Raw genomic sequence first — 62,500 nt, 5'->3', positions numbered from 1 at the left:
TCTATATATTATATATATAATATATATACTCATAATTTATGTATGTATAACTGTGTTGTGTTATCAGGGTAGATTTTCTGAAGACAATTTCTGTTTAAGTCGACGGCATTAATAGCGGAGATTATTTCCTTGCAGCTCACCTACTCGATTCCTGGTGGGTCGGAAAGTTGGATAAAAACTACCTGGTAGCAAGGTGCACAAGCTTGCCCAGGTAAGTGCTCAAGGTTCCATCTTCTTTGATGACTTGTGGCTCAGCTGGTGGTGCATTTGTCTCTCTGCTGAGAGGCCTTAGCTCCATCATAGAGTGGAGGAGAAATTTATCAAGAATAATCATTTCATGGAAAAGATGATATAAATTGCAGCTGCAGTTCAAAAGGAGTGATCCTGTACAAGGTGATGACATAAGTGGTTATGGGTATAGAGGATACGTTGGAAATTTAGGGAAAATTTGAGCAAGCCAAAGCTGACATATATAATTTTCCGTGTTAGGGGCTGTATAAGGGTTCATTAATCAGCCTGGGTGTGACAGTACGGATATTCTTAATATTATTAAGTGTCTGGGTTCGTGTAAACTGCAAAAGGAAAAATGAATTACATTGCTTCATTTTTTAGCTTGTAAAGGTCACAAAGAATTGGAACTCTTGATCAGTAAAGGGGCAAATGTAATATATCTATTTTTGCTCGAAAAATAAGTTGTATATAGACGAAATAATTGTAATGAGAAACTTTATTGCCACATGTATTAAAAAAAAGAAAAATACTAATTTTAAGATGGTTTTATTGGTGATAGAGTTGAGGCAGATCTGGAAGATCTAGTTGTGGAATGCAGATTAAATAATGTTTATAGAGTTTTACAGAGGTAAAGGTTCAGGATGTGACGCCAAATAAATGGCAGAAGGATGAAAAGACACCAGCATTCAATATAATTATAAATGAGATCTACGACCTTGGTGATATGTGACTGAGAGAATGGCTAGGGTGAATTGATATGAGTCTAAATGGCGTAGAACTTATAATTGACTATTTGTATAAGAGGAAAGATGACATACGCACTTGAAAGAATTACAGGGACACACTATGTAAAATACCAGGAGAAGCATTTACTAAAGGGTTTTGCAGCGTCCTCCTTCGACCCCTAGCTGCATCCACATTTTAGCCTTTCACTCTCCCTCCTTTCATGCTTCCTTTCGTCAGGGTTTTCTTCCACAGAGTGACCAACAGAAAACCAGGAAACTTGGTACAGTTTATTTAAGTGTTGGAAGCAGAAGACAGTTGTTGTTAACAGAAACATTGTTAAAACAGAACAAGAGCACAGATGTTAGATGCAGTTTTCAAAATGGCTTTGTGTGGCAGCTGCACAACAACACTGATAGTCTAGCTAACTTCCAGTCGCCCTTTGGATGTCTTTAAGCAGGGCATTGTTCCAAGCTTCCATCAACAGAGTTTTTAAGGATTTTATGTCTGTGACCTCTCTCCTCTGTAAATGAAGTTGATGTAACAGTAAACCCCACATGGTAAAATCCATTACGTTGAGATCTGGACTTTTTGAGGGCCATTCGTTAGGTTCAGTAAAGTTAGGAGTATTGGCTCTGGGCCGGCAACAGTGTGTAAAATGCATAATGTAAATCTAAAATTTCCTGGTTTTTTGGTGGGGCATCATGTAGTTTCACCTTTAGATCCCTGTATTGTATGTAATTTTGAATGGCTGAATGTTCCCCAGTGCTTGGCTTGACAGCGTCAATTTTGTAAATCAAAACAAACCATATTTTGATCAAGAGAGTATAGCAGGTAAAGTATGGTCAGCAGAGGAAGAGTATTGTAGGTTTGCGTAAGGGAGGTACTGTAAAGTTGAAGTGTATGATGTAGAACCATTGTGAGAGAAGTTTGAGAGAGTGTTGCATACATAGACATTGACAATGATAAAGTGCCTCAGTGGCGTGATCGGTATGGTCTTGACCTGCCACCTCGGTGGCCGCGAGTTCGATTCTGGGGCATTCCATTGAGGGGGTTAGAGATGTGTGTTTCTGGTGATAGAAGTTCACTCTCGACATGGTTCGGAAGTCATGTAAAGCCGTTGGTCTCGTTGCTGAATAACCACTGGTTCCATGAAATGTAAAAACAACATACAAACAAACAATGATGAGGTATGGAGGTGGCTAATAATGAAAGGTGTACAAAGTAGTTTGTTCCGATACGTTTACTCTCTAAAGTACAAACCTTGCAAAATCACACAAAGCTAATAGAGGACTACAAGACGCAGGGGCGTCTGAGGATATCTTATCACCACGGTCTAGACAGTGCTCATCACATACCTTGGCTTGGAAGTAATTGGACTAAGCGTGGGTAGGCCTTAACGAGGAGGGTGGGTGGTTAACAGGAAGCTTGTGGTTTTCAGTAGAATGAGTCTACAGTCAGCAGAGTTGTGTGAAGCGCACGGGAATATCTCTGTATGTTAGGAGACATACAAAATGTTATTTTGATTTATTTTAGATTTCTGGTAAAGAAACTATTGAGATTGTTTTGTCTGTCTATCCACACTTTCTTTCTGCCCTCAGATCTTAAAACTTACTGAGGCTGTAGGGCTGCAAATTCTGTTAATCACCCAGCCTCCAATCGTTAAACAAACCAAATTACATCCTCTAGCCTCAGTAGTTTTGATTTTATTTAAGGTTAAAGTTACTCATTATCATGCTTCTGACAGTGCAACAACCAGGCCACCATGGCCAGCTGAGAGATTCATGGGCTGTGGCAGAGTCATACAGCATTATACTCTGAACAGCAAACTTGATTGGGTCAAAGAAACTTCAGCCCATTTTTTACTTTTTTTTAAAGGAATTGGAAAAAAAAGAAAAAGTGTGGGAACATGAAGATGGGAGAACTGACTGGCTTTGTTTGAAAATTAATTTGGGACAGAATATTTCCCCTGAATGCAGGAACACTAGAGACTGTTCTCATAAGCAATGAATGTATACAGACTATTAACTATAGTTAGTGAACCAAGACCTATTGTGTGCAGTTCCACAGGGCAGTGTTCTTGGTCCATTGTTATTTTTAGTGTACACAGGCAGTCCCCGGGTTACAACGGGGGTTCCATTCTTGAGACGCGTCGTAAGCCGAAAATCGTTGTAAGCCGGAACATCGTCAAAAATCCTAAGAAAACCTTACTTTTGATGCTTTGGGTGCATTGAAAACTATGTAAACTGCATTCTTATGGCATTTTTCATAAAAATACCCTTCAAATATTGATTATTTTGCATTTTTGGTGTCATATTTCATCTGCCAGATGAGCGTTGTAGGCGTCGTAACCCTGGAACAGGCGTCATAACCCTGGAAATAATGTATACAAGTGACAAGGTCGTTGGCCTGGAAAACAAGATTGTTCAGTATGCCGATGATAAAACACGTGGGTGTATGAAGTCTCCACTTTTGTGAAATGAACCTGGCCCCAGCCTCAATCGGGACATGGTGTAGTCAGTGGGGTATGAGGCTGAACTCCAGTAAAATGAAAACCCTATTGATTAGCAGATCTCTTACAGATTTCCCACCCCATTCTCCCATTCAGGTGGACGGAACTTTGCTGAACAGTCTGAAAATTTAACTATTCTAGGTGTAACTTTTGAATTGTATCTAACTTTTGAGAAAAATCTTAAAGTTTCAGCAAATGCCACACGAAAGTTAGGTATTTTTTGTAAGGTCCCCAATGCAACCTGTTTCAGGTCATTTGTATTCTCTCTGTCTCTCTCTTCTTTTTTGTTTTTTTGTTTTGTTTGTTTAGAATACTGTTCTCCGGTCTGGATGTCTGCTTCTGCCAGAGATTTATCTCTTTTAGATAGTGTGATTCGTGGTGGTAGGTTTCTGTTTCCTAATATGTAGTAGCAGCTATGATTTGGACCATGGACTGATGGTCTCTTGTTTTTGTTTGTTATTATTTAATTTTTTTGGGGGGAGGGGGCTGGAGTCTATCGCAGTGATCATATTGATTGGGTGGTTTTTATAGAGTGGGGTTCCGGGTTGCATCCTGCCTCCTTAGAAGTCCATCCCTTTTCTTACTATATGTGCTGCTTCTAGGAGCACACATTTCTGTATGAGTTCTGGGGCTACTTCAGCATCTAGTTTTTCCAGGTTCCTTTTCAGGGATCTTGGGATCATGTCTAGTGTTCCTATGATTATGGGTACAATTTCCACTGACATATTCCTTATCCTTCTTATTTCTATTTTCAGGTCTTGATACGTGTCAATTTTTTCTTTCTCGTCTTCTCTGGTGTCTCATGGTGTTACGATATCAGTGAGTAATACTTTCTTCTTGATTTTGTCAATCAACATCATGTCTGGTCTGTTGGCACATATCACCCTATCTGTACTGATACAATAGTCCCAGAGGATCTTTGCCTGATTGTTTTCTATCACTCCCTCAGGTTGGTGTTCGTACCACTCATTACTGCAAGCTAGCTGGTGTTTCTTGCGCAGGTTCCAGTGGAGGGCTGTTATTACTGAATCATGCCTCTTTTTGTACTGGTTCTGTGCAAGTGCCAGACATTTGCTTGCTATGTGGTTTATGGTCTTGTTTTCATTTTACCCTTACTGCATATAGGTGAGATGTTTTTACCAGCTATTGTTCTTTGAACATATATCTGGTTCTTAGGGCCTGATCTTGTGCCACTGTTAGCATTCCTTCTGTTTCCCTCTTGAGTTCTCCCCTCTGTTGCCATTGCCATGGTTCATCATTGGCCATTTCTTTAGTCTGTCGTATTTACTGTCTGTGCATTGGTTTGTTGTACCATTCCTCCATTCTGTCATTCTCCTGTCTCTGTATACTTTTATCAGTCCTTCATCCTATGCACTCCAGAGTCACTCTTCTCCACTAGTTTTCAGATATTGCCCCAATGCTCTGCTCTCAATGTTGACGCAGTCTCTATGCTTAGTACTCTTCTCCCGACTTCCTATCATGTCATGTATAGGCTGTCCATATTTACTCTTTGGTGTAGTGGTTTGTTTATTGCCATATGTTTCCTAGTTTTCTAGTCTATGCTGCGGACTTCAGCCTTCGTCCACTCCACTACTCCTGCACTGTATCTGATTACTAGTACTGCCCATGTGTTAATGGCTTTTATCATAATTCTGGCACTGAGTTTTGACCTGAGTATTGTCTTAAGTATCTACATATATTCTTTCTTGATCATGTCCTTCATCTCTTGGTATTTATATCCTCTCCTATTATTCCCAGGCATTTGTATCCTGTCTCATCTACATGCAGTGTGGTACGATAAAAACGGCCTTGGTGCGATGTACGATAGCATTTTCCATTATCGTAGTTTGTACGATAATTCTAAGGTGTTGATAAGTATATAATTACAAATATAAGTGGTCGGTGAACTCCTCCATGAAACAGGCTAATTTCTATAAAAAAAAAAAAATTATTTCAGAGTCCGTACATGGCTTGCTGCTGCTTGTCTCCAATTGTAATGTGGTTCAAAGGCTATTGGAGCAGTGGGAGGCACTGAAGCTATTTTTCTCGGAGAAGTGGCTCGCAGAGAAACTATTAGCAACAGAGTTGATTGTCAACTCCCTTCATGATCCTTTCATGAAGTTATATTTCATGTTCCTTGACTGGGTTCTTCCAAAGTTTACCGAGTTCAAAAAATTTTTCCAGTCAGATAAAGCAGTAATAACAGTTCTCCATGATAAAGCGTCCATGCTATTCGGAGACCACCTCCTCTCATTTATGGACGGGACCTATGTAATGAAAACTGATCTAAATACTGTAAATCCTGAAAGACATGACAGGCATCTTAGTGACAGCCACATGTACCTAGGAGTTAAAGTTATGCAAGGATTAAAAAACCCCTCCAGACAGGAAAAGAAAGCTCAACAGCGTGAGTTTTTTCAGAGGTGTAGAAGTTTCCTTGTATTGGCATGCACAGAAATAAAGAAGAGGTATAATTTCAATGATGGTGTCCTGTCAAAGTTAAACTGTCTCTGTCCAAAAAATGCTTTCTCATCAGAATTCAAGAGAAAGAATCCCCTCCTTATTCCCTCTTGCATCTGAGCTTCCTCTGATTGTACCCCCAGATGACCACTCACTACTTCAAAAGCTGGATGATCAATGGAGAATGTTTCCAATATTGCAACATGAACCTAAACATCTCGTTAATGAGTCACCTGATAAGTTCTGGGGAGAAGTGTCCCAAAAAGTCTAGTTTTTCAGACCTAGCCAATTTTGCTCTGACTGCTCTTTGCTTGCCGCACTCTAAAGGTGGCCCAACACTAATGCCGGCCTCACACTAGGCATTTTTTTCTCGAGCAGCGAGCCGTTGCTGCCGAGAATGAAAAACAGAGCTTTTAGCTCGAGATTCTAGCTGCCCAACAGAACGGGCAGCAGCCAGCACGAGCCACGAGCCACAGCGTAGTGTAAACAAACAAGATGGCTGGTGCTGATAGGACGTACTCTCAGACTTTTGGCTTCTCTTCTCCTGAGCCACTCTCGAACCCACAAACGTTTTTTGTTACTCTTGCATTCACGTAAGTTTCCGAGAAATACACCACTGCAGCACATCTTGCAACAGTTCGACAATTTCTGGGCGCCATGATGATATCAGCTGATCAGTTTTGTTTACTTTTTCCTACGGCTCCTTGAAACCACGAGTTCCTAGTGTGACGATACAACACTTTTGCTCGCGAGCATCGGCTGGATGCTGGCTAAAACCACGAGCAAGAAGTGTGATTCCAGCTTAAGCCTTTTTTTCTCCAGCCGCGAGCCGTTGCTGCCGAAAATGGAAAACGGGGAGCTTTTAGCTCGAGATCTTCCTGGCTGAACGGGAAGCACCAAGCCATGAACCACGAGTGACCACGTAGTGTAAACAAACAAGATGGCTGCTGCTGATCGGACGTACTCAAGACCTTTCGCTTCTCTCCTCCTGAGCCACTCTCAAACCCACAAAGGTTGTTTGTTACTTTTGCATTCACGTAAGATTCCGAGAAAAAACACATCATTGCAGCACATCTTGCAACCGTCCGACAATTTCTGGGCGCCATGATGATATCAGCTGATCAGTTTTGTTTACTTTTTCCACGGTCCAGATAGAACAGGTCAGCCAGACAGCGTCTCAATTTTAAGCCTCTTCTGCGCACCTACGTCATCTGAGGGAACGCGGTGGTGAGAACCATTAAGAACGTAGGTCTAACACGCCGTCAACAATCTTTTTAGAAGAGAATATTTTTGATATTGTGCCGTTTCAAGTGTCAAAAGAATGTAAATAAAACATCATTTGCATTTTGAAAATATTTTATTAAGTTGCAACTTTTATCTTTATTCTTAGTGCCTCCCTGCATGGTCACCCTTGGCGTTTCCTTTACTTTTTCAAATTATTAAGAAATCTCATTCGAAAATATACGGATATCTTTACATAAAAACCTATAACATCGTCAGGAACTTCAATATTAGACTTTTTCAATTCAAAGTAAGGCTTTTTAAAACAATGTTTGCCCTCTATGAGTGCTTTCCCGTGTACAGCATAAAAGATCTCCCGCATTATTACTAACTGTGGAAAAAAATTACTAGAAAGTAAATGCAACTCCCCCCTACTTACACAGTCTATCTAAATATCACTCCTTGGTACTTCTTTATTCTTATTTCCTAACTCAGGGTATTTCACACAAAATATTCTGACAATATATCCCCCAATGTATTTAAGAGCCTCCTCCTCAATAACTCCCTCGATATCTTTTTTTACTTCTGTGTTTGCTGTCAAAATGTTTTCTTCCTCATCAAAAACATCTTTTCCTAAATCAAAATCTAAATTTCTAAAAATCTGTGTTGTTAGACATATTTCTTATGCTGACTCCCTTTCTTTTGTTAGGTACATACTCACCTTCATTGGGAGATTCAAGGGATTTTTTCAACTGAAGTGATATTACACTTTCCTCTTATTACCTTCATTTCCTTCCCTAACAACAATTTTTTATGCCTGAATCTAAAATTCACCCAAAGAAATGTTCAAGACAATATTGATTTAATCTTTCTGTCAGCAGGTAGCCAATACTATGAGAGGCTTTTAACATTAAATAAAGCAATGGAGGATTTACACGAAAAAAAATATTCCTTTCTCCAGACGGAATATATATATATATTTTTGCATTAGGACTTTTAACTCATAATACTCATTAACCCCATGACCTTGAGCAATTTAATTTACCTGTTTGTTTTTCTACATCAATACCAAAACAGTGCTTAACCAAAGTCTCCATACATGCATGAAGAATTCGTGATGTCGAGCCAATCATTCGTTATTAAAAGAATAAAATCAGACATTTCACTCCAGTTTTGACACTTCAACAGTCTCCTTTCGCCTAAATATTTTACTGAATTGGCACATGATGTAGACACTGCTAATTTAACGCGCTGTCTCTCTTGACCCGTGACATTTAAATGCATTTCATTCATCTTATATGCAAGCCCAAAGTCTGTTTTGGTTTTACTAAGTATTTCTCGTATGCTAGAAGCTGAAATACACTCTTCATTATTAGGGAAAAAACCAGTCAATGAATTATTTCTTACTAATTTGATTAAATGGGGAACATCAGAGAACACGACGCTAATTCTGTCAGCACGACAACAGGCATGTACCCACTGGTCTTTGTATGGCTTTTCTTTTGGATAACGATGGTATTTTATATTTGGGTATTTCGATTTTTCACGTGTACTAGAACAGCCAAATACTGTGCAGTTACATGCCATTATCAATGGTAGAATGAATGATTGAATAAAAAGATATATGGACACACAGCAAGTCCTATTCTACCTTACGATTATGGGTAACATATTGTTTTGGTTAACCGCGTGTGAGAGACCAGGGCGCGTGACGTCACAGTATTGGTGATTCATACCCAAAGCTGCGCGCTGGCTGACCTGTTGTATCTGGACCGTGACTTTTTCCTACTGCTCCTCGAAACCACGAGGTCCTATTGTGACGATACAACACTTTTGCTCGCGAGCATCGGCTGGATGCTGGCCAAAACCGCGAGCTGAATGAAAACGAGTGTTCAGTAAAGTTAACCTCTTTAAAACTAAACAAAGAAATAGATTGAAAACAAGGACAGTTAATGGGGCTCTTCTCTCTGCTAGTTGCTTCAAAGGTTCAGGAGGGTCATGTGTTCATTTTACTCCTGCAGATGATATGTTTTATTGAAAAGATAATCATGCACAGTTATTCAAGCGTATTGAGGGCGAATTTATTGTATGGAAACACAAGGTTTATTGTATTTTGATCGCATGCATTATATGACTATACTATTATTATTTAACTTATTAATCTGTATATACTTTCAATTATTATTAATATTTTTTGCTGGGCTACCAGCCAATCCCACTACTACGCCTGCGCTGTATAATAATGACGTCAACGAGGCAGGCGGCGACGACCGAGGCTGCCAACGTAAGAAAACGTTTCAGAACGTATCCTTGCGTTTAGAGCAAATGGCGACTTCAATATGAAAGCGCTCGCGTATTGCATGCATGCCAGATCTTTAATGTTACCACAAGAAAATATTGCACTGACTGAGGTATTTGGGAAGTAGCATCTGCGAGTGTGATTGGTGTCATGAAGAACGTTTACATTTCCTTGTTCGTGCGTTTTCAAGCAAGAAAAGTTATGGCTACCGTATTCATATGTCAACCGTTTCCTTTGCCGTTCATACACATCTACCACGGCAGCGTTGCCAGACACTAAGCTTTCATGTGTTTAGTGTATTAAGCATTGTAAAGTTTTTGGAAGGTTGGGCAATTATAGTAATATTATAGTTTGGTAAAGTTATGCCTAAGGTATGCACGTTCCCCCCGCATCGATTCCAGCTGTCTTTTTAAATGTTGCCATCAACTCTTAAATTACTTTAGAATTTCATGGTTTTTGAGTAGCTCTTTATTAAAGTGATGAAATTTTAGGGTTCCTCAGCTTGCTCGAGTATGCACCAATACTATTATAGCCACCGTCTCGTCTCAGCCCGAATGTAAACAAACATTCTCGTTTTCTTCAAGAAGTTTCATCAGGATTCATCTATCTTTAACAAGTCTCTTTACGTCTTGTAATGTGAAATTGAATCGGCGCTTGCTCGATGATTTGACAGTTTCTCTCATCACAGATATTAGAAGTAGATTAAGCTGAAAAAAGTAGGACGTGGTGAAAATATAACCTAAATATGTGTATTGCGCTCACGCGCACGTCTTTTGCCTTTTCCTTCTGGGGGAGATTGCTTGAAATGGCTCGTACGTATTCCTTTATTGATATTCTGTCAATTTTCGAACAATCTGAAGATGTCGCTTAAAATTAAAATGAAGTGTATTAAGAAAAGGTGTAAATATTTAGAAAAACCCTTATCTGTGTTTGGATTTTGCGGTCACATAACCAGGCCCAAAACGTTTTGTGCCTAGCACAGCGTTACGAGTCCCGCCGCCCGACACCGACACCGACAGTGCTCAAGTGTTCTGTTGCCGACGAGATCGACGACGACGTCAAGTTTACCAATTCGTCCAGAGTAATAATCAAAGACAAAGCAAGGTAGGGGAAACTTTATCTTGTTTTAAAATTTAGCAACAAGAATTAGACCACTCAGCGCTGGTCTAATTTGAATGCACGGCATGTATGATAAGCGTTAGTTTCTGCAATGAGCGATGATAATTTGGAGTGGAGTCCCTTTACACACGGCAGCCGATGAGAGCGTGGGAGCGCAGCGTTGCCAAGTGTATAACTATACAACGAAAACCAAGGCGTGTTTTGCTAGGGAGCACAGCGATGCCAAGTCCCAAGTGTAGTAACCATTGTGACTGGCTGACTGCGTCATGCATCAGTGGCAGCTCAACCTCAGTATATAAGGGCGAGAGTTCTCATTTTAACTCATACCGTGTCCGCCTGTCACTGCCGGTTGCCAGTGAGATTTCGTTCTGATAGGAAAATTTTTTTTATTATCATGACTGCTTGCAACAGTTTGTCCTCGGATTTTTACGTTGCACTCTAGCCAATCGTTGCCATTTTCTTCTTTTAAAGAAAGGCGACCTTAATACTGACCTCCTTTTTGCTTGTGTTCATGATATTTATAGTTATGTTCGTGTTTGCATTGATCTCCAAGTTGCTGGCATTGAGCACGGATCCGATTCGATAGTATTTGTGGTTTATTTTCGGTTTTACTATAAATGTTTTGCAGTAATTTTATTTACGGATAATCCTCTGCGTCTTACGATACAAACACATTGCATTAATTGAATGGTGAAAATGAGTAAATAATTATATATCTTGTAACGAGAGTAAACATACACTATCTCTATCACTATTGTTTTTTCAATTGACAAAAGATGAAATTATAACTGGGAAGCATCCACCTTAGCAATGTTGGAAGATGATATTCTTATAGCCAGCCACTTTGCATGGTTTGATAGATTTGTCCCGGTGGTGACTTCAAAAGTTTTTCCATCGCTTTTATCAATTTCCTTAGAAAATCCTCGGGCCCCTCCCGTGCCAAGAAAAATACTAGTGGAAAGTAAACGCCCATTTTAAGCCTTAACATCTCAATGCGTTATTTTATTTCATTAAGTTAAAACAAAAAGAACGACAGTGTTCTGATCAGACGAAATATGCTAGAAAACCTAAAATTATAACAGGACTGTTTTAAATTGTAGTTGCTATCGTCTTGTCACCCCACGATAGTGCCGGCCGGGCTGAACCCCCCCCCCCCCCCCATAATTGACGTCACTGTGCTGCTGATCTCTACATTGCTTGTGTTTGTAAACAAATGGTCTGCATGGTTACCCCGGCTGCTTTTTTACTTGGTTATTTTACTATACTGCATATGTATACAGTAATGCGTCAATGGTCCTGGCTTACGTAGGCTACCATATAGGCCCAGGCTAATACTCTAGGCCTATTCTTGGCTGAAACTTGTATTTGACGTCCGAGACGGACGAATCTTCAGTTTTGTGGTTATCCGGTTGCGTTCAGCCTAGAGGCATTACTCTGGTGGGGGACTGAAACTGCAGCTTCAACTTTTATTAGTTGATATTGAAGTATGTACTCACCTTAAGAATATTAGATACGATGATTGATAACATATAAAAATTTGGGGGTGTAGATGACTAGGTACTACATAATACGGCATCTTGCTGCAACCAAGGTGTATAGAATGGTTTCTCCCTTATTCTATATACCTTGGCTGCAACAGCACAAAAACGAAAATCTTCAACAGTTTCGTATTTTATTTGCAAGTAATAGAGTATCCTACTGGGTTGGCAATAAAAGACATCGATGATAGGTGACTTTTGTAAAAATTACTGGAAAATGCTAGGTTTACATGAAGTAAAGTAGAAAATTTAATTACGAAGTGGACAGCAATCGCCTATTCTGTTAGGAAATACCGAATCCATTGTTATTAAGATCTTATTTTTATTATTGTTTTATTGTTTTATCCAAATTTTATTATTTCTATAATAGAATATTTATCTTTCCCCCATTTTTATATTTCTCATTTGTTATTATCTAAATCTTTAATATGATTTTATCATTATTTTTCATGGGGGCCCGTGCCCAGGTCTCCCGCCCCCTGCATCTGCTCACGTCACGACCTAAGCTCTGTAGCGTTAAGAGGCGCCGGCGGGGAGTGGGGGGTCCAATCCCCCAGTTGCTTGCCGCCACCCCCCATAGAGGAGATGCCCTCTGTGACTAAACTTTAACCCTTTGGTGGTCCAAAGCGGATAATCTCGCTTGTTGATAGAAATGATGTGTGTTGAATATATGTAAGGTTGTGTTGAAAGGTACATTAGAGTATTTGATACATTGACATATTAATATTAGAAGTTTACTGATACTGTTATTTTTCTTCATTCACAAGGATATATTACAGAATGGACTGAGTAGTTTTGTGTACTTTTCTTTCGCCTCCCCAAAAATTATTTTGGCCCCACCTAACCCCCCCCCCCCCCTCCATTGATGGAATGCCAACTACGCCACTGGCAAAGCTGCGCCGAAAAGCTCTTATTTTGGGTCGGAGATCTAACGTAATGTTTAAAAGTACATCTTGCCTTTTATTTAGTAAATTGCTATTTTATCTTTTATGGCAAATAATGCCTGTTATGAAGAATAACTTCACAAACCGAACAAAAACCTCTTTTCAGTTTTCTTCTGAAGGTGGAAAAAGAAACCCAAAAAGGTTACAGAGTATAACTTGTTTAATTGTAAGTATTTACATAAGTATTTTACTTAAAACCCGAGTACTTACTGGCCCTCTCTGTGGCCGTTTTTACTTAATGTAAATACTTAACAAGTAAACAAGTTGCACTCGGTAACCTTGTGGGTTTCTTTTTCCAATAACATTATTCTACGCAATTTGCTTAATCAATCGCAATCATGTAATATCAAGGACTGCGCAATTTTTTATTATTGACATTCATAGTAGTAAATACGTTACACTATGAAAAAGCTTTCTAATGCGAAAATCAAAAGAAACTACATTTAATACTGAATTCGACTGAAATACTTTGCACAGTGAGCCACTCTTCGTGAATTCATCATCAGACCGTTCTGATGTATTTTTTATGTTGTGGGTTAACCACATATCGTAGTCTTTTATAGAGCATACGTATACTGTGCAAAGACTATATTGTACATGAGATTACTATGTAAAATATGTGTATATATATGGCTGTATAAATTTACAATAAAAAAAATTAACTGACTGATAATCAATATATTGGTACCTATTAAAGGAAGTCGGTATGATGAAAGTGGGTAGTTGGACCTTAAAAAATAATTATGAAATCAGGGAGTAAGTCCGTATTTTACTTAGTTCTAAATAAGAACTGGGACGAGGAATATACTGCAGTAGTTTTGTAAATGCACAAACGACATTCATGAACACGTGCAATGAAAATTTGATTAAATATTAAGAAACTTTGCCATCTGCTTTCATATGGGACCATATTATTCCAAAGGTTTGAAAACCTCGTCCATATGTTTTGAATGTGATAAATTGCTAGCCAATTCAGTTGGCAACATTGATTTCGGTTCAGAAACGCGCGCAAGCAAGTAGCCATATGCTGACGTGGTGGCGCGTCGGGGTTGACCAGTCAGCTGTGTGTGGTTCGAACCCGCTGTCATGAATTGAAATTTGTTGGTGTTCTCGGAACTTTCGGAAACACGTCGTTCATGAATGATATCACATTCTATTTCTCGGTTATTATCTTTTGCTGGCAACCTTCCCTCTCTCGCCATGCGTTAGTTAGTCACCGACAAGTACCGTAACTTCACCGAACGATAGCGTAGTCATTCGGTTTCTGCAATCGCCAGTCAGGAGTCTGGCTGAGAATATTATATTTATTGATTATAGAGAAACATTTCGGTCCTGAATCTGTTAACCTACTGTTGAGTTACAAATACTGAAAACATAGGACTAGGCGTGCCGTCTCATCGATGAGGCAACACCACTTCTGAGCTGGCACGTAAGAGATTGCTTTCGTATGCATCTTGTTCGGTATGGACGAGGAATGACTGAAGTCATTGTGCAAAAACGAATTCGCCTCTAAATAGTCCACAAAACTATTATGACTGCAAAGCGGCCCCCCCCCCCCTACACGATCAATATTATTGACACACTATATTGACTCAATTTCATTGTGTAATATGTGTCTCCCACATGGCTCCATATTATTGCTCAATATCGTCAGTCGAACGAAAGTTTTCGGACATAGTGACTGACACTGAGTTGCTTAAGCGGAATTACCGGTAGGAATTGTCGACAGTCGATCATCCTCCTTGCTAGACATGTCGACGGTATGAGGACAGGAAGCAAATGGACAGATTGGGCATTGTTTTGCCACACTACTAAACTGAATGTTGCACAATAACATTGATCGTGTAGGGCAACTTTAAGCTCTTAAGAATGAGACAAATTTATGTGTCATGATAAGCGAACCACAACCAATAGGTAATTTGATAGATATCTCATTCGTATCTAGCACGATGTATTCTGGCAAGAAGTAATTGAAGGTGAAAGAGGAAATGTTTACGGTGTAATGGATAGACACTATAGTATGATACAGTAATATGATACAGTAAGACTGTGAAATCGGAGATATTTCAGGGAATTCGTGAAATCACCAATTTACTTAAGGGCATTTGATCCCCAAGGGGCTAGCTAGTACTAAGCACGGCCAAACAATGTAAATGTATCACGTTTCGCTGTGTTTAGTACTAGCTCTTGGTTGGATGAAATGTCCCGAAGTGAATTGGTAATTTTATGAATTCCTTGAAAATTTCAGAGATTTCGTGAAATCTCATGTTTCACAATCTTACTCCAATAGTCTTTAAAAAATTCAGTGTAAGTACTATTTCACACATATTCTCTCGCTTTTGGTTCTATAAACACCACCTTTCCTTGCGAACTCCTCTGGTAATATATGAAATAAGAATTAATCCTAAAATTAAGATACTTTTAATTTTAGCTGGTGAAGGATAAAAATGCAACCCATCTCGTTCCTTTTACTGTACCTCCGTTCATATTCTCTCTCTTCCCTCTTACTTTCCACCCTCTTTTAACAATTGGTTCATAGTGCAACCACCAGGTTTTCTTATTACACCTTTCATACCTTTTACTGTCAGTTACCGTTCCAGCGCTAAATTTAAATTCAGTTTAATTCCTCTTATGTGGCAGCATTTATACCCCCGTCACACAGAACTCGTTCTCACTACGTCCCGAAATTTTTTGCCAAACGAACTCGAACTATTTTCAAACGGAGTGGACATAGTAGCAACCTTTTACGATCTATTTACGAACTTCGTGGACGGGCTACGACGGGAACTTTGAGCCTGTTCAAAATGTTTTGCTTTCCGTTATGTCATGTAATTAGACCGATTGACAACTTACTTAAAACGGGATGGACGTACTACAAACCGAACAGCCTTACTTCGATCTTTTATGGGACGTGTTACGACGTAGTGCAGTCAGGCGTCTATTGGCAGTATACAGCCCTCATCACACCAAACTAGTTCTTAGAACGTCTTACCGCGCCCTAAAAAAATTGCAAAATGAGTTGCGGTCGGGGTAGAACGTGTAATTTTGGCCTATTTTTACACGTCCTACCCCGACCGAAACCCGCTCTACGATTTTTTTTAAGAGCGGGTAAGGGTCTAATGGGGTCGTTCACATCTTGCGTGTGAGTGAAATCGCCGCTGCGTTGCTGCATAACATGTGCGTGGAAGCTCCTCAGATGCGTAGTTGGTATGGTATTAGCGTCCCACCTCAGTGGTCGCGGGTTCGATTCTCGGCCATTCCATTGAGGAGTGAGAGATGTGTACGTCTGGTGATAGAAGTTCACTCTCGACGTGGTTCGGAAGTCACGTATAGACGTTGGTCCCATTGCTGAATAACCACTGGTTCCATGCAAAAAAAGCACCTTATAAACAAACAAACAAACAAACAAGCATGTGCGTGTCACATGCACTTATCGGCGTGCTGAACTACTCTCCAGTGGCCGGAAGATGCCTCCGGCCTATTCCCCAAGTCTGGAAGAGTATAAGGATGGGGAAAATTAGGACCAATCAAAGCACGTGGAGGTGATCCATGACGTCGCAAGCCACGCCTTTTAGCTACACTCAGTCTCATAGCCATTACTGCCAGTCACAATACCGAAGAAAAACTTCCCCATTTCACAGTTTACGGTTTGTATGACCTATACATTTTAGTCAGATATATCTAAATATAATGTAACACTAATTCAACAACATTATATTCTTCAAATGAGATACACCGTGAAATATGTTAAGCGTTATTGGCTTCTCCCTCATAGTAATAGTGCTCAGTGCCTCTTAGTTTCTGCTCACAAAGCCGATATTTTCTGCTTTAATAATATTTTCATCGCGAGCTGCTAAATTATATACTTGAAAATACGTGTTTAGTGCCATTTATGAAGAGTTGCGATAACTCATGGGATAAATCAAACAATATACAAGATGGTAAAATTGATGGTATGGTAAAATTGATGGTATATGACCTGTAATTAGCATTACAGACTACAGACAGGAGACCAAGAACTTCGTTGCACTTTGACTCCCATCAAGATGAATTTAATCTTGGACTTTCAAAGTGACAACTTTAAAAGCATGGAGAATGGATCATTTTGTTCAGGTGTTACTGCCAGTTGTTTTAGGCTATGAAAAGGTATTATGTACATTACTGAAATAATAACTGCCTTATGCTTAAATGTAATGTGGAGGATACAGTTTTGATGACAAATTTATGCACCCTGTAGGGGGATAGTGCCGTCAGTACACATCATTCGGTGCAATGTAGGCATTACTTAAGGTTCTTTGCAGCGTCCCTTCGGCTCCTAGCTGCAACTACTCTTATTCATTTTACTGTTACCTCCGTTCATATTCTCTTTCTTCCATCTTATTGCCCACCCTCTCCTAACAATTGCTTCATAGTGCAACTGCTTTGAGGTTTTCCTCCTGTAACACCTTTCAAACCTTTTGCTGTCAATTTCCGTTTCAGCGCTGAATGGACTTAATTGCCCCATTGCTTGGCAAAATGCCAAAAATCTATATGTAAAAAAAAAAAAAAAAATGTGCACTTAATTTAAGGCATACATTTTGCCATTCAGTGTGAGCTTGTATGAAAATAGTAAGTATACGCATATACTACCGTTATCCCTGGCTTTAATTAATACATGTTGAATATTTGCATAAAATTTTCTGTTGAAAGAGAAATGGAAAAAAAATTTCATCCATATTTATTTTAAAGCAGTTAGCAGTTGTATTAAATTTATGCATCAATTCTGCTGTAGTTCAGCTCAGTAAAAAGTCTGCTGTAACCTCGTAAATAGGTAGTATTTTGTACTCCTATAATTGCTAAAAGTATTACATACTAATGAAATACTCATTGTAAGTTTTTGCACACAATGAATGACAAGTACGAAGGGCTTGCTAAAAATATTGAATTAATTAAATAACCAGTGTTTTCTTTGAACACAATGAATTTTAAGGGCTTGCTAAAAATATTCAATACTGAATTATGTTATCACTTTTTATCTGTTTGTACACAATGTATGAAAAGCAAGAGTCAAAAACAAAAAAATATTCAGTAACAAACTTTTGATAAAAACTGGAAGGTTTTATCAAAACGGAATCCACCTCAAAAAGGCAATTTTTTACTACAGTTTATCAAGTACACCTTGAAAAACAGCCTTATTCAGATTAGCCACTGACAGGATGAGTTTGTCAAGTAACTATATTTGGTTACAGTAGGCTAACTTAGATCACCAAAATAACAATACGGTAGGTTTCCTTAGGTTTCCTTAAGGGCACATTAGCTCTTGAAATAATTTAATGAATGAAGCTGATACTGTGTCCCTGTAAATAGTAGGGACTATATCAGTCTGATTCCTGTTCATGGCTTTTTAATGATCAGTATATTGCTTTTATACAATGCACAGTAATGTGCATTACTACGAAATAGCATATGTCCATAGAAATCCGTAGTGTAAGCCTACTCCCTCTCTCTATTTTCCCCTACAGACAGGTCAGATACCATCATTTTTACCATCTTGTATATTGTTTGATTCATCCCATGAGTTATCATAACTCATTATAATGGCTGTAAACATATATTTTCAAGTATATAAGTTAGAAATTTGCGATGTGAAAATATTATTTACCAAGAGAGAGAAGCCAATAACGCATAATATATTAAACGGTGTATCTCATTTGAAGAATATATTGTTGTTAAATTAGTGTTGCATTATGTTTAGATATAGCTGACTAAAATGTATGTCTAAAAGCCGTAAACTGTGAAATGAGATATTTCTTCGGTATCGTGATGGATATGGGACTGAGGAGGGAGCTAAAAGGCGTGGCTTGTGACGTCATGGATCAGCTCCACGCGCTTTGATTGGTCCTAATTTTCCCCATCCCTATACTCTTCCAGACTTGGGAAAATCCAGGGATAAGGACTTGTTGAATTTCATACTACATATTATGTGTTTTTATTCGACTGATGAAACTTTTATGGTGTATACTGGCGCTTTATCATGTTTAAAGCTGTAAGTTTGAACAGAGATTGATATGAATTTATAATTTTACCAACTTAGAAAATTCCCCAGTACTCTCTCTCTCTCTCTCTCTCTCTCTCTCTCTCAATTTTCGTACCGGATCCAATAAGAATATACTTTGTAAATGACATAAAAGTTATAACTTGCAATATATATTGAATTACTTAATTAATGAAAAGTATATTAGTTTTATTTTATGCTGCATATATTTATCTCTATGTTTTCATGGTGCACAAATGTAAGAAAGTCAGCTCCCGGTTGTAGTTGAACTTGTTCACTGCAGCTCATCTTGAATCTTGAAATATTTTCCCTGGCTTTTTTTTTTTTTTTTTTTTTTTTTTTTATACATTGAATGTAAATTATTTTTAAAAATATGAAAATGAAAATCTCGAGATTTAAAACCAAATCGCGGGAAACACAACTGGTTTAAATATGGCAGGAGAGTACGTTTTGTTATAATGGAACGTGGCATCGACACATATCTCCCTTTATATTTAGTGGAGACGAAGCCAGTGGTATTGGATAATAGACTCGAAATTTGACTACATCTGCGTGTCATATTTTGTTCCTCGAATGATCTTGAGGCATACGGAAGTACATGAATAAGTTATTGCCATACTGTTTTATATCATCAAATAACGTAGCAAATGCGCCTAACGTCTCTCGCTGTGCATTCAAAGAGTGCACCCAATGGATTCGGCATTGTCTCTCAATAAAAGTATAATGTACCCTCTCTCTTATCTTGTGGTTGACGGTAAAACCCACCACGACTCTGCATAACAAGAACTATTTCGAATATTAACGGTGTAATTCGCATACAGTAAATTACTAAAACACTTTTCAGTTGCAAATGTACACCAAGATATCCTTTTATTGATCTAAAACTTACACATAGCGTAACTATTTAAAGACCGAGACGCATAGTTGTAATTATAGCTCAAGTGATAGCGTAAAAGATGAGAAATAAAACCAGGAGCGATCCCCGATTATATTTTGAGGACAAATATTTACGAGATGTTCTGAAACGGGGAGATGTACTCCTTTGTGAGTGATGCATGTCGTCAGTGTAGCATTACTTTATGTTAACCTCCTCCATTCATATTCTCTTTTTGTCCATCTTGCTGTCTACCCTCCAACAGACGTTTCAGGGTGCAACTGCTGCCACCTTTAAAACTTCGTAGGCCCAATTATAGATGTACTTTATTTTGCAAAATTTCAACTAAACCTCACATAACATCGTAAAAGACAAGAACTAAGATTAGCAACAATATCTGAGTACGTATAATTATGGTAGAATATAAATGAGATTTGGTGGGGGGGGGGGGGGGGGGGGAAGCGCCAAATCTCAGCGTTGACTTTTAGTATTATTTTACGTGTTGTCACACAGCCATTTATAGCCCATTCAAGATCTTTGAACGTTTCACCGCAAATGCTTTCAAATATCATGGCTTGAAATAATAATTTGCATATGACATCATGGGATGAGTACATCTATAAAAGGTATATAAAGTTTAGTGGGAATCGTTCACCCTTGTATGGAGTTTGTTTCCGATTAGAGTATGGCCACACTGCAAGAGGCTTGAGTGATGCGACTTGCTGCTAAATGTGAAACTAGACAGTAAACCGTAATGGGTGGCCAAACTGGATGAGGGGGACGCAAATTCCCGAGATGTGTAGGTACTAGTATTGCACCAGCCCCGGTTTTTGCCATGCCCCTAGGTTAGGTTAGGTTAGTTCTAAGAAGGATCTTGCCGGTCATTTAGATGTGGGAAACAATGCAATTATTTTCACGGAGATTCTATGGTTAGTTTTCAAGATATGACGCCTTGCTTTTTCAGGGAATGTACTAGTATGTACTTGGTTACAGTTCATGAATAAGTGAATGGGACAGTATGGTGCCTCGCAAAACCTCGCTGCTCGTCACACAAAATGCAGCATATTTAAAGAATTCTTCGAATACTGAACATCTTCCTTCATGAGAAATTGGTTTTTTGAAGTTTGCTACAGGTTTTCAAGTTTGTTGACTAGTAAATCCAACGATCCATGGCTCATACTCAAATATTCATAAAATTTATGTATATTCGACTGTTATATAGCTTATAAAATTTACTCCATTCCATTCTTCTCTTGTTAAAATCATGGGTCCAGATTTTTTTTAATGCTATTTCACGTAACTTCACATTAGTCTTTTTACATAAAAATATATTTATATATATTTAACAAAGTTCATGATCACATGTCGGCACTGATGTTAAGTTTCGACTAACAAGTGTGCGTCTTGGGCAGCTCCAGTGTGGCCATGCAGCACGTTAATGCTACCACTGCTGCTTGTTGCACCCCATTCACCACTTGCAGTGTGGCCATACCCTCAGTGAGTTTAGATCAGTGGTTCTTAACCCCTGGGTCGCGACCCAAAGTTGGGTCGCCAAACCATTTTATTGGGTCACTAAGGGTTTGCAGAAAATTATCATATTACTTATAAAGACAATTTGTATATCTATGTAGGCTTGGGTCGCCATGGTTGATTTGTGCAAAATTTTGGGTTGCTGCCACAAAAGGTTAAGAACCACTGGTGTAGATATTGGACGGATGCACCTCAGTCTGGAGTATTGCTCCCAGTTAATGAACATTTTCTCCTAGTTACTGAAATTTTATGTTGAATTTATTCATTCACTTTGGAACATAACTACTATTTAGTGAAACTTCTATTTGGATATACCACCTGTTTGAAGCATTGTTCCCAGATAGTGAAGCTTTATGTTGAAGTGTGTCACCCCTGGGTGGTTGAGGGATTGGTTTAATAGTAAATTAACAGTTTCATAATAACAGGGATTGTCAACAATTAAAAATGTAAGTAAACTCATACTTTTTTTTTTAACCAGTTACACACACACACACATACAACACACACACAAACACAAACTATCATTAACTAACACTTCTTAAGGGCTATGACAAATGATCTTCACAGTAGGAAAAAATATCAAGGCCTTTTGCGTTGTAGTGTTTATTGAGGCCCTTGTGTAGGTTACGTAAGAATAAGGAAAAGTTTGCCATGAGACAAAGAGCAGATGGGAAGGCATCAAGATTTCATTAATTTTCGTGGTGTGTTTTATGTCGGAGGTTATCTTCATCCTAGTTAAGGAAGTTTCAAGTAGAGATGTTGCTGCCAGTTGATAAAGCGGCGCAACTTGCCCCTAATTATGAAATTTGACAACAAATCTTAAGTGAGTGGCCACACTGGAGGAGCTGGGTGATTTGACACCTTGTCAAACTTCACCCCTTATTGCACATGATGCATCATGTTAAAAAAATGCTGAGTTCCTTGTGTCTTCCTTCAGGAGAAATGTGTTCTCTAAAGTTTGTTGCAGGTTAATTCAGCCTCTCTACAAGTTTGCTGAGCAATAAATTGAATAATCCTTGGCTCACCCACAAATCTTCATAAAGTTTGTCATCATAGATTTGAGACTGTTTATATAGTCATAAAATTACCTTTGTTCCATTCTACTCTTGTTAAAATCATAAATCCAGACATGTTTTTTACTGTATTTCTCCTGATTTCATGGAAGTATTTTGAATATGATTTTTTAAAAGCTTGTCACATGTCTGCACTGATGATGAGTTTCCACTAACATGTTGCTTGCATCTTTGGTGGTTCCAGTGTGGCCATGCAACGCATTGATGCTACAGCTGCCACTTGTTGCTAGATGCTACCTTGCCGCTTACAGCCTGGTTGTACCCTTAATAAGGCTCTGTTAGACTTGTGCACCTCAGTTTGGAGCATTGCGCCTAGTTAATAAGCTTTGTTGTATTTAGCCACCCATGTTTGGACCATTTTCTCTCGGTTACTGATATTTTATGTTGGACCTTTATTCTTTTCGGAACATAACTCGTAGGTAGTGAAACTTTAATTTGGACCTGTCACCCTTCTTTTAACCATAATTTGGACTTTATCAACCCTGTTGTAAGCATATTTATCAAGGAAAATATAATTTGTTGTTGTTAAGGACTCGGGCACTCTAAACCTAAAAATGTTGATCTGATTAAATTTTATTTCCTTTCTGAGCATTCTGGAGGGGAGGTAGTTTCCAGTGTCATCCTTACATTCAGAAAGGAAGTATTTTCTTAGGTTGTCAAGACTTGGATACTAGCAAGTGCTGTACAGTCAGTGGAACTGGACAGTCATCACAAGATGGCTACGATTGCTTTACCTCCAGAATTCCATGGGTCAAATGCGTCTGTTCAATCCTTAGATGACGTAGGGCAGTTCTACCATAGGTCTACAAAACATGCCAAGGAGATGAGAAACTGCCCTACGTCATCTAAGGATTGAACAGATGCATTTGACCCATGGAATACTGGAGGTAAAGCAATTGTTGGTCTAATCACCCCTTTTTTGGAGAATTGCTCTCCGGCTGATAAAGCTATGCTTGACTTCTGCGACTCTGTTAGGTACTGAAGCTTTGTGTTGGACCTACGCTTTTTGGGGTATTGCCCCAAGTTAATGAAGTTTCGTGTTGCACTTAATCACCCTAATATATTGCTCGTGCATTTTGGGTGCCTCTGCCTTTTTGAGCCTAAAGGTGCGTTCACACGGTCGAACAATGTCCGACGGACAAACATTGTTATCATATCATAGGCGAAGCAGGATGACGTTATAAGCGTTGAAACGATGGAAGTAGATCTGGCAATAAACTGTGGTACCAGATGAGGTTGTATACCACTGTTTTTACTCTGCTCACAAGGCAAAGACCGGCAGACAATTGTTAATTGGTAATAATGTTTGCCCGTCGGACATTGTTCGACCGTGTGAACGCACCTTAAGGCAGCTGTTTAATCAGTGCAGCTCCCTCTATTTTTGTAGTTATTTTTTTGCTCACTGGTTCACTAGCTGCCCTCTTACCAAGAGAACTAACACCCAATCGGCAGTTTCTTCCCACATTTATCCATGGAAACAAATATTCCTTGTATCGCACGGGTTGATAATTGCTTACCTCCATCTATTGTGAGGCTTTGGAACTTTCTTTCACCCACTTTCTTATTCTTCCCTTCCACTCTTCATCATAAAACCATCATTGCACTTGCTGTCTATTTGCCTTTATGCAGTTTCCCGTTGAATGTGATTCTCCATGATTTTGATCTTGCTTCCTTTAGTAATCTCTCTCTCTCTCTCTCTCTCGTTGCATCAGGTTGTTTTTTAGAGCCGGTGATAGAAAATACAATACATTTCGTTGTTAGATTCGGGTACTGGTAGGAAGGACTGGCATTGCTGATTACGTAACCATCCCCCCCCCCCCCCCCCCCCCCCCCCCCCCCTCTCTCTCTCTCACCACACACGCACAGCGATGCCATTAATAATTGGTATAATTGGTGAATCATGGTCTTGCACCACATATCCAATTTAAAGTGGAACACCTGTTAGGATTGTTGCGTGAGCATAGACGAGGTATTCCCCTCCCCTCCTTATGAAGGGGGCCGGTCAGTGTTGAAATTGAATATAAGATTTATGGCAAAGGCCAAGCACTGGGACTTATGGGGTCATTCAGCGTTGAAATGAAAATTGAGAGTAAAAAGTTTGAAAGGTGTAACAGGAGGAAAACCTCGCAGTTGCACTATGCGTAAAGTGTTAGGAGAGGGTGGAAAGTAAGACGAAGCAAGAGAATATGAAAGGAGGTACAAAAGTAAAAGTGATGTGAGCTTACTCAAGGACCTGGTAACTTCCCCAGTTCTCACACGTTTGAGATAATGCTAATCACCAAGGTCTTACAACTTGCTTGGCCACTACAAGCTTTGAGTGCTGGTCTCGTTAACTTACGAAGCCGCTCTCTTCTTGGGTGGGAATCGAACCCCCTCCCCACTTTTGGCACACTATGAGAAGGGGAAGTAGTAAAGTAGTAGATGGAGATCCTTATCAGCTCATTCGTACTTCATGCTGCTATGAAATTCGGTTGCAGTTCACTAGAGTAGGAATTGACCCATACCAATGGAATGGTGTGTTTTATTTGTTATTATTTGATACTCTCTCTCTCTCTCTCTATATATATATATATATATATATAAATAATTATAAACACTAACTCGTGATTCGTTTAACAGAGGTAAATGCGTGATAATATATATATATATATATATATATATATATATATATATATATATATGTATGTATGTATGTATGTATCTATGTATGTATTTGTGTGTGATGCCATATTTCAAGATAACCCCAATAGTATCCTGTACTGCGTCTTAGCACCAAAATTGTTTTTTTTTTATTTTTCCTGTACAGTGTCTCTGGTAGGCAATTCTTATGTAATAATATATTTATGCACTAGCGGCGTCTGATATTATTAGACAGAGATTTATAGTTTGATTTACTTTTTCTTAGTCTCACGCATATATATATATATATATATATATATATATATATATATATATTAGTGTGTGTGAGGGGGAGGGGGTGTCATTGAATGCAGTATACGTATATGTATGTGGACGGGGCTTTCACCAAGCCCATCTTATATGGTTGGCTACAATACGAGGACAACCAACCAATGCTAAGATCACAAAAAAGAGAATCTTCCTCTTTCCAACCAATCACGGCAGAGTAATTTCAAACGAAACTCTCACTGGCAACAAAAGATGATTTAGATTAAATAATAAAAAAGTACGGGAATTTAATGCAGCAAAGATTTTCCTGGTTATAAAGTTTTTGCCTGTAGTCAAAAACTTTATTGTAACTGGATAAATCTTTACCGCATTAAATTCTCGTTTTTTGTAATTTTTTTCTTAAGATAGTCTAAATCATCTTTCATCGCCAGTGAGTTTCGTTTGAAATTACTCTGTCGTGATTGGTTGGAAAGAGGAAGAATTTTTTTTCTTTTTCTGCTTGTGTGATCCTAGCATTTTGGTTGGTTGTCCTCGAATTGTAGCCAACCATTGAAGATGCTGGGCTTGGTGAAAGCCCCGCCCACATATACGTATACTGCATTCGTTGATCATGCACAGCCATTCATTGACACCCTCTTCCCCCCCCCCCCCCCCCCCCCACCCCCCCCCCCCCCCTCCCCCCCCCCCCCCCCCCCCCCCCTCTAACTATCGTGTCACGTTTCGCCTTTTGTTTTCCATCAGTGGCTCTGGCACCATTAGGTAGATGTTACCCCATCAGTTTCTGCTGCCTTATTTGTTGGGGTGGGGATGAGGCTTCTAGTTCTAGGCCTATGCCCTGTCCCATGGATGCTCAGAGGTGTTCTTGTGCCGATGGGGACGTGTCCTCTTCGAAATTCAGTAACGTTTCCTTCCTTCCACAGCCATGGTCGGGAATTCTCTGTATTTTAACCCTCTGTCCTATAAGAGGGCAAAAGCCCATTTCCTCCAGTATGATTTAAAAAGTCCAGTGGTTCCCAAACTTTTCCAGTGCGTGACCCCTTTCAGAAGTACTAGACCTACAATGACTCACACCTTTATAAGTGTTCTGAAAATGTACTAATTTGCAATGGCGCAGATACATTTCAAACATTAAATTAAAGATGAATCACAGCAGAGAGAGCAATAACAAAAAACAAAAATGCTTATTAATGTTTAATAACAAGGACTGATTTTAATATAAATAAACTAACAAAAGTCACTAAATATAAAAATTTCCTCAAAATTTTGGATCCTCTATGACCCCCAGAAAAAGGCTCATGACCCCTTTTGGGGTCATAACCAGCAGTTTGGGAACCCCTGATTTAAACGATACCAATCTCTCCCTCTCCCATCTTCTCTTCGGTACATGGCTAGAAATTGCATGTAATACCTGTACGGATTTACCTGTTGCTTTGTAGGATTTTCCCTTCGACAGTGACTTTCAAATTCGGTTGGTCTTGGGTTAGAATAGCGTTCCTTTTTATTCGTCCCCTCTTCTGTTTCTCAGTTTTTACATCGGAATTTGTGGTATGTCGCTCCTACAAGTGGCAAATCAAAATTTATTCAAGATTAGAAATGAGCAGTCCGTTCTCTGGAAGGTCTTGTAGCTGTGCTGTTACTCCCATCAGTGAAGATGTTATTGATGATAAAGGCAGTGAAAATATTAACGGCTGTTGCTATAAGAATGATAACGAACCCAGTGTTAGTAATACAACAACGATATAAAAGCTACCAGTATTACGTTATTTTTTTAGTTCTCTTTTAACTTTGGTCTTAATTCATACCTTGATTATGAAATATCTCCGAATCGTTTACCATATATCTAGAGCAGTCAGAAACCGCCACCTTTTAAATGCTGTTGTTGATTCTCGGGCATTTCATTCAGGTGTGAGAGATGTGTATTTCTGGTGATAGAAGTTTACTTTCGTCGTGGTTCGGAAGTCACGGAAAGCCGTTGGTCCCGTTGCTGAATAACCACTGGTTCCATGCAACGTAAAAACACCTTACAAACTAACAATAAATGCTGCTGTTATCATGTTAACCTGTCCTCATGTCAACACGATCCCATCTTAATTGCAACTTCCCCGAAAACTAGACTGTCCTGGAACGGCGTTGTGGCACTGTATCCTTGAAGTTATTCCTATATTTCGTCTTAAACTTTACCCTTAAAGTATGTTAACGTTTACCGAACGTCTGGTCAAGTATTAGTCAAGCATGGTCTTCGCTAATCGCGAACTTCGAACTTCAAAGTTTTGACCAGTAATTTTGAGACGTTGACATAACTTGAACGCGTACCATACCACATAACCACTTACAACCCGAACTAAAGCAACGAATGTCACGAGACTGACTCCTGAGGCGTGGCTAATCAGCGCAGTGAAATTACATAAATTCCCTGAAGTTTTCGTTATCGTTGTCGAGGTTCGTTCGGCGGTGTCGAATCTTGAGAAGTTTCTGAAAGATTGTCGACTGTCTGAAGTCGTGCAGTGGACCAGCAAGAGTTAGCGAAACTGCCGCTAGTTGGCAGCAGTGACAAGAACATGTTAGACACATTGTACTATTCATAGAATAGTTAATAATTATGCAAAATTCTAAGTCGCTGTATATAACAAATGAATAATTATTGACAAAACGTAATACCTTTGACGTTGTTGTTGTTACTGTTCGTAATGTGGATTTGCAGACCAATTTTATGGTACTACTAGAATGTCCCTAGTTTGCATGTTAGAATAGCAGAGGCACCATTTTGTAAGGCGGCTTTTGCTATTCAACTCCGTAAATTATAAAGTGTCCCCCCCCCCTCTCATAGGGTCTTCTTAATTAGTTTCGTATTATATATATATATATATATATATATATATATATATATATATATATATATACACACACACACACACACACACACACACACACACACACAATATAGGGATACCTACACCCCATTTCATCACATTTATTCCGCTTTCCTTAGACTGCGATAATGACTACACCTTCAACCTTATCATCTCTCTCTCTCTCTCTCTCGTGTTGTGCGTCAATATTCACTGATTAGGGCGGTCACTGCAGTATTTTTATGGGTTTAGCGTTCCGCTGAAATTGTGCTACATTGTAAGACAAACGACGAAACGGGTCCCAAAAGTGGTGACGAAATCGGCAGATCCCTATCATACAGATAGATGGATATATTCGCAATGATTACTATCGCGTTTTCGTATTTTTCTAATTACATTTGATTTGTATAGTTTCATTAACTGTTGTTATTAAACGCTAAGCTAACGTCCCTCATCCCCAAGCAGTCATTTGAAAATGATTTGATTCGGAGAAATGTAATTAGATTGTCAAACTAGCATTAATTCACGATAGAGTAAAAAAAAACCGTAATTTTTAGGGCGCACAACTTAAATAGAAGCTTTTTTGAGTATCGAAGTTGATATTACTCGAGCTGGTTTTTGTGATGCTAGGTTTCATTTTGTGACTTCATGGACATTCAATTATTTTAGTTTGTTAGTTCGATAAGGACACAATACTTTGGTTTCTTAAAGTATACCACTCACCGATGTTGACACGGTCATGATGCAGTGAATGATGTGCGGCAGTACGGTTAATATCGGTAGTTGCTTTTTTTATAAATTTGAGATCCCCTGGCTGAAAACAACTAGTACAACGCATCTTGCTTAATCGAAAGGAAGGCCTTATGAACAGAAATTTACGGCTTAGGGCCGAGATTAGATTTCGAGGGAAAATGTAAGAAAAACTCTAAGGATTAAATTTACAGGGGATGTATTTACAAGTTAATTACTAGACGCAATAGGACTGAAGTCACGTGGCCGGTTACCGACACATGCTGGAACCAGGAGCGCGAAAATGGAGGTATGCCCAGAGCGTAGGATAAGGAAGAGTCACCTCCCACAGCAGGAAGGCATTGGATGAAGGCGATAGGATACCTGAAACAAGGTATTTCAATGTAAACCCACGGGCGACACACAAAGGACTGATCAAATGCAGTGATGCCGCCAAGTCTTCCGACTTGCTTAATATAAATCTTACGTTCTCAGAATTCCCTCAGAGTGCAAGAAATGACTGAATTATTTCACAGAACATTATTGTATTGAATGGGAGGCTGCGAAACACGGACACCGACTTCCGTATCTCCCTTAGTCAATTCTCTTTGCAACTGCTAATACTGAGAGGTCATTCAAGCAATGAGCATTAGTAAATCACATTCAAGGGAACCACAGCGCTTAAGTTAGATTAGCTTTATAGAACAGGGAAGTACGGCTGTGGGGGGATGACAAGGGGTAGCTATGAACGATCGCACAAGCACAAAGATGGGAAAATTCAGGGAAAAAAATAGACAAGTGACTGCCAACTATACCAGTACTTTACCACCTTTTGCCACTGGGTTCCGCTTGGTAAAAGGTGCTGACGAAGGAAGGGAAATTCACTCCAAGGCTGTCAGGTGATGGTCCATACTGCAGTGCGTGAGGGACAAGGGCAGGGACAAGGGGACAACCCCACAGATACAGGGAGCTCCCAACTGGGTTAGGTTAGGGTGCGCTTTGAGAGTGACTTTCTCTCATGACCTCATTTATTACCTTCGTTTTGCCCTCTGGCGGCTTCTGGCGTAATTCTTGCTTTTGGTAGCTGGCGCCAGCGGTTTCTGCAAAGATGGGCGAGTGGCAGACAAACGAAGAGAGAAATGCGCTAGAGAGAGAGAGAGAGATGCTTTTGTGTTACGTTACCGAGTGGCAAAATTAGGGAAAATATATAATACTTTTATAATTAACTTTTGTTAAGCTCCATAATATCATATTTCTCCTCTTTTCCAGGTACAACGACAAGGAACTAGGAATCCAAAGAAAGAGAGTTTCAAGAATCATTTGCTCTGTTCAGAGTAGGTTATATAAACCCATTCTGTATCATTCGCCAAACAATACTCTCCATTAGCCACTTGAGACAGAGATACTGTACTATATCAGGATGGTTGCTGAAATTCCGGAAGCTGAGGTTAAAAGGTCGCTAGTTGCCATACCGACGACTGGAAGAGACAGGGCTGCCAAGCCTCTTGTTATGGATTTGGGAAATTTATCCATTGAAGCGTCGTCGGTCGCTATCGACCAGACTGTCCCGTCTCCCGAGAGATTTCCGCTTCTTGAGCAATTTGGGTTTCAAGGAAGCAAATCAGCGGGTCCACCAAAAGTGAACTTGAAACTACAGGGACCCCGAGTAGTCTGCTTGAAAGCTAAGGACGTCAAACGCTTGACGCCACCCATGTCAGTCCAGCTCCAAGCCCAGGCTGTGCAGTCTGCATTGAACCTTGGAGGAGCCTTGAACCATCTGGTCGAGGAGCGCAACCGACTGATCCGTGAGAACAGTGGGCTCAGTAGGAGACTGTTGCAGTTTGAGAGGCTACTCCAGAGGAGGAAGGCCTTAGGCTCATGCTCTTAATGAGGAGACTTCATACGAGGCATATTCAGAATCAAGATTCTGAATGTGAATTCAGCAGATAATGATTTTTTTTTTTTTTTGGAGGATTTCATGATTATTATTAGTTTTGCTTTAAACAAATGCCCTAAATATACAGCGATATTTAAGACTTATAATTGAAAATTTAGAATACATTAGGTTCAAAATAAATGTATTATGTATCACTACTATTCATAAAGGGAATATCTTGTATTCGGACAGTGATGACATTCTAACACCATGTTTACAACACCCCACCGTAATATATAATGTTATAGGCGTTAGTTAAATTTATACACACTAGGAGTTTATTGTTATCATTTGAGCACAGGTTCGGGTAATTCCACTTACCGCCCTCCCCTTCGTCAGTTCCTCTTTCCTTGTTGGTGGGGGAACCTCTGTTTGGGTTCTGACCGACTACAACTTGAGTATATAAATCTAACGAACTGTTATAACATTATAAATTATGGGCGGAATGTTGTAAACATTGTGTTAGAATGTCATCACTGTCCGACTAAAAGCCTTGAAGATGTTCCCGAAAAATGATGCCCTATCTGGTTTGAAATGGATAGTAAATGCAAAATAGATGTAGTGTCTTACAATTGTTTACGTAAATTGTAGAGATATTTAACTTTATTGTTTTTTCAGGTTGATGGAATTTCCAACTCTGCATTTAGAGCCAAAAAATAAAAAAAATAAAGCAAATATACTAGTGTTTCATCTTATTTTTAGGTGCATTCAAGGTTTTAGTAATCACTGCTGATAGTATAACTATCATTTAATTAAAACTTGCCTGTATGGCATTTGTAGGGGAGACCGGGGCTAGTTGGCTACAGGGGTAAGTTGGCACACTCAAAATAACTAAAGTTTACCAATGGATGACTCTAATACATATACTGTGTAATTGCCACGTGGTTCCTCGGTTACTAGCAAAATTCTGTAGAGATAGAACGTAGGAGCTCGAATTTATGAGACAAATTTTGATTTTGATGGTAGTAAGTAAATTTCTTTATCTTTCTGTTATTTGCTATAACATCTATACATTCATGAAAGATTATTTTTCAGTTATATCATAGTTTTCCTTATGGTTTAAAGATTCTATACCATTAAAATTAATCATTCAAGGCATCTTGGTGTGGAATGGTAAGTGTTTTTGCACCAAATGTGGGGATGGGGCAAGTTGGCTCAAAACAAGTGGGGCAAGTTGGCACGTGTACAGACTTGCCTCACGTTATTTGATAACAATAGTAAGCCTATTTATTTATATAATTTACGTTTTGTTTCTGAATTTTTGGAAGGATAATGAGATTAGTGTCCTATCATTTCCTCCAAATTGCTTTCACAATTTGCAGCCCCTGGATGTTAGTGTTAATAGACCTCTGTTACAACTTGATGATGATCTGAAGTAATACTAATGCCTTATATTTTGTATTTTGGAAATTCAGAGGGTATTTTTGGTGTTTGATTTAAATGCAATGTACAAATTTCTTTTAATTATCTATGGGCCAACTTACCCCGTAATGTGTGCCAACTTACCCCGTATACGGGGCAAGTTGGCATGAAAAAGTTATTTTTTTCTAAAGCTTATTGTTACCTTATGTTGAAAGCAAACAACAATATTTTGCTATATGATAAAGACGAATATTAATATTTTTCATTGGTGGTAGGAATTTTGCAAAAATTTTTGTTTTATATTCACAATAACCAAAATTGTAAAAAGTGTGCCAACTAGCCCCGGTCTTCCCTACTTATCACGCTTATTGCAATATGTCCTATACTTTAATCAAGTTTTCTTTTGAAACAGATACTCATACGCGGATGAATAAAATTTTCAAAAATCCATACCCGTTCCTTCAGAATTTCATGGAATTCACTTCATATGCATGGTATATACTGTTTTATGTTTTGGTTTTCAATTTCCATATTGGTTAGGTTGGTTACTTGATATTCCGAGTCAGTCTCTGTTTCAAGACCAGCAACCTACATTCACAGGGCGATGGGATCCTAAGCAGTCTGTTTCCACACCTGTAACGACCTACCTTCCTTTCTAAAGCTCCAACCCTCACGGAATGAGACCATAACAAGCATCTCGTTAGCTGTTCAAAACCTTCATGACTTCAAGCAACAGGGTGAACTTAGCCTGGCAACTTTCGCCATTTTCACCCTGCCTTCCAAGACAGGCTTGGCTTCCAGTGGCAAGGCTACGTTCTGTAACTAAAGTAACATGCTACATTTTGGCCGGAGACACCATACTTCACGAGAGTATAAAGCAACGTATCTGCTGGGCAATTGTGTACATGTCATCTCTGATACCAGTCTGATGGTTTAAGTGGTACAAGGAGTCACATCACATGGTGGAACAGCTGTATGAATTATGTTAGAAGACAGCATAGTAACTAGAATTCCTTCCTGCTCACATTTAGATCAAAGTGCACATATTAATTATGTTTACTTTTGGTATTGTATTTTGTTTCTTCTTGTAAGCCCTTTAGGAAAATGCAAACCCCCTCCCCCACCCTAGTTATGACCACCGCTATTAACATAATGATTAATGGTTTTCATGTTGAACTGATTTGGAAGTTCGGTATTACACTGCAATAATTACTGAAGTGTGTATTATTTCATTTTACCCCCATATGCTTCCCAATTTGAGATCTTGAAGCTCTAGACCAACATAAATAGCAGTAAGTTAAGATTGTGCAAAAATAAACCACATTTGGCAAATGCAGACTAAAGATGTATCGGATATCCGCATTTTCTATAAATCCGCATCCCCGTTAACAATTTCTTAACATCCGCATTGACATTTCAAGCAACCTCTGTATCCGCAGTTAGAGAATCAGGATGTAAGGCTATCACCCCTTGCTTAGTGTTCAATAGTTCATACTCATACATTGTAGCTAAAAGTAAATTTTTTTTTTTTCTGTGACATTTGGCTTTTTCATTTTATTATACAGAATGTATACTACACAATGAAGCATTTCATAGAGTATAGACTTTATGAGTATGAGTAGCTCTGTTTTAGTATACTTGTTTTAGTAATTTCGTGTCATTTACAGCCGTTGTAATCATAAAGGCTGGGTACTACATTTTTTTTTTTTTAGGAAACATTCACTGTAAACCATTCATGTACTGCTTTTACTGTTTGTACATTATGAAAGTATACACACACACACACACACATACATGAGTATTGCTCATGTTTCTACTTTCAGTTAGTACATCAAATACTATGTGGTAACTCACAATTTCACATTATTTGACTGAAAATCGTCTGCAACAATTAAATATATCTAAATTATTTCGATTTACAAAGTAACCGCATCCGCGAGGGTACGGTCATCAAACATCCGCATCCGCAAATTTGAAAGATTGATATCCGCAACCAAACGTAATAGAATTGATATCCGCATCCGCAAATTCCATTTTCAGACATCCAATACATTTCTACAAGGCTGAAGAAATGTACAAGATAGATAAAAACATAATGAAATCTGGAACATACGCAAGACGTTAGAAAACACAATAAAGCATTAGTGTGTTGAAATTTGGTTAGAAAGATAAAAGTTTGTGGTATTCAAATTTGATATGTATTGAAAATAAAAAATTCTCAAGACTAACGTTTTTTTTTATCATTCGCCAATATAAAGGTAAAGTGGTTCCTCGTAAGTAGCTTATGTAATGACCCCCCACTTATTATTATTATTATTATTATTATTATTATTATTTATTATTTAATCAATTCAATTATTATTATTATTATTAAAAAGAATGACAGATTTAACTGAATTTATCTTCTAAAGAATTTTCTCTATTTTTCTGATAATTCGTTTTCCGTTATCAGCGAGACTGCTTAATAATTGGCCTATATTTATGGTGTTATTCTGGTATTTTTGAATCTCGAAGATCTGGTATTTATCTAATATTATCAATACTAAATATATATTCCATATATTTTAGTATTGATAATACCAGATCTTGACATTCAAAAATACCAGTGTTATTCTCGTATTATTTAACGCAAAGATCTGGTATTTCGCTGGTATTATCAATACTAGAATATATGCAATATATATTTTAGTATTGATATTATCAGATCTTGACATTCATAAATACCAGAATAAAACACCATTCAGCAGTCTCACTGATTTTGAAAAATGAATTTTCTGAAAAAGAGAAAATTCTTTACAAGAACAATTTCAGTTTAGCTGCCATTCTTTTTAGTAAGACACGTATCGGAGGTCTGCTTCCTGCTTATATTATTATTATTATTATTATTATTAGTATTATTATTATTATTATTATTAATGAAAATGAACGCTGTTCATACGGAACAATCCCACTGGGGTAGACCGATAATTAATTAGAACTCTCGTCTCACCAGGTAGATGTCACAATTGAAACCACTTTTTATTCCTTCTAAATTATGCTTTTGTGTACTACTTTAAAATTCAATACCTTGTTTTTGTTTGACCTAACAGATTCTTGGCGACAGCTGAAATGTACCGATTCTTTTGACTATGTACTTGGGAGTTAGTATCACGTGTTTCATTACTGTTTAAGCCTAAATTTCCTTATTCAAAGTATTTTGAGGAGTTAACCGGATTCACTGGCTTCTGTATTTAAGTCTGTTTTGGATTATCCCTTCCGAAGCAAGAGGTGTAAATACGGTAAGAACTTCATTAATTATGGTATCAACAGTGGGTTGTGCACTTCCCTGGTAATCGTTAAAGTTGCAGGTTTATTTTTGCTGTTTGTTTTGATGTAGTAACTAATGTGTATTTGTTTGGTTTTTACTTTCGTGGGCTCGAGTATTCAAACATAGCTTTGGTTCTTTGTAATTGCGAATGAAGCCAAGTGCTTGAGTTACTTTGTTCAGATCGGGGATTTATGTGTTTTCTGCTAGTACAATGTGGTGGCGTACGACATGACTCAACAGCCTTTCTAAAAAGAAAAAATAGCTGATAACAAGAAAGATCACACCTTCTGCCGTCAGCCCTTCTTTGACTGAAAGTTGTATAGTGAATGATAGACTACATGGTTACTTACTTGGTTGAGGTTAAAATTGATGCGACTTATAATTGAAGATTCATTATGGGAAATAAACGAATTCTTGAGAATTTGGTATGAGAATGAACGTACCTTAATGAGTGTGATTGTGAAATGTATATGTATAAAAAATGATAAGCCGATGGGGTGGGCAGAAGGTAAACAGAAGGGTAGTATGCTATGCCCTTCGGAAGGCTCATTCGATGTATGGGCCGTCGACGTTGTAGGGAAAAGCGTCCTCCTGTTAGGCCTAGTAAGTGTCAGATTCTTTGAATGAAGAAACAGGGTGAATGAGCAGTGAACGAAATTGTGGCCTAAAAAAATAAGGCTAATGTCGCTCGTTTCCGCAGTTCTGTCAACGCTTCAATTCGTGGCCATGTTTCTTTAGTCTTTGGATTCTTTGGGGTGTGGTCATTTGGTATTTTGGATCGTTCCTGGTTGGTGACCCACAACAAAGTTCGTTGGTCGTTTTCTAGGAATGATATTTCTTTGGGGGTCATTCTCTTTATGTTATTTACAGCCTTTTGTTTATGTTTTTACGGTCAGGCTTGTACTAAACAGCCACAGACCGGGTTAAAACCCTCGGGGGGTCTCAATCTGGGAAAGATCCTGACATATTGCAAAATGTATCCTCCTTTTTTTTTCCTTCGCGGAAATTTGGATCTTTTCTTGGAGATGCAGGAAACCATAAGAATGTGGTAGCTCAACTTGTCATAAATAATTTTCAGAGTTCTCTGATCCAAGTTTGTATGAGATCGCAACTATTACTGCAAGATAAGGGGATAGCGGCGTCAGTGCACCTCTCACGGTACACTATAGGTATTCAGGTTCTTTGCGGCGGCGGCGTCCCCCCCTCGGCCTGTAGGTACAACCCCTTGCTTTCTTTTGCTTCACCTTACTTGCCCACCCTCTCCTAACAATTGCTTCGTGGTGTAACTGCTTTGAGGTTTTCCTCCTGCTACAACCTTAAAATTTTTTCACCATGCTTCCCCGGTAGTGCTGTAGGACCGCACAGGTCCTAGTGCTTCTTGGTCTTTGGTCGACATTGCATATTCCATTCCTGGAAGATCAGTCTGCTTCAGGTCCTGAATCGGACTCCTTCCTAAATACTGTAAGAACAAGGTTGATTTGATATTGCACTACTTTATCCAAACAGATATGTATAAATTCCACTTACTGAATCGGTCTCCGGAGGGGGGTAGTGCCGTCTGCGCACTCATGCGGTGCACTGTAGGCATTACTTAAGGTTCTTTGCAAGGCGCCTTCGGCCCCTAGCTGCAACCCCTTTCGTTCCTTTTACTGTATTCGTCCTTTCATTTTCTCCTTCATTTTGCTTCCCACTCTCTCCTAACAATTGCTTCATAGTGCAACTGCTTTGAGGTTTTCCTCCTGTTACACCAATCAACCCTTTTACTGTCAGTTTCCATATCGGCGCTGAATGGCTTCGCAGGTCCCAGTACCTGGCCTTTGGCCTGAATTTCATATTCAATTCCATTCAATTACAGAATCGGTTTTCCACTGAAATCCTTTTTGAAAATTCCATATTCAATTCCATTCAATTACAGAATCGGTTTTCCACTGAAATCCTTATTGAAAATCGGAATAGGAAAGGCCATTAAAAAGTAAAAAAAATTCAGTCTCTTTCCTAAAGCTCGTCGTGTAGTAGAGAAGGGCTCACTGTTCTTGACCCACTTAGAGCTGAAGTCTCAAATACACCGGAAGAAGTACCAGTTTTGATGAAACTGTCGCTCATCGCGGTTCTTTTTCGAGTGAAACGGAGTCCTTCGGTTTTGGTATAGCATACAGTATTCGGAAAGTTGTCAGTCTAACACCAACATAAAGCAAGTAGAAACCAACATAAAACATTTAAGAAATGTGCCGACGTTTCTTCGGCGCAATCAAGTTTTCTCTATAGCCGCTACAGCGTGTCGTTAAGGCCAATCAAAAACAGATCCATCTTTCGATGGTACTGGTATGATGCTGTACGAGCCGCAGCCCACGAATCTTTAACTGCGGCCAGGTGCTGGCCTGTCCATATCGTTGCCAGAAGCACGATCATGGCTAATTTTAACCTTGAATAAAATAAAAACTACTGAGGCTAGTGGGCTGCAATTCGGTATGTTTGATGACTGCGGGGAGGATGATCAACATACCAATTTGCAACCCTCTAGCCTCAGTAGTTTTTGCAGCCTTCTAGTCTCAGTAGTTTTTAAGATCTGAGGGCGGATACAACACAGTGTGAACCGATAGACAAAGCTGTCACAATAGTTTTCTTTTATAGACGCTAAAAATTGCTCTTGGATTCAGACTGAGTAATATTAAAAAAGATAAGAAAATTACAAAATAATTGCTGTCAAACCCTATTTTGGTCACATTGAAAAATACAGTTCTAACAAAATTACAATTCTAACACACAGCCTGACATTGTAACCCATCACGGGGTTTGTAGAGATTATACCAACTATCTTGCTACTGGTTAAGCCTAAAACCACCGTTTACTTATGTCTTAATTTATACAAGCCGGTGTCACAAATAGTGTGGTCATCGACGCAGTCGCAATTCATCGTCGTGTATGAATTCAATAGAAATGTAGGAATATCAGTGCAATAATAATATCATGTTAGGATATAACAGATTATGCATATGTATATTTGTATATGTATATATATAATATATATGTATTATATATATATATATATATATGTATATGTATATATGTATATATATGTATATATGAATAACTCGATCACGAAGTATATAAAACGTGATGCTATGTATAAATAAAGGTTTTTGCCACGAAGGAAAAAATGAAAAAGCGAGATAGCCGGGTACGTTTGGTCTTGTTCCGACCCTTTACTAAGGCAAACTGATTTTACAGAGGAAAACTTAGTCAAAAGAAGGCTTAATATCCAACTGACACTACAAGATTAGCAATAAGGTCGATTTCACTCTACAGAAACGAGGAAACGCGTGAGGGTAGCCACACCTTGGAAGATACACATGCGGTAAACAGGTTATTCTTCCAGAAAACAGTACATTTTGAAAAAACAGCAAGGAAGCATATACAACTTCTTATCATGAAATTTACACAAATTTTCCCAAAAAATTATTATTAATGAAAAGACGAAAGAAAATATAAATATATATATATATCGAGCAAGAGAAAGAGGGAGAGAGAATATCGAACCAGAGAGAGAGAGAGAGAAATAATAACTATATACATGTGGAACTAATTTATCAGTAGTTCATTTATTTTAAGGTCCTTCATAAACATCTTACAAATATATGGGTCCAAATGGTACATTCCCAGACTAAGATTTAGGTCGTTTTTATTAGTGATTTGTATAATTGCCGATTCCAGTAAATTTTTTGAAACATAATCATTAGATCTAGCAATTACCGAGGTATCACCCCAATTGATACAATGAGATTTTTCACTCAGATGGATAAACAGTGCTTTTGAAGTCTGGGCTGTTCTAACTGAATATATATGCTGCTTAATACGTACACATAAATTTTTACTTGACTGACCAACGTAAAACAATGGGCAATCTTTACAAGGAATTTTGTAAATGTTGTTATTTGTTACGGGACTATTCTTAATTAGCATATCTTTAATGGTATTGTTATAAGAGAACACTACATTAACATTAAACGATTTAAATATTGATTTTATGGTTTCAAATCCACGAAAATAAGGTAAGCTAAGTACATTTTTAGGCATTTCTTTTTCATTAATAGCAACACTATAAAACTTTTTGTGAGCTTTTTGATAGCATAGATCAATTAAATGAGGTGGGTAGCAGAGATCGTTTCCTATCTTTTTTATGTATTCTATTTCTTGGTCAAGATATTGTGGACTCGTGATACGCAAAGCGCGTAGGAACATAGAAGAAAAAATTGAAATTTTAATATTAAGATGGTGGCCAGAATAAAAATGTACATATGTTAAATTATTTGTGGGTTTTCTATAAATACTGAATTTACATTGGAAAGATTCTCTATGTATTAATACATCTAGGAAAGGGATGACATTATTATTTTCAATTTCAACAGTGAATTTTATGGATGGCACTAAATTATTCAATTTAGTGGTATCGATGTAAATGATTTACTGTCTAAATTGAATAATTTAGTGCCATCCATAAAATTCACTGTTGAAATTGAAAATAATAATGTCATTCCTTTCCAAATTGTGTGGCCGACTTCTGAACACTTTCTCCTTCAGATATCCCCACAGGAAGAAGTCGCAAATGCCCAAATCAGGTGAGCGTGGGGGCCACTCGACATCACCCCTCCGAGAGACGAGGTGTGCCGGGAACATCTGTCGCAATTTGAGCAGTGTGGGCTGTTGCTCCATCTTGTTGGAACCAGATGTCTCCCAGATTAGTTTCCTCACTTAATTCTTCCAATTTCGGTTCAAAAAAGCCTTCCAACATCGCAAGATAACGTTCAGAGTTGACGGTGACAGATCTTCCATCCTTCTCAAAGAAATAAGGCCAAATTACCCCAAATTTGGAAACTGCACACCAAACAGTAACTTTAGGGGAATGCCAGCTTCAAAAAGTGATCACACAAACGGCATTGCATACTGATTCGAATAAAACAACAAAAATTCTGTAAGTATTGTTTTACTTTTCCTAATAGCCTGTCAAATCTCGGGCATTTGATTTGCCCCACCCTGTATATATTCTATATATATATATATATAGATATATATATATTATATATATATGCGTGTGTGTGTCCCTTGAAAATTTATTGTAAATTATAGCCAAATGATTTCTGACAGCCAGTCCTACCTGCCTGTGGGTGGATCTGCAGTCTCAAACGGCTCTTGAGTATGTTCGTCAGTACTGTCTCTGTAGGATATACATTTGTGACTTCTAATACTATATATATCAGTCCTTCGTCAATGGCTTGGAAATCAAGTCGAAACCGGTCAGGACCTACACCCCGCCTCTTATTTTTCACCTGTGGATATGTGTGATAAATGAATCACGTGCTTATATATATATATATATATATATATATTATATATATATATATATATATATATATATATATATATATATATATATATGATATCGTGCGTGTGCATGGTACATGCTCGTATCTGCATTAGTGTAGTAAAGCCAATGACCTCATTACCTGTCGATTTCTTCCCACTGTGGACGTGCCTGAGATTACAAAGTGTGGCGAAATCGAGACGATACGTTACTGTAGTTGTAAGAACCACAACTTTCTCCTCAAGTCTCGGTTTCCTCGCGCCTTTAAATGTCGTGTGTGTTCAAAGTGGGAAGATATCAAAGGGTTAAGAGCCCAAGAGGTCATTGTGGTTATACAGTTATGCACGCGCACACACATCACCTACACACTCACTATATATATATATATATATTAAGCTACAAATGTCCTTTAATATCCAATTCACTCCATCTGGGAATTAATATATTTTCATATATGTTAACCGAAAGGGAATTTTTTTTAGTTGATAGTAACTTCGTCATCTCGTGGATTTGAACCAGCGGAAGCGCCTCATTGCCGTGATCGGTATGGTCTTGCCCTGCCACCTCGGTGGCCGCAAGTTCGATTCTCGGGAATTCCACTGAGGGGTTAGAGGTGTGTATTTCTGGTGATGGAAGTTCACTCTCGACGTGGTTCGGAAATCAAGTAAAACTGTTGGTCCCGCTGCTGATTAACCGCTGGTTCCATGCAACGTAAACACACCATACAAAAAAAAACAAAAAAACAAAAATTAAACCAGCGGACAGAGGAGAAATCAGGACCTCAGTGATATTACCGACCCTGACAACAAGTGAGGTATAAGTTGATATTGATTCCGACCTTACAAATCACTCTTGAACTCAGGTATTTGTAATTACAATCCATATCCAACCCCCTCTGCCATGTTAACCAAGTCGAATGTTGGTCGCACTTAGCCATATTATGAATTAATATCACATTACCGTGATTCATACATCCTCCCTGTGGTAGGGGTGTAAGAATACTACTACCGTAGGGCTTGTGCGTCGTAAAAGGTGACTAAAAGGATGGCTGCTGCCTTATAGTCTTACTTTTTTAGTAAAAGGTTAGGCCCACTGTCAATAACTGTGGAAACGGCTGCCTTACAGTCTTACTTTTTAGTAAAAGGCTAGGCCCACCGCCAATGCTAAATAATAAACCATGCCTGATGTTGTAAGGAAGGGCGCATCAGGCAACCAACCCCTTAATGTAGGAATAACAGTGGGAAAGACGAAGACTGATTCAAGTATATCCATTAAGCTACAAATGTCCTATAAGACTAGCTCACAGGGGAAAAATCAGGACTTGAGTGACATTTCCAACTCTGCCAACAAGTGAGGTATAAGTTGATACTGATTCCGATCTTGGGAACTTCATGTTCATGAATATTATCAGATTCCTGTAGGCGGTAGTGCCGTCAGTTCACCTCACGTGGTGCAATGTAGGCATTACTTAATGTTCTTTGCAGTGTCTTTTGGGCCCCTAGCTGCAACGTCTCTCATTTCTTTCACTGTACCTCTGTTCATATTCTCTTTCTTCCATCTGACTTTCCACCCTCTCTAACAATTGTTTCATGGTTAACTTTTCAATCCTTATTCCTCTAACAATTGTTTCATGGTTAACTTTTCAATCCTTATTCCTCTAACAATTGTTTCATGGTTAACTTTTCAAACCTTACTTCCAATTTCCATTTCAGCGCTGAATGACCTCATAGGTTCCAGCGCTTGGCCTTTGACCTAAATTCTATGTTCTATTATATTATTAGGAGACCATTGGTCATTGTAGGACTACAAAAAGAAAGATTTTATCATTCCGTTGAAACAATGATGAAGATAATGATTACCATTTCGTTTGAACAATGGTGTAGATAATGATAGTGATATTACTAATATGAATATCGTTTTTCAGCTAGAGACTGTATGCAGTATTGCAGATACAGAATGCAAGTACAACTTGTTAAGGAGGAAGAGCGAAACGCTACACTCTTTTTAAGTATGAAAGTAATAGTTTCTTTTGTGTGCCCCAAGTGGATGAGAAGGGATAGGTAGCGATTATAAGTTCTCGTCCTGACACAGTAAAGAGGCTTTACTATTTTTTTTTTTTTTTTGTAATAAAATTAAAGACGACAGCGTCACTGGAGGATTATGCAGCTTGAGAAGAAACGACACGAAGCGATATTGAGAACATACCTTGGAATATGACAGGATCCCTTATGAACTTTGATGAACCACTCCTTTAACCACGCCTAAGTAATATGGCTGCCAAAGGTCAGTATGTAAACGAACAGGGATACGTGTGTATATACAGAGGAATATGTATGTGTATGTGTTGTTTCTTCCGCTTTGGCGAAAGACTGGTTGTCTTTTCTTACGACTGTAGTTCGTAAGCATTACTGGTTCCTTCTTTTCTTCTCTCCTATGTTGTACCTTAGTAGAGTGGTTCTTCTTAGAATAAAGGAGATGATTCAAACGGATAAGTTGATAACAGTACAACAGCTTTATTTCTCAACTCCATTACAAGAGAGATAGTTCGGTCGTGAGACCGTTCCGTTTGATCACTAGAAATGAACTGAATTATTAGAGCATCACGTTGATAGCGAAACATTAGCTATCTCAGCGATTCACATAAAAAACATACGTAGTCCGCCGGCTCGGAAGTTACAAGTTTCCGGCGCAGGTTAACAGGTCAACTGCTTCCCATGGAAGGTGTTATGAAAGTTGACAAAGGTATAAATCGATGATGTTTTCAAACAAACTTAAACCAGGCTACTGCAGGCATTGCATAGCGTGATCTAGATTTGTGTTAGCACGTAGGACGCTCCTAATTCACCAATGACCCCTCAGGTCATGGATTCTATTTACAGATATGTAATTATCTGTTCCTAAACATGTATATATTACATTAGGCTCGGACAGCTACCATTCAAGCCTTGAATAACAAAAGTTACTTTAAACATGGTTTCTTAGGAGTGTGCTCGTAACATATATTTAGATATAATCATAACAAGTGATTAAATGCATAAAAAGGTTCTGTTACATACCCTTTTTGGACATATACATAAATAAAGAGAAATGCATGGAAAATATAGATCCATGTTTGATAATAATGATTATTGGGTACCAAAAAAAATCAAAAGGTTAACATGTATACATGAAGATTATGGTAATAGGTAACCTGATTAAGAATAGCGGTTACTGATAAAATACAAACATGATCATGGATAATTGTTAATGAGTGCTTGTCACTCCTTGTAATATATAAATATAATTGTACAATTGTATAATAGTTTAAGTGTGCACAGATTAATACATAGGGCTTCAATATTTTATTAGGTGCCCGAAAAATACTTTTAGGAGTATATTCATATATATATATTGGGCTACAATATTTTATTAGGTGCCCGAAAAATACTTTTAACTGTTCAAATGCAAAGGCTTGAGTCTTTCTTGTCCTACATATTGCCAGCGTACAGACCGCTTTTCACACACAACACAATTCCAGACAATTTTCCTAGGCACCAAGTGAAATGGCCAGTTTCAGATGGCCCTGAACGTATACGCTTTTAACGCAACAGGAATGTCGTCTGGACGCGGCAACACGTTTCCTTGAAGATCCTTCTGTGTACGCCTCAACCTACGCCAAGCAAAGATGTTAACGGCGATAACCAATATTGCCGTCACGCTAAACACGGCCAGCAGCACGTAGTAACGAAGATTTTCTCCTCCTGCATAAGTCGGTAACGCGTGGTCCATCTCAGCCAGTTGCGTCAAACGATGAGCCACCCGCGCGTTGTATGGGAGAGGTAGTGATGGGATAATTGTAGTCGCCCAGGTATAGTTCGCAAAATACGTCTTCTCACGTATTATCGTGTTGACCCCTCTGACGGTGTAGTTTGTAGATGTCCCTGTACAGCCATCATCCCGTCCGGGCATGCGACTTGAAAACCGTCTTTGTCGTATCGGATCCAGGAGCCATTATTAATTCTGCAATTGAACTTATTACTGTAAAAGGGATAAAGTTTCTTCAGACAACCTTCGCGTGTATGGGAGAGAGAGCCGTTTAGCACTATGCCTAACTCACATGAATCCATTGATATAGGATAGAATTCAAAAGAGTCAGCTGTACAAACTTTATTATTCATGGCTTCTGAACAGTGAGTGAGTTTATCTAAGTCTTTAATGACTGTAAATGATTTCCTATCAGGAGAAATCAATACCTGTCCCGTCAAATTGGATATTACTGGACTTGAGTTATTCGTCATGAAAGTTGGAAACGGTGCTATTTTGTATGATTGCCAAGCATCGGAAGAATCAAAAGGAATAGTGATCATAATCCTATAATTTTCAACGCTGACTGATATTAGGCTATAATAAAACTACTTTATGGGCGTCTAATAAAGGAATATAACCTAGTTTCTCCCATCCGTTCTCTAAAGTTAAAGTTAGATCTTTAATAGGCATGCGGATATGATCTATTTTCGAACTATAATAAGCTAACGTAGCCAGCAAGTGTTGAACTTCCATAATCTGATCGATATTACTAGAATGTTCGTTCACCAAACTCATTATTTGATTGATTGAGGATAACTGGCTACGAAGTTCGGACAAAGCTAATTCGGTTTTGTGTTGCAAAAACTCAATTCTTTTATTTTGATTATTTATCTTAAGGCGATTTGAAATTCCTAAGCCTAAACTCGCAACAGATCCCAAGATGTTTAGTCCAGCAAAAATAAGCGGGTTGCGACGTTCGAGAGTATTGTGCCGCACAGACCACATCAGCAAGTCCCGAGCAAGTTCCTCTGCCTCAGCGGTTTTATTTTGCACGTTGTAAGATAACATTTCCGCGACGCTTAGGGTTTGAGCTAGCGAAATCTCTGAGTTAGCATGAAAATGACGTTGGTGCATGTCCCTTAACGAAACAGCAAACCTCAACAGGTCATTCTTTAGGTTAAGGACGTCATCTTCAGGCAAAAAGATAGCTTGCATATCCACTTCTATGACTATATTACTCGATACAATAAAAATGTCCTGGGTTCTTTCGATAATCGAGCCATGATTAAATTCTATTTCTTTCGTCATAGCGCTCTTTCCATACAACAAAGATGTCTGAACAAACAATATCACTCCTAACAATAACAGATTCATTTTGGAAACCTGCAATGAGTAAAATATATGTAATAACACATGTTAAAGAATATGTTTACATACAAATATGATAGATATATATATATATAAATTTTTATACAATTTCATAAATACAACCATTTTTCCCTCACTCCATCTACCTTCTTTAGATTCTGATATGTGCCAATGGAACTATTCTCATATCAGTGGGTTGGGATACATTTTGAACCCTAAATCTATTGGCCGTTAATGTTTCTAAAATGTTAAACGGGCCTTCAAACTTAGGTGTCAGTTTGTAATTTAGACCTTTACGTACGTATACTTGTATGTATACCTTATCGCCCACGGCATATGTTCTAGTTGGCTTAGCTATTTTATCATGATTTCTTTTCATTATAATTTGTGCTTCTTCTAGATTCTTACGAAGTATATTATATCGACTTATGCTTGCATCCATAACATCCTTTAGAGGATTTGATAAATTGGTTGTAGGCGTTAATACATGGAAAGGTGTTCTAGCTGGGATACCGTACAGTGCCTCGTGCGGTGTCATTTTAATAGACACGATATGAGTGATTAAGTGTGCTTAGTACCGCAGGTATGGCAATGTCCCAGTTGGGGTCTGCCCCCCCTAAGGTGACCCTTAAAATGTTTAAAACCTTACGATTTGCCCTTTCCACTAGCCCATTAGACTCTGGGTGATAGATCATGGTATTGATTTTCTTTATGCAAAGGAATTCGCACAAGGAGTTAAGGAAATGATTATTGAATTCCCCGCCCAAGTCAGATATAATTGTGTGTGGAATTCCATGTTTACAAATGTAGCACTCGTAAAACTTTCTAGCGCACTCGACTGCGGTTTTTGTTCTAAGCGCTATCAGTTCTGTATATCGAGTCAAGGCATCTATGATTACTAGGAGGTCTGACTCGTAAAACCCTGTTAATAAATCTAAGTGTACTCTTTCAAAGGGTTGATTTGGCACGGGGTAAGCCCCTAGGCTGACAGGTGTCTTCGTGTGCCCTTTGTATTCTTGACAAGTGCGACAATTAGCTATGTGCTTTTTTATATCTGTAAGCATCGTATGCCAATAAAATAAAGATTTGGCTTTCTGTGACATTATGGAAAAACCTGGGTGTCCATGCAGTGGATTTTCATGCAACCATTTTAAGACAGTGGGTATGAGTGAGATAGGTACCACCACTTGGTTGTTATTCAACTGTGGTGTGTTGCAGGTTTTCCTCGTCACGGATATACACAGGATATTATCTTTGATTATATAATTCTGCTGCTTAAACTTTATATATTTCTTTTCCTTCGGATTTCCGTTTAACGCATTTATGATTTTTTCTATTTGCTGATCTTTTCTTTGTTCCGTCTGTAATAGTTCAGCACTCCAGCCCAGATCATCCTGTTCAGATATAGTTTTAACAATGGGCGTGGAGGTTGAGATATCTATTAATTCAGCTAATGGCTCTGTACAAGATGAAGAGGGGTTGCGTGATAATGCGTCAGCAATGATATTTGCTTTCCCAGGTAAATACCCGATCCTCGCGCCAGTCTTGGATGATCATATGCCACCGAGTTCGCTTAGGGCTGTGACTAAAGCCTTTAAAGAAGTCGGTTAGGGGCTTATGATCAGTGAGAACCTTGACGGGATAACCGTATATTATGAACTTAAAATGCACTAGTGAATTAACAATAGCGAGCCCTTCCTTGTCTATTACTGCATATTTACTTTCGGAAGGTCTCAGTTTACGTGAATAAAAAGCTATAGGGAAAAACTGTTTATCATATTGTTGAAGCAATACACCACCTATTCCTAGGTCTGAGGCGTCTGTTGCAATAAAGAATTCCTTACCGAAGTCAGGAAATTTCAAGATAGGAGAACTACACAGTTCATCTTTCAATTTATCGAACGCCTGTTGATGTTTTTCAGACCATATGAAATCTACGCCCTTCTTTATAAGATCGGTTAGGGGAGCGGCTATGATGGAGTAGTTCCTAATGAACCTCCTATAATACCCGCTACACCCTAGAAATTGCTGTGTTCCCTTGACGTTTGTAGGTATCGGGAAGTTACGGATAGCCGATACCTTATCATGGACTACTTTAAGACCTTGACTAGACACCGTGAAACCTAAATAGACTAGTTCTGTTTTAAAAAATTCACACTTACTTATCTTTACCCTTAGGTTATGCTGCCTTAGTCTTTGTAGCACTAACTAATTTACGTAGATGTTCTTCTAAGGTATTAGAAAAGATTACTAGGTCGTCCATATAGGCATGTAGGATATCTCCTAACAAGTCTCCAAACACAATGTTTATCATTCTAGTAAAAGTTATAGGAGCACAACCTAAACCAAAAGGCATACGCAAAAATTCATAATGTCCCCTGGCTGTGCTGAAGGCAGTGTATGGGATACTCTCTTCTTCCAACGGAATCTGATGGAAGCCTTTTAGTAAGTCCAAACAGGTAAAATATTTGTTCTGACCTAGTAGAGATAGAATATCGTCAGTACATGGCACTGGGAATCGGTCAGGGATTGTTTCCTCATTTAAGCGACGAAAATCGACGCATATCCGCCATGTTCGATCTTTTTCGGTACTACTATTAACGGAAAATTATAAGGGCTGTTTGATTTCCTAATGACTCCTTCTTTTAGCATTTTACCTACTTCCTCAGTTATCTCATTCTGAAATTTCATAGGAAGTCTGTACGAAGGTACATAGATTACTTTCTGTTTGTCCTTTAGCCTTATTTGATGCTCGATGACATCCGTTTTTCCTAAGGTTCCATCCGTAGTGGAAAAAACATCATGATATTCAGTTAAAAGATTCAAAAATTTCTGCTGAATTTCTTCTTCTTGAATGTCCTTATTGATTTTATTTTTTATAGATTGCAAAAGGGATTCATCCGCAACTGATTGAGCGTGATTGATCTCAGCTACGGTAAGAATGCAATGTTTATAAACTTCCACATCCAAGATATGTTGATTTTTGTGGATTACTAAAGTGGTATTCAAATTATTACAGACTTCGATGTTACATTGTTGTTGTGAGCCGACTGTATAAATGGCTTGTGTGACGGATAATCCGTGTGTTTTCAGAGTGTCGGAAAGGATTAACATTTCAGATCCCAGCAAGGTTTTCTTTACACGCACTAATATGTTCGAAGTTACGTTCGGCTCGAGAGTTTGCGTGCAAGCTGATATTACGGGTGAGCGAGAATTCTGTTGGGTCGCGTGGATTATTTCTTGGTTCATGAGACAAGTGATTGGTTCTTCGATATATGTCACTACACTGTCTGTCTCCTTATTATCTAAAACTGATTTTAGGGTATTAGAAGACTTATAGAATTTTCTTTGATATACACGCCGTGTTTTGCAGGGGCTAAGGTAATATTTTGAGTGCCCATAGACGGGTATCCGATAATTACTGCGGGATACATATTAATGTTTTGTACAACGATAAAGGTATCGGAAAACGTTCGCTTGCCGACCTTGTACTGAACATGAGTTACTCCTACCACATTTAATTCATTATTTCCTATACCCGAGAGTCTTATTCTGGACTTATCTATAGGGAAGTTTGAAAAGAGTAAATGATGAGTCCTCAAATCCATGATATTACGTGGACTACCAGAATCAAAGAACAAAGTGAATGATTATGGTCCAAATTTACTGCATGTAAGGTTGGTCGTAACTCGTCTTGACTTATAATTGCGTGAATTTGTTGCAAATCTACGGGAACCTGCACAGATTTTTTGGATTCGGCCGTGTGTTTCATAGGAAAATCGATTGCCTCACAATGATCTGATAAATGATTAAACTGATTATTTGATACAAAAGATGTTGATATGGATGACCCAACATCGTCCTCTCCCCCCTTGGAGCTAACTATGTGGTATTTGCTTTGTTTTGCACTCCTTGAAAATTCGCTTGACCTTGCAAGTTCTGGCTAGACGGCCCAGGAACAGAGGTACCTGAAGCACGATTTGTTTGTTTCTGCTGTTGTGCAGCATTACCGTTTGCTTGTTTATTTTTATAGTACTGAGGACCCTTCGTTTTGTTTTCATTGGCAACTGTTTGCGTGTTTTTAGGATTCTGCTGTTGATTCCGCGAGAAGCAATGATTATATGAATGAGTGGAACTATTATGTATTGAACAAAAACGCGTCTGACAGTCTGAAATCATGTGACCTGGTCGTTTACAGTTATAACAAACCATCCCTGCAGCTTGATTATTATTATGGACCACGTTTACTTGTTGTGGCTTATTCTCATTTTTTGCAAAAACTTGAGTAAGCGAGGGATCAAGGTCAGTACATTTAGACTTGTGTTTTTTTATTTGTTTATACACATCCAATTCTGTACTGTTGGGCTGCAGCTTTTTGTGAAAACACCGCACTAAAGCTTCAGGCAACATGGCTGTAATGGTCGTGAGGTATATGAGACGGATAAAATCTTTCACGGCACTTCTGGCACTTGTAACCCACCCGGAGTTACTTAAACTTACTTGATATTCATTTAGCCGGTCGGCAATTAGCGCCGCCCGCTCGACAACATTAAGCTGAGTCATAGAGGCTTGGTTAAGGATATTTCTTAATGCCAGTACTACGTCTAAAGCCTCTTCACCGCCATACACGGCACGTAACCTAATTTTGAACTCGTCCCATGTAGCCGCCTCTTGGAAAGAAACACCTCTTAGATATGCACTTGCGTCTCCTTTAGCAAAGTCTATGAAGCTTTTGGCTTCCTGTAATTGTACAGCTGGGTCTGTGATGCTTTTTGCATTTAAATGAGCGTCTACAGATGAGATCCATGCCTCAACATTTTGAGGCAAGAACCCATTGACCCGACCTTGAAAAGGGACGATTGCTGACCTCGCGCTTACGAGCGTCACAACATTCGGGTTGCCAGCCGCAGAAGTTGCCATGTTTACTTTTACTTTTTTCTTATCACTCCTATTCCTTGCGGTCCTATCAAAATATCTATAAGAATACTCTCGACCACTACGTAAATGCATATGCAATATACTGTATAAATGTGTTGCAAGTAACAGGAAAATCCCCAAAAAGATACTATTAATACAGGTAATTTGATAAAGATATTATACGGAGAACTCCTGGAAGAAAAGCGATTAGCAACAACGAGAGGAGAAAAAAAAAAAGTCTGCAGGCGAGAACTCGTAGTTGAAGATTGATTCCTGTAATGAATGAAGATTAAGACTATATAACTCACCCCCAGAATACTGGACGATCGACTCCTGATGAACAACACTTCACTGAGAAAAACCCTGAATAGATAAAATTCTACTTAGCTCTGGTTTATATGGGGAAGGATTGTTGACATCCGATGACGTCACAGTTTCTCTCTCTCTCGCGGCGGAAGTCGTGATGACGTCACAGCCTCCTCTCGTCCTCGCGTTGCATGAAGAGGTCCAAGTCGTGATGACGTCACAGCCTCCCTCTTCCTCGCGTTGCTTCCTCTTGGCCTACTCTCCACGTCCTTGCTTGTGATCGTGCGTTGTTTCCTTTATTTGTTTCTTCTTTCTGTTGATGTTCGATGCTGCTCCGCGTCCGGTTTTGATTCTTGGAGATATGTGATAACAGTCACTCAAACGTCGGTGTTGATGCTTGTATGCTTCTCGATGAAGGACATATCTTCGTCTTCATAGAATGTTTACAATTGCGTTGATTGAAGATCCCGTTTCCTCAGTTTATTATTGACTTACAGCTGGAAGTTGATGTTTCAAGTTCTTCGGTCGGCTGATATGGTTCTTGTTAATGTTAGTCTTCTTTGAAGCGGCCACCATTGTTGTTTCTTCCGCTTTGGCGAAAGACTGGTTGTCTTTTCTTACGACTGTAGTTCGTAATCATTACTGGTTCCTTCTTTTCTTCTCTCCTATGTTGTACCTTAGTAGAGTGGTTCTTCTTAGAATAAAGGAGATGATTCAAACGGATAAGTTGATAACAGTACAACAGCTTTATTTCTCAACTCCATTACAAGAGAGATAGTTCGGTCGTGAGACCGTTCCGTTTGATCACTAGAAATGAACTGAATTATTAGAGCATCACGTTGATAGCGAAACATTAGTTATCTCAGCGATTCACATAAAAAACATATGTAGTCCGCCGGCTCGGAAGTTACAAGTTTCCGGCGCAGGTTAACAGGTCAACCGCTTCCCATGGAAGGTGTTATGAAAGTTGACAAAGGTATAAATCGATGATGTTTTCAAACAAACTTAAACCAGGCTACTGCAGGCATTGCATAGCGTGATCTAGATTTGTGTTAGTCACGTAGGACGCTCCTAATTCACCAATGACCCCTCAGGTCATGGATTCTATTTACAGATACGTAATTATCTGTTCCTAAACATGTATTTATTACATATGTATGTATGTATATATATATTATAATATATATATATATATATATATATATATATATATATATAGATATATATATATAAGCCATTCTAGAGGGCTATAAGGATTTCCCCAAGAATCTCTGAACGACTCACATGACTCCCATCAGTATGTAACGGTCATTCTCCGGGCATTTATTCTGGAATCCCCCTGGACGGAGTTCCACCTGCATTCAACCAGCTACCGCCCCGGCCGCATATTTCCCAAGTCTGGAAGAGTATAGGGATGGGGAAAATTAGGACCAATCAAAGCGCGTGGAGCAGATCCATGACGTCACAAGCCACACTTTTTTTTTTTTTAGCTACTCTCAGTCTCATAGCCATTACTGCCAGTCACAAAGCCGAAGAAAAACTTCCTCATTTCACAGTTTACGGCTTGTATGACCTATATGTTTTAGCCAGATATATCTAAAAATAATGCAACACTAATTCAACAACACCATATTGTTCAAATGAGATACACCGTGAATTATTGTATGCGTTGTTGGCTTCTCCCTCTCGGTAAAGTGGTCAGTGCCTCTTAATTCCTGCTCGCAAAGTCGATATCTACTGCATAAATAATATTTTCATCGCGAGTTGCTAAATTATATACTTGAAAATATATGTTTAATGCCATTTATAAAGAGTTGCGATATCTCATGGGATAAATCAAACAATATACAAGATGGTAAAAATGATGGTGAACTTTGAAAGTGACGAATTTAAGAGCATGGAACGTTTTTCAGGCGTTACTGCCTGTTGTTTCACGCTATAAAAAGGTATTATGTACAGTTACTAAGATAATAACTGCCTTATGGTTAAATGAAATGTGGATGATACAGTTTTGATGACAAATTTATGCACTTAATTTAAGGCATACATTTGGCTATTGAGTGTGAGCTTGTATGAAAATAGTGGGTATACTAATATACGACCGTTACCCCTGGCCTTTAATTAATACATGTTGAATATTTGCATAAAATTTTCTGTTGAAAGAGAGTTTGGAAAAATGTAGCCTATCTTCCATATTTTTTAAAACCATATTGCAGTTCTATCGAGTCTTTGCATCAATTCTGCTCTAGTTCACCTCAGTAAAAAGTCTACTGTAACTCCATAAATAAGTATCCTGTAGGTACTCCTATAATTGCTAAAGAATATTAAATACTAATGAAATACTCATTTACGAAGGGTTTGCTAAAAATATTAAATAAATTAAATAATCAGTGTTTTCTTTGTACACAACGAATTTAAAGCAAAAATCATGTAAGGGCTTGCTAAAAATATTCAATACTGAATTATATTATCACATTTCATTTACTTGTACACAATGTATGAAAAGTAAAAATGAAAAGCAAAAATATAAAAAAAAACTTTTTATATATTCTTACACAATGAATGACAAGTACTAATCCGGTAATACATCTGGAATCCACCTCAAAAAGGCAATTTCTTACTACAGCTTATCAAGTAAAGTAAACCTTCAAAAACAACGTTATTCAGATTAGCCACTGACAAGATGAGTTTGTCAAGTAACTATAATTACAGTAGGCTAACTTTAATCACCGAAACATCAATACGGTATGTTTCCTTAGGTTTCCTTAAAGGTACATTAGCTCTTGAAATAATTTAATGAATGAAACCGATACTGTGGCCCTGTAAATAGTATACACTATATCAGTCTGATTCCTGTTCATGACCTAGTAATGACCAGTATATTGCTTTTATGCAATGCACAGCAATGTGCATTACTACGAAATAGCATATGTACATAGAAATCCGTAGTGGAAGCCTACTCCCTCTCTCTATTTTCTCCTACAGACAGGTCAGATACCATCATTTTTACCATCTTGTATATTGTCTGATTCATCCCATGAGTTGTGGCAACTCTTTATAAATGGCATTATACATGCATTTTCAAGTATATAATTTAGCAACTCGTGGTGAAAATGTTATTTATGCAGTAAATATCGACTTTGCGACAGGAATTAACAGGCACTGACCACTATTACCGAGAGGGAGAAGCTAAAAACTCATAATATATTTCACGGTTTATCTTATTTAAAGAATATATTGTTGTTAAGTTAGTGTTGCATTATGTTTAGATATATCTGACTAAAATGTATGTCATACAAGCCGTATATTGTGAAATGGAGAAGAAAGTATATCTTTGGCATTGTGACTGGCGGCAGTAATGGAAATGGGACTGAGGAGGGAGCTAATAGGCGTGGCTTGTGACGTCGTGGATCAGCTCCGCGCGCTTTGATTGGTCCTAATTTTCCCTGTCCCTATACTCTTCCAGACTTGGGAAATATGCGCCCTGGCCACTCCCATTCACCTGAGAGTGCTTGCGAGATTCCCGTTTTCTGCGCGTCGTGCTTACATTTGCTTGACTGTCATTGTTCGGAACTGTGGGAACGTTGCTGGCACTATTGCCTGCAGTGCCTGTGCCACCAATGTCACGAGGTTTCTTTTGTTGTTCTTCCTTGCGTCTTGCGGCACGAATGTTATTTTTATGATGTTCCTGGAGAGAGCATCCGCCACCCTTTTACTTTTCCCTGGGATATGTTCAATCTTTATGATGTCAAACTTTAAAATTCGCTCAATCCATCGAGCTTGGCGATTTGCAATCTCGCTCTTCTTGATGATCTGTGAAAATCGTTATCTTGTATCCCAGCAAAAAATAACGGGGTCTCTCCAGCAACCATAAGACCACCAAAGCCTCTCGATTGAAGGTACTATAATTTTTCTCTGCCCCTTTTAATGCCCGTGATGCAAAACAAACTGGTCTTTCATTACCTTCATCGTCAATCTGAGAGAGTACTGCTCCTATCGCAATATCACTTGCGACTGTAGTCACTAAAAAAGGGCGATCGAACCTTTGATAAGCCAAGAGTTCGTCGCTCATTGGGGCATCTTTTAATTTCTGAAAAGCTTCTTCCTCTTTCTCACCCCATTGGAAATCAGGTTCCTTCCTTAATGCGTCTAAAGGCCTCGTTATCTGTCCAAAGTTCCTAATGAACTTCCGATAGTAACCCGCGAGTCCGAGGAAGCTGGCTACATCCATCGCATGTTTTGATCGTGGAAATTCTTTAATTGCTACAACTTTATCGGCACAAGGCTTAAGGACTTCAGAACTTACTAGGTGCCCCAAAAACTCTACTTCGGCGTAGAAAAACTTAAATTTGTCTAAGTTTATTTTCATCCCGTGACTCACACCTTAATGCTTCCAAAACTTGTATCAGGTTACCTTTATGCTCCTCTGCAGTAGCACCAACTACAATGATATCATCCAAATCTACAAAAACCCCAAGGCCAATTATAGAGGCTAAAACGGACATCATTACTCGTGAAAAATGAGCCGGAGCATTCTTTAATCCAAAGGGAAGGAAATTATATTCATATGGCTGATTATTCGCTATAAAGGCCGTTTTCTCTTTACTCTCATTATCAAGGGGTATTTGATGATAGCCAGACTTAAGATCCAATGTGGTGAAAAATTTACTCTCCCTTGCTTTAAGCAAAAGCTCTTCGATCGAGGGTAATGGCTAGGCATTGTCCTTGGTAATGGCATTCAATCGCCTATAATCAACACAGCCTGAGAGAGTCATATTTTTTCTTAACTAAAACGATCGGAGAAGCCCAGGGAGACACTTTCCAGAATGATACCCTGCTCCAGCATCTGTTTTATATCTTCCCCAATTACTTGTTCATGACAGGCAGGTGTTCTATAAGGCTTACTTCGAATTGGGGGATGATCTGTTTCTATTTTAAAAGGTAACTTATCAATTCTCCCTGGAGGCTCTTCTCCTATCGCCATCGTGTCTTGATATTCCCTTACTATTTCTCCTACGCAGCTGCGGTAATTCAAAGGTGTTGCTTTAACAGCTGTTTGCACTTATTTTCTAAGCCGGTATTTATATATATATATATATATATATATTTATATATATATATATATATATATATATATATATATATATATATATATATATATATGTATATATATAATATATATATATATATATATATATAATTATATATATATATATATAGATATATCCACTATATATAATATATATATAAATATTTATATAGATATAATATATATATATATATATAAATATAATGTATATATATATATATATATATATATATAGATTAATGTATATATATATTATATATAAATATATATAATAATATCTAGATATATATATATATATAAAATATGTATATATATATATACATATATAGACTATATACATATATCATATTATATATATTATATATAAATTATATTATATACGATAGGAAATACTATATGTATGTAGTATGTATGTATATATATGTATATATATAATACGATAAGGAAATAACGTGGAAAGAGACAAGTATGTATAGCAATTGAGATCATTCATATTCTTTTATTATTAAAAAGGAAATCGTCACTTACGAATTGTCTCCTCACACACCCAGAACTTGTTTTATCAGTTAAGATAGGACGAACAACATTATTGAAGGATGGCACCGAGTATTTATGCAACAAGTCTGGCCGTCATCCAACTATCTGCAAATTTTATCGGCACTGAGAAGAGAAGAGAAGCGCTGAATGAAATTTATATTGAAAAGTTATTAGGTGGAATTGAGTGCAACTTAAAAGAAAATAAAATAGTGGCGGAAATCTGTAGAGCGCTTGAAGTCGCTTACTGATACATTCTTCGAGTATCAGACTGTCATTGATTATTTGCCTGCCGTTTCATATCGTTTAGTTTGTAAACTAGCAGATGTTTTGTATTAGAAAATACAATAAATCAACACCTTTATTTAATGTTGTTTTATTATCTGAGACATTGTCATCTAGAAAATAAATTCCGAGTCAATTTTATTTTCCCATTTATATAAATATCCTCTGATACTAATGTATTTTTTCATTGTCTTAGTGAAAAATTATTATGTAAGCTAGTTCGAACAATTGTCAATTCAAACAACTGTTGATTCCAACAATTACTTTTCGAACAACTGTTGTCGAACAGTTGTTTTTTGAACAATTACTTTCGAAGAATTGTCCGGACTGTTTGAACTGTATGAGTGCGATACTATACCTTGAGCACTAGGCTAGTAGGCTTTCTTTGTAGTGCCTGCAGCATTGTAGTGCCTGCTAGTGTTGTGTGTAGTGCTGTTTTATCTTTTGCATCGCCCCCACCTCGTAGTAAGAGGGGAAAGAAAGTGTTGACCTTTCAACAAACTAGAAATCATTGGGAGAATCAAGGCAAGATGGTTTAGGACTCTAGGTCACGTATTATGGAGGAGTATGGCATTTCAGTCAACCTTGCATGATATTAAAACTTCTCAGGATACACTGAAGAAGTACGGGACAGCCTTCGGGAAGAAGGCTCCAAGATTCCAGGCCTCAAGGTCATTGCAAAAGGCTGCCATGAGGACATTGAGAAGTCAACCTTCATGTGGTTTCGTAGCAAAGGGTGCTGGTGCTAACATAAGCAGTGCTGAGTTAAATAAAGGCTGCAGGCACTTAGTTTGCAGGCCTGCATAAGGTTGTGAACTATAAGGCTTCCAAAGGTTGGCTGTTTTGGTCCAAGACTCAACATAGGATTTCTAACAAGAAGATTCATGATGGCCTCTGAGGAGAAAATAGAGGAACTTTGCCAGAAAAGACCATTTTTTTCGGAAAAAAAATGGTCTTTTCTATTGCTCCCTACCAAATAAAACTTTGGGAGGTGAGACGGAAAAAATTTACTGTCGAAAGCTTTCCAAGGAACGTGTGTCTGCTTTGTTATGTGCAAATGCTATTGGTGGGCATCACTGCAAACCAGTGGCGGTTAGACATGCAAACTAACCGCATATCTTGCGTAGGCAGATGGATAGGATCCCAGTGATTTGGTGTCATTTAGTGAAGGCTTCGTTCACCTCCAAGATTGTAACCAATGAGTTCAATAATAATTTTTAAAGGTTATTCATCATTCGACACAGTACCTTGTCATTGGTAAACTTTGGGTGAAGGCTTTGCTTCTCATGGACAATGCACCTGCACATCTCAATACAAAGCGGTTGGTTGGTGACGAATGTCATATTAGTGTTAGATATTTACTTTTAGTTATGTGTACATCCCTCCACAGGGATGATTCCCTCTCTGGCGGCCTTTGTACGTTTTCTAAATGAGTTGCTTCTTCTATTTTATAATTGTCTTTTAGTATTTTCCCATCAGTATCGTAGCAGATAAGGAGAGGTTTTAGTGCTTTTTTTTAAATTTGCATTCTTCTTGTATGATCTTCACTTGTGGCAGTAATTTCTTGTATAGTCTTGGTAGGCGATTTTCACATATGACTGCCTGCACTCATTGAGCCAATGACCAATGTGTTATCGTTGCAATAAAATGGCTATACCAGAGGAAGTTCATGGAGGAGGTGACAGTAATAGTAGAGGACGACGAGGAGGAGAAGGAGCAGGGCTTGGATACAGGGGGCGGGACGGGGTTGAGTTGTACACTGGAGAATCTTCTTAAGTATTGGGTGATGTCTGCCATCTACAACTTCGCAGAGGCTTGGAGAAACGTCACCGTAGAGACCCTCAACCGCGCCTGGAACTATACGCTGAATAGACAAGAGGGCGTGATGGAACTTCTTCAGGGTTTTGAAGTCGATGACTCCTATCCCCACCTCGCTACTGGAGGCAATGACATTCCCAAGGACGACGTTGGGGTTTCCAGGCGAGGACAGAGTTGACCCTGACTACTAACTTCTCTCCGACAGCAAAATCGCTGCTGCTTTGCTGGTGGTGATGAGGAAGTGCCTGAGGATGATGACAATGTGTCTTTTTCACAATTAGTGCCTTGGTACCAGTCACTTCACCTTTCTATATCTCCCAGGAGTCTTAAGAGGTAGAGGAAGATGATGAAGATGATGATGCTCGTGGTCTTGATGACAGTTGATCTGGAGGCAAGGGACGGGAGGACTTTTAACCTTCTCACAATTGTAAGCACCAAGGACAGCAAAAACACAGGTAAGTGACAGAGAAAAAGTATCATTATATTCGTACGTTTTTTGTGTGTGTGTGTACAATGAGTCTCAGAGTTTTTGGACAAAATGAAAAAAAATGATTTGGGTAAGTCTATTGCATGCAGGAGAAAAAAAAAAAGCCATGTGGTTTTTTAAAAGTATATTTATGCAGTATATTTTGTTATGGGGAAATAAGGTAGAATAATTGCTTCTGGCATAAAGTTTTCAGTTTAAAGTGTGATAGTTGTTCTTCATAAGTATAAATTATTTAGTGTTTACGGCTGTGCTTTATGACATGTTAGAGGGAATATGGGTACATAGCTTGTAGCACTTTTGTGGATTTTGCCCTCATTTGACAAGCCTTTGCGCCCTTTATTTGGATAATCAAGAGATTGCTGTAATTGAAAGCAGATTGGTTGTTGCCAGCTGTCTGAAAGAGTAAGCACAGCCATAGATATAGAGAAGATGGCCACAGCACTTTTTTTCAGTAGCCGATGACATTTAAGATTGAATTCCAAGTAACTATGACTTCACTTTCGTAACCCTGTGGTTTAAAATTAATAGAACCAACGAGAGCATTCTTGTTGTTGATTTTATTCACAAGAAAACAAGCCTCACCCACTGGTCTCTAAAACATGTTTCTTTTGGGGAACCCATAACTGACTGGACCCTATTTATGTAACTGTTGAAAAACCCAGATACAAGAGCAGTTATTTAGCATTTCATCTGATGAGTGAATGAATGAAAAAAAAAAAGTACAAGAGCAAAATGGTCCTGTGTCGACCTTTCATGGACAAAATATTTGACTGAAGCTCTGTTTGGGTTCAACCACATGCAAATGAGGGATCTCTATCTGTGTGTTGGCTGACCTCTTTCTAGACTTTGAGTTTGGCCAAAGAAGCTGAAGAGCCATAACTTGGTTTCTCTGTGACAGAAGGCAGATCTCTTTGCAATCATGTTTCTAGCTGCACGTAGGTTATGTTGCCTTTGTTCTGTGTTTCTTATATCTTGAACGTCATCCACAATTGTGCGCCCCAGATGTAGGCATTCATGTACAAATTCCAGACGATGATTCGTCGTTCTCCAATGTGTTTTAAGTGATTTCAGGAGCAGTATCGTACTGAGGCTTGATTTCATTCAATATTACATCAAACCCATCTACATACCTATAGTAATAAGGTGTCCATGCTCAAAATGATAAGTCTGCATGACAGGTGCACTGAAGAAAATAGCTTTCATTGATGGCAGATAATGTGTTTGGTGATAAAAGATTTTTTTTGGTTAATTTATTTTGGGAATGGCAAATCTCTTAGGATAGTGAATTGTGGTAGTGACTAAAAGCTAAATATAACTTAGTGATAGTGACTAATAGCTATATGTAACTAACATGTTGAAGACTCGTTACCACTACTGATGCTGCTATTGCTGTACTACTACTAAAAAAATTTTATTCAGTCGAGAAACCTTTAGGGAGAGAATGCGTAAATTAAAAAAAAACAAAAGCCATAGATCAAAGCTACTACATGCAGAAGTTCTTTCAACAACTTGCTAATTCTTCTCAACAAAAATTACTGTAACTAGTCACTGCAGTTTTACAACATCAGTGCTTTCCAGGTATTAAGACCCTGTCATTATAACATATTTACCATCCATCATAAGGTGATTTTATGTCTCCTATCATTCCCCATTCCAAATTTCCAGCAATGCCACTATTATTTCTGCAAGACAATTAGAGTACTCTCCTACATTATGGCCAACAAACCATTTCAACAAAAATGATTTTTCCATCAGTTTGAATTGGAACTAGAATTAGCTTTCATTGGCTGCTGAAGAAACCAACCTCTGAGACATCATCAGTCTACTAGACAAGTCTTTATCTTGTAGCAAACGCTCACGCGCCTCATACAGATTACGCAACATCGACTCCGGAATTGGAGGAATCTGAGATTCAACTGCCTCCTGCTGTGATGTAGGCAAGTATAACACAGGTCCAGATGCAGTCTGGATCGTTGACATGCGTGCTCGCTGAGACTTTCTTATGAAGAGTATTGTAGGTTTTTTGATATTGTCTGTTTTGTTTTTATGAGTTTCTACATGTGCTACAGATTCGGCAGAACCTGCACATAAGTCTAGAAATTCCTTTTCTCCAGAAGATGAGTCATTAAGAGCAGAGGGCATAGTGTTAGTGCAAGGCAGTTCCGTTGGCAAATTGTTGTGGATACTAGGAAAACTTTGATCATATGAACCTTCATCTGGTAATAAACCCTGGACAGAACTAATGCTGGAAGTATGTGGATGTTCTGGTAGCAATATGTGCTGGGTAGGAGTAATTCCCTCGGGGTATGACAGCTCTGCTCCAGAAGCATTTTGCGCAGAAAATTCACTCTGATTGGACAAGACGTTTTCTGCGGAAATGGAAAGAGATTGCAAGCCCTGAAACAAGGACTCATGTGTCATATCAGTGCTGTTCTTCATCTCTTTACTTGTGCTTTGAGGCTCTTTAGATGAAAAAAGAAAATAATTATCTCAAAGTAAAGTAACTAAAATCCAGTGGTCTATGAGGTGCTGAATTCAGAATGGAATGTCTTCTAATATCAAATATTCAAATATTCAAACACATTCGTGCTCTTTCTTAGGAAGGTGGATTGGTCGAATTCCTTTCGAAGGTCCCGAGGTCAACACCCTTACGATCACTTGTGTAGATTGTACAGAATAGAATTGTTGTCGTTCAGTGTTGTTTTTGATAGTTGTTCCTGTTTGGCACCTGAAAAGACAGTAGAAATACAGTTAGTACCAGAGAATTAGTACAGTTTATTGCATTGTATTTTTGTATAAACTTCGACTGGTTATAAAGGCAAATGAAAAAGTCACGGTATTTACCAAGAAAGTACATTTTTATAAGAAAAGAGTATTGTGATATTGCATGTTGCAGATTTTTC

At 38.4% G+C, this 62,500-nt stretch overlaps 2 long non-coding RNA genes across 2 annotated transcripts in view; one reads left to right on the top strand and one right to left on the bottom strand.

Annotated features, from left to right (window-relative positions):
• Positions 1–9,437: 9,437 nt before the first annotated feature.
• Positions 9,438–34,569, top strand: LOC135214018 (uncharacterized). The gene is made up of 2 exons (XR_010314248.1): positions 9,438–10,550; positions 30,313–34,569. It is a non-coding gene; the product is annotated as an uncharacterized LOC135214018 (long non-coding RNA).
• A 25,137-nt stretch (positions 34,570–59,706) lies between these two features.
• The window catches only part of LOC135214017 (uncharacterized), a 14,880-nt gene continuing 12,086 nt past the window's right edge, over positions 59,707–62,500 (bottom strand). The window contains exon 2 of the long non-coding RNA XR_010314247.1: positions 59,707–62,325. This is a non-coding gene — a long non-coding RNA (uncharacterized LOC135214017). The remainder of the gene's footprint in view (positions 62,326–62,500) is intronic.

Source organism: Macrobrachium nipponense, chromosome 43, assembly GCF_015104395.2.
Source record: "Macrobrachium nipponense isolate FS-2020 chromosome 43, ASM1510439v2, whole genome shotgun sequence".
Taxonomy (NCBI): domain Eukaryota; kingdom Metazoa; phylum Arthropoda; class Malacostraca; order Decapoda; family Palaemonidae; genus Macrobrachium; species Macrobrachium nipponense.
The sequence above is the reverse complement of the archived record's forward strand: the minus strand, read 5'-3'. Positions and strand labels throughout refer to the sequence as shown.